The sequence below is a fragment of the Cryptotermes secundus genome, unplaced genomic scaffold (assembly GCF_002891405.2).
Source record: "Cryptotermes secundus unplaced genomic scaffold, Csec_1.0 scaffold571, whole genome shotgun sequence".
NCBI lineage: Eukaryota > Metazoa > Arthropoda > Insecta > Blattodea > Kalotermitidae > Cryptotermes > Cryptotermes secundus.
Window position 1 is genome coordinate 85,581 of NW_019731224.1, and position 56,624 is coordinate 142,204.

The window sequence follows — 56,624 nt, forward strand, 5'->3', positions numbered from 1 at the left end:
TCTTACTGGAACAAGCATTAATCAAATCTACTACTCCAAGAGAATTCCATCAGTGAGCAAGAACGGTATAGAACGGCATTAAGCCTACAATTGTATTTTCAGAGCTTCGTTAAGTACTGCATATGAATATTATCTTTGCGTGCGTTATTACTAGTGTCCTCGTTGTATAATATAGTATATGCAAGCGAATTCAACAACTTTAAATTTGCCTCATTATGATTTGAGTAAGGTAATAGATTTATAATATCTGCTCTGTCAATCCATTCAGTGCTCAATGACGTAGTTCCTGTCCATAACACATCCATACACACGCCATGTGCATATTACATAAATCGATAGCGACAGAAGGAGACAGAGGAAGTGCTGCGGGGTGGGTGTTGGGATGCTTTCTGTCTTGCGCACCCCATGTTATAACAACCTTGCCACACAGAGTGAACGTAGAGAAACTATTAGATTCAGAATGTGCGTTAAATTCTTTGGTAATGTGCATTTGTGAATAAGTGAAAGTGACTGACACGACTTATGAGACTGCGGCAAAACATTTAGTTCCAAACGCTATTTTGTGAAGTGAGGTACAGTCGAATTAGCATGTGCTTTCAGACGAACTATTGCAGTATGAGGTGTGATAGTTGCCAGTCACCTGTGAAAAAGTGTAGTCCATAGCTTCAGAGTTCTGCTCAGCCATTGTTACGTTATTCCAACAGAACAGCTTCCTGACAATCAGGTAAGACTGAGATTATAACGACTATGGACGACGTCTGTAAATGGTACTTATACGACAAAAATAGGTTATGTGCTCCCTGCCTCTTTTCCTTTCTACAGACTTCGTTATGTTCCATGTTGTAGTTCTGTTTTTATCCTATTTGTTACGCTGTAAGTTAAAAAGTATTTGCATGCCTATTTGCTCTATTTAGCCTCTACTCCATGGATTATTCTTATAAATCATAAAATGCTGAATAATATTTTTTTTTTTGCGAGCAAATATTTCCCTTCTCTCTTCGATTTACCTGCTCACAACGCTGTTAGCATCGCAGGCTGAGATGTGGCTGGTGGTTAGATGTTTGGTTCATAATGAATTGGCAGGGATTTAGAAGAAAGTGCTCGCTACCTAATCGAAATATTAATTCGGCATTTTCCTAGAGGGACTGAGGAAAACGTTGAAGAACGTTGGCTAGGATAATTGATGTCCTGGCCGAGACTTTAAACCTAGCGTCTCCCAAATAAAATTCTGGAGGTTTACCCCTACACCCACCTGTTTGATGAAAATTCATTGTTGTTGATGTTGTTATTGTTATTATTATTATTATTATTATTGTTGTTGTTGTTGTTGTTGTTGTTTGTTCATAGGCCTAATGTTCTGTGGTATGTAGTTCTTAGTTATCATGTTCTTGTTACCACTCGGCACATAAATAATAAAGAATTGAATTGAATTGAATTACTGAAAAATTCCTAATCACATTTGATGGTATCATTATACTTCATTTTTCGGTGGAGGGCACAAACATTTACATGTAAGTGTACTCTGTCTTCATACAGAGTGTGCAGTTTTGTGGGTATTTTTACAATTGCTATTGTGTGGACAAAGTTACACGGACGTTACTGTTCATCCATCCTCCCATCGACCCGTTTCCTAATCTCGGATCAGAAACGTATGCAGGCATGAAACAGGCAGAGCAGCACATGCAACCTGTTTGAAGTAGGAAAGGAAATGACAGTAACAGAATCGCTCTTTGTTTTATAAATATCTAATCCATCGGAATGCATAATTCTATTTTTTATATTTGTTCTTCTCAGTTTCACCCATTTCAGTGCTGTTGCCTCATATCATAACTTAGCAAACTGAGAACAGAAAGCGAGGAGTTTGAGAATAAGATTCTGAAGAAAATGCTTTAACCTAAAAGAACTGATGTAAAAAGAGACTGGGGAAAACTACGTAAGTAATAACGTCACAATTCTTATGCATCATCTAAGGGGCACGCGATAGCGCAGTTGATTGAGGCACTACGCTACAAGCCGGAAGGTCGGGGGTTCGGTTCTCAATAAGATGACTGGATTTTTCAACTGACCTAATTCTTCCAGCCGCAATACGGCCCTGGGGTCGACTCAGCCTCTAAGAGAAAAGAGTACCAGGAATCTTCCTGGGGAGTAAACGGCAGCCGGCGCGTAAGGCTGACAATCTCACCGCCAAATGTGAAACGATTGTCTAGAGAAAATGTGAGAACTTCGACGTCTCACAACCCTATGGGCCTCCACGGCTTGTCACAGGGATAGCTTGGCGCGTAAGGCTGTCATCCTCACCGCCGTCTGTGAGCCGACTGGGAGCCTGCACTTCTCACAACCCTATGAGCCTCAGCGGCTTGTTACAGGGATAGCTTTACCTCATTTCTACGCTTTATCTAATGCTATAATTAGGGCGAGTGAAACAAGAAGCTTCGCATGAGAGCAACGTTTATGGCAAATATTCTGCTGGGTAAACATAAACTCAAAATTTTGGCCGGAGACCACATGGCGACCTATGTGTGATGTGAGGATAATATTAAAATAAATTTTACAAATAAGATTTAAAGATGTAACATGTTTTGACCTCGATCAGGACCTTCGGATTTCATAACATCACACAGTCTCTAGTTCAGCTGAGTCAGTGGTGATATACTGTCACTGGGGAAGGTAAGAATATCAGATGCTTGAGGGATGGTGGAATTGTTGACTCAATGGGTAGGCAGATATCAGTGGCTACAGAGACAGACATACGGGTAGATGGATACTTTCGCATTGAATTTGCAGAGAGTTTCCTACTGCAATGTTGGCAACTCGATGCCCAATTTCCGGATTGATAGGTAGCGAGATTATACGAATGTTAATAGGTAATTGAAAGTCTCCAGATTTCTGAGTATTATGGAGACATGACTGTATTGGCTGTGTCCGAGAAATATTTAGAGGTACTACATTCGTACCATAATGGCGTAGGTCCTGATTGGTGTTATGTTTGTATTTCTGGTTTCCTAATATGAACCATAATAAAAATTGGTGTCTGAGTTTAGTAACTTTAGTAACAGTTCTGTGCGAATGGGTAATTTACTCTCCGAAATTGACGCCCATTAATTCGCGGGAGTTTCCACGGTAAGGTTGATACAATGAGTAAATATTTATAATAGGCAATCGAAATGTGGGAAAGACAGGAGACTGTAGAGACTAAGTAGAGAAATGTTACGAAAAGGGGAGAGTTCTGTCTTCTGGAATATGAGGCTCTGTAATCCGTAGAGAGTCGACCTATGTCACGGAGGAATATGTCGCGCCATTGACCTAATCTTTCCAGCCGCACTAGGCCCTGGGGTTTACTCAACTTCTAACAGAAATGAGTACCAGGAATTAATTAAATACATATTCCTGGGGAGTGAAGCGCGGCCGGCGCATAAGGCTGACAACCTTACCGCTATCTTTGAGCCGATTGTCAAGGTAATGTGGGACCCTCAACATCTCACAACCCTATGGGCCTTCACGGCCTGTTACAGGGATAGCTTTACTTACTTTACATCTTCATTGTTGAAATATCAGCCAAGCAAGAAAGCAGCGTGAAGCAAGCAGCAGGCAGGGTTATAGTCCTACCCCGCTAGCATGCTTTGACAGCTGCGAGATGGTTGCTAGTTAAGGCGATGTTAGCCCACGAGTTCTGTCTTCTGGGATATGAAGCTGCTCAGAAGATCTACACGGGGCCATATCCCGGACGATAGAACAACCACCACTGTGAGAACCTCAAATCCTACAGCTAAGTTTATGGTTATAAAATATAGATGAAAATCAAAATTATTTATTTATTGAGCAATAGACGCAGCAATTATTCATGGGCAATTTCTCAGAGTTTTGAACACACACATTTTTAAATATTTTAGTTTTGTATGGATGTGAAACCTGGTCTCTGACCTTAAGGGAGGAACACAGACTGAAGGTGTTTGAGGACAGTGTGTTGAGGAGAATATTTGGACTGGAGAGAGATGAAGTGACAGGAGGTTGGAGAAAACTGAATAATGAGGAGCTTCACAACTTGTACTCTTCTCCAAGTATAATTAGAATGATCAAGTCAAGGAGGATGAGATGGGCATGGCATGTAGAACGAATGGGGGAGAGAGGAATGCATACAGGATATTGGTGGGAAAACTGGAAGGAAAGAGACCACTGGGAAGATCAAGCAGTAGGTGGGCGGACAATATTAAAATGGATCTTAGAGAGATAGAATGGGATGGTATAGAATGTACTGATCTGGCTCAGGATAGGGACCAGTGGAGGGCTCTTGTGAACACGGTAATTAACCTTGTGGTTCTACTCGTATAAAATGCTGGAAAGTTCCTGAGTAGCTGGACAATTGGCAGCTTCTGAAGGAGGGCTCAGCTTCGTGAGTGAGTTGTATTTTGACAGTTTCGGGCAAAGTTGCGCGGTGTAGTGACCAGGGTCACCAGTAGCGTTTAATGAGGCCTCCTAGGAGAGCGATTATAAACTGTGAAAACCGTGGCCACGCGTAGACATCAGAAATTTCTAGAGTGTCCACCGCCTATTTTCATAACTTAGTAAGGTTTTCTCCAAAAAAAAAAACAGATTTGAGGCAAATTTTCTTCATATCTTATATAAATTAATTGGGCTATTTTTCCGGATGCCGTACACGGTTTTAAGCCTTCGTCTTCATCGCGTGAAAAAAAAAGTTCTAAATCAAATTGATGGATGAAAGTATCCTTCGTAAGATTTGAGGTTTTCACGGCCGTGACTATGAAGAATGCCGATTTCTGGGATTTGGCAGCGTGTAGATCTTGTGTGAATCTTGTTCCTCCGAAAACCTCAAATCTTACATAGTGTTCCTCTATGGGGAAGCTACTCATCGGAATTATTCTCCGGTTAGCTATGGAAGAACGTCTAACATGCATGTCTCCGTCTGATGAGCCACTGTAAATTAGTGGGGGGTGGAGTCCAGCTGGGTTCGCTCGGCACGGCGGCCACTAAGTGACCTATTGTACCTGCCCCGGGTGATTATGATGATGGAGAATCTGGTGGAATGAAGATTGTTAGGGGAAACCGAAGTACTCGGAGAAAACCCGCTCCAGCGCCACTTTGTCCACCACAAATACCACTTGACCAGACCCGAGCTGGAACCCGGGCCGCCGCGAGCTATGGCGCGGCCTATAAGCCACTGTAAGTTAAGATCCTTGGATTTTCCTCACGCTTTGCTCATAAAATGTAAATTAAGAACGACCATATTTGCAGGATTTGTTCGACATGTTAGAAGTTCCATGTTTTTAGTTACGTGGAGATGCGGCCACGACAGATGTTTCCCTGAGGCGTTCCGCTGCCGCTTGCAGAGATGAGCGAAGTGAAGGTGGTTATCACGTTACTGGGAGTAGTGGCCATCGTGTTGCTGGTTCTGCTGGTGCTCTGCCACTTCATGGGCATGTGGACGTGGACTGTGGCCTGGATATTCTCCAGCCGTGAGGAAAAGGTCGGCCTCACTCGCGCCATGGGTCACTACAATGCCAACGGATACCTGGTAAGAACACGCCACACACTCGGATGCAGTGTACGGCTCAGAGAGACACGAAATTTGCCATTCTTGTGGAACCCCTTGTTAACAACCATCGCTTCCTGATCCTGTCGTGTGCAACTTCTGTTGAGATACTTCTGCATGTATAGCCTAGCTAACGGCGGCTGAGACAAGGTGGGATAATTACAAATTTGTCAGGAGACGTAAAGCACAGACACACACTGTGATTAATCAGTTATCGTCATCAACATATTTTCCGTGGTTGTCATACTCTCAGTTTTCTGTTTCTTATAAATGTAATTTAATAAGCGCTGCATACTTCTGAAAGATATGTTACTCTATAACTATCAGGATTCGGCCTTGAGCTGCACTAGTTTCCCAACTCATAACCTCGCAAGATTACCAGGATGTTATTCCTGAAGACAGGGAGATACAATGTGCCTTTATAATGAGGTCAATATTACGACCACGTTCACACTAATGGCGTAACAAAAATACATCATGTACTAATGTAAAACCTCTTAAAATTTTAACTATAATTCGTTAAAAACAATCTTCATAAAAAAATAACCAGCCTTCTTAAAACAAGGTAAAAAGGTAAAGCTTTCCATGTAACAGGCCGTGAAGGCCCATAGAGCTAAAAGACGTCCAGGCTCCCACATCTTCTAGACAATCGGCTCACAGATGGCGGTAAGGGTGTCAGCCTTACGCGCCGGCCGCCCTTTACCCCCCAGGAAGATTCCTTGTACCCATTTCTGTTAGAGGCTGAGTCGACCCTAGGGCCATAGTGCGGCTGGAAGAATTAGGTCAATTGAAAAATCCACATTATCGGGACTCGAACCCGCGACCTTCCGGCTTTTAGCATAGTATCTCAACTACGCTACCGCGTGCCCCCGTCTGAAAACTATGCTATATTAATACTAATATACTCAACTTCATACAATAACAACACCCATTAATTGCATTGCTATCTAGAGGACATGTTTTCGGCAAAAGCTGCATGTAATACCAAACGCCGTCGTAAAACTCAACCTCTCTTCTTCTTGAATTACTTCATGTCACAGCCTGGACAACTGTGGCAGTGATTTAGAGTCGGGACACTTAAGATACTTTTCATAAATTACACTAATAGCTATTGTTTCGTCATGACCACTATACACTCCATCTTTTTACAATTGTAATTTTGTGAACTTCCATGGCATCAATATGCAACCGCAAGCTTTCTGAATGATGTCAGTGTAACAAATGGGCGGAACCTTCGAACCTCTAGCTGAGTAGCTGAGCGACTGCTGGCTTCTCAGGAGGAACTCAGCTTAATGGAGTTAGTTAGTTAGTTAGTTAGTTAGTTAATGACAAATTGCCCATCAATCAAGTCTTATACCATACATCACAGTCTCACTGAAGTTGCACACTTTCAATAATGGAAATTTGTTTCCCGCGAATGTAGCAGCTGCAATGACGACTGAAGCATGCGCACTTCTCAGTCCCACTTAGAGGTTTATCCGTAAACATTAACAACATTAATTTTCACATAAATTCTCAATTGGTACAGAATAATAACAGAATGTAAAGCCTTGAGAATTTATATGATAACTTATAAGACGGGGTTTGGATTGGATGATTGGATTTATTGCATCTTATACATTCACAACTCTGGACTACAGGCAATACAGCGCTATCGCTGATTTACACACTTTACAATTCACCCTTAAACATACAATAGGGTTCTCAGTCTTCATTAGTCGTATCCTGGCAACGGGTTTTTGACAGTCTCACTGTTTCTTAAATCACACATGAATTCTTCCTTTCATAGCCTGATTCCTTTCTTGCCATTATTCTGCAACTGCCAATTTCGAAACCCCGACTCAATTCAATTCCTCTGCTCCAAACTCATATCCTGGCAGGTTGGCGTCTCGAACCTGGAACTTGTTCTATCCTGGTCTATGTCAAAGTCAAAGTCAAAGTCACATTGTGACTAACAGACAGACAGTCAGTGTCGCGCACCATGTGGGGCTTATAACCAGATATTTATTACTGTTTGACAGTTACGGTCTTGCTTTTGTGGGACGCCCTCTTCGACGAGAGGACAGGTCTGTCTTCTGTATATGCTGCTGGCCCGGGTCCCTTGGGACTCACGACCATGATCCTGCTCTATGTTGCGGAGCACTTCTTTACAAGCACTTTGCATGGACCACATAGAAAACACAGCCTCTATTGTCAAGGAGATGTATTTACTAATCCGTTGTATAGCATTTGACGTCCTAGTGTTGCGAGCGTTTGCTTCCACAGGAATGTGTTTACCGAGTCGTTGCCTAGCAGTGGGTGTACACGTCAAAATATGAATAAACTTGATGTCGGTTGTTTACAGTGGACAGACACAAATATTCGCCCAGTGCACCAACAGAGTGGCGATCCAAGAGCCATTCCATCTTTCTCACGTTTTGTAACGATTACCCTGCATTGGTGAGGCGTATTTGAACCCAAGTTAGAACGAATACATTCCAAACCTGTTCCAGAACATAAATCACGTTCCTAATCCTGCTTTCCTCTCCCTTCTCTCTTGATGTTAAGCTCACACCCAATTTACGTCACGCAGACTATGGGTGGTAAATCCCTTTTCCTTCCCCTAGAACACGTCAAGCAAGGGTGCCGATACGACGCTAGGTTTTCTGTCGAAACAATTGACGTAATGATGAAGTCCCATCGAAACACTCCGAAATCCAATTACTGTCCTCAGTTCTTGCCAGTAATTTAATAAGACGTCAGCGTAGATCTCCCTTGGAGAGGTAACGTGAACGCACAGCGTCGCCTGTGAGTGACCAGACAGGCTAGACTTCTCGTCCAAAATCTAATATACACTGCACAGAAATGTAACTGTCATATCGATTTGTTTCACCTTTCCTGCCCGGACCTAATATGGGACACAGCTATGTTACGAAATCTGCTCCGTATCTTGACAATATATAAAGTAGAGCGGTTTGCTTTGAATGCGATTTCAGTCAGCAGTTTCAATGTCCTTTTGTAATAACTTACTTACTTATTGAGCTGAGCCCTTCTTGAGGAGCCGCCAATTCTGCAGCTACTCAAGAATTTCCCAGCGTTTTATGGAACACGAAGGTTCATTACCGTGTTCACAAGAGCCCTCCACTTGTTCCTATCATGAGCCAGATCAATCCAATCCATACCATCCCATCCTATCTCTCTAAGATCAATTTTAATATTGTCCACCCACCGCCGTCTTCGTCTTCCCAGTGATCTCTTACCTTCTGGCTTTCCCACCAGTATCCTATATGCATTCCTCTTCTCCCCATTCGTACTACATGCCCTGCCCACCTCATCCTCCTTGACTTGATCATTCTAATTATACTTGGAGAACAAGTTATGAAACTCCTCATTATGCAGTTTTATCCAACCTCCTGTCACTTCATCTCTTGGGTCCAAATATTCTCCTCAACATCCTGTTCTCAAACACCCTCAGTCTATGTTCCTCCCTTAATGTCAGAGACCAAGTTTCACACCCACACAGAACCACAGGCAAAATTATAGTTTTGTATATTCTAATTTTTATGTTTGTGGACAGCAGACGAGAAGACAAAAGGTTCTGGTCTGAATGGTAACAAGCATTACCCGAGTTCAATTTCCTCTTAATTTCCTCAACAATCCGTTTTTTTTTGTAATTACATAGTAATACTTTAATTTCTTAATATAAACATTATAATACAACATACTTGTTCTATTTCTTGTCTCTACAGCTCGATTTTGTTGTACACATACTCTTGTACAGTATTGTTGTACATCCTACTTATGTAGTCGATACAGTGTACATATTTACAGTTACTATGTCATAAAATATAGAGCCGGGATAGCGTAGTCGATATAGCGACTATCTACGGACTGGACGACCGATGGGTCGGAGTTCGAGTCCCGCTAGTATCATGAATTATCTCTTCTCTACGTCGTCCAGACCGGTTTTGGGGTTTACCCAGCCTCCTATACTGTGGGTACCAGGGGCTCTTCCTTCGGGAGTAAAGCGGCTGGAACGTGAAGCTGACCACTTACCTCCACCTAACGGCATAGTCAAGAAAATGTGGATCTACACATCTACTCCTCCATACCCCTTCATGGAGTAGTGCTTAATTAGTTAAGCATTGGGACAACTTTACCTTTTTATGTCATAAAACATAAGATTTTCTTCTGGCAGTTTGTTACTTCAGAATTGCCATATTTTGCTTTAATCTTACAAACAATATCAGACCAACTAACTGACTAACTAACTCCATGGAGTTGAGTCCTTCTTGAGAAGCGGCCAGTCGTTAGGCTACTCAGGAATTTCCCAACACTTTATGGATAGCAGAGGTTCATAACCGTGTTCACAAGAACACTCCACTAGTCCCTGTCCTGGCCCAGATGAATCCAGCATCACTACCCCATCCTATTTCTCTAAGAGTGTGATATCCTCCCACCTATGTCTATGTCTTCCTAGTGGTCTCTTTCCTTTTGGCCTTCCCACCAAATCCCTGCACACATTCCTGTTCTCCACTATGCGTGCTACATATCCTGAAAATCTCATCCTCCTTGACTGAGCATTCTAATTATATTTGGCGAAGAGTACAAACTATGAGGCTCCTCATTATGCAAGTTTCTCCAACCAAAAAATATGAAATGAAAGCATAATTAAGTCGTGACCATCCGGACGTCTCTCTGTCGCATACTTCATCTCCTGAATTACTGAACCGAGTTCGTTTAAATGCGTTAATGTAGGGTGAATTCAAAATGATATCGGTCCTTACTGTTCCATTGTGTAACCTCTAACTTATAACAAAAATGAAGGTGAAATCTCTCCAGTTTCTCAGAAGCTTCATCAAGAAAGAGCTATAGAATTCATTATTATCTGAACCATTATTTGAAACATTCTTCGATATTGCGAATATTTAACGAAATATTATAACAGTCATTTCTGACTCTGCGAATTTTATCTGAAGTGTGAATTCATTTATCTTTGCAAAAAGTTAACATAAAAGTTAATAATATATTTTGTAAAATATCAGGGTCTGAAACGGGGTCCACTCACCCTCGTGAGAATAATTGAGGAGCTAATTCAAGGAAATAGAAAACCGAGATTAACGGCCGTCGGGATCCGTTGCGCTGACCACGCGACACCCTCTATCCGCAAAAGTTGGCATTAACCTCGCCGACAAGCGGCGGTCGCTCGGTCGGTATAGTTCGCTTGCGGACTACAGGCCACGGAGTTTTTTGTTTTGTTTTGTATGTGTACTCTATTACATTAAGTCTCTGCTTCTATTCTCGAGTTATCTGTGTATGCAATAAAATCATAATTATCCTGCTTGAAACCATTGTAATATTGAGTTTCGATGTAGCGAGGCCTACCCTGGTTGCAAGTATGACCAATTCTGTCGGTCGATAGATCTGCTAACACTAGTCTCTCTGTCGTTAGCCGCCGTCATTTTGATGAAATGTGCTTATTTAGAAAAGGTTCTCAAAACTTCTATTTTATGTAACTGTAGCAGAGCTCCTGGTAAAAAAATATCTCTGCAATCTCAGTCATATAACCACAATCATTGCTCAGGTGAGAAAGATCTCTATTCTGTTTTCCTCCCTGGTTCCCCAGCCATACACAGTAATGAGTAAAATTATAGTTTTGGATGTATAGTTTGTAGAAAGAAGACATATTTTGCGGTAAAAGAAAGTAAAGCTATCCCTGTACCAGGCTGTGAAGGCCCATAGGGTTGTGAGACGTTGAGGGTCCCACATTATCTGGACAATCGGCTCAAAGATGGCGGTAACGTTGTCAGCCTTACGCGCCTGCCGTGCTTTACTCCCCAGGAAAATTATTTAATTAATTCCTGGTACTCATTTCTGTTATAGGCTGAGTAAATCCCAGGGCCTAGTGCGGCTGGAAGGATTAGGTCAACTGAAAAAAATCCAACGACCTCATCGGGACTTGAACCCGCGGCACAATTTTTTAGGACGAGACTTCTGAAAATGAGATCTATCGGTACATATTGCAAAAATGTTGCACACAGGTGTATAGAATCATAATAGGTTCCTTCTGTTGTTGACGTGTTTCGACACAGTAAAATAGTGCGTTATGTAATCAAGGGTTGATGGACAGGCGAAATAGCTATACATGAAACACGTTAAGAGGGCCATAAAACAAATAAACAAGATTGCTTCGTCGATTGCTTGACATACACCAGCCTTATTCTCGTAAAATTTGTTTTCTGTGTCAACAGGTGCATTCGGACTCCGATATTCATCTCGATGTTACGGGGAGCTTCAAACGTTTCGACCCTGTAGACCGTGATTTCCGAGTCGCAATCACCACAAGTAGTCTGATGGGTAGTTACCGAGGGTCTCCGTCTCCGACTACTTCAATACCCCCTCAACCGCTTCGGCCTGCCCCAGCACCGCCACTCGTTGACGAGCCACCGAAACCTGCGGGCAGTCCGCCTGCAGATGGGACAACAGCTACCACTGCCATCGTGTCTGCAGAGGATCCGGAGTCAGGGGACCAGCTGCCACCTGCGCTGCAGAGGGCCGTGTCCTGTGACTCCGTGTGCTCCGATACGTCTATAGTACTGGGGGACCTACAGGAACCCAACGTGACAGGGTACCTCTGCGTGGGGCTCGAGTACGATAGGTGAGAATCGCAGTGCTCGCAGAGCTGAATGGAGAGGGAAGGGCACAAGGAAAATCCGCGCTAGATCCCGATATATGTCTGTCATGTTTTCCGTTCTCAGATCATGCCAAACTTCTGTCCATTTCCGGGACATTGTAAATGCATAGTTCATTTGGCTGCATCCATGCTTAACCAACAGTCTGAAAGACTACACTTCGTCGGCTGTCTCCGATTGTTGATTGAACATACTTACTGAATTCCACGCCTAAGGGACAAAACTTCCTGCGCGCTTTAGCGAGACTGGCAGGTCTTCTAGTAATAGATACGTAAGGCAAATCTGAAAATTTCTTTTCATATTTCTTTAATTTGTTCATTTCTTTAAACAAAAATACCAAATTAACTAACTACGATTAAAAAACTCCGTGGTTTTAGTTCGCAAGAGAACTATACCGTCCGAGCGACCGCCGCTTGTCGGCGAAGTTCGTAACAACTTTAGCTGATAGAGGGTGTCGCGTGGTCAGCTCAACGAATCCCCTAGGCCATTAATTTCGGTTTTCTATACCGGAGCCGCTATTTCCTTGAAATAGCTCCTCAACTATCCTCAAGAGGCTCAGTAGACCCCGTTCCAGACTCACTACTTCTCAGAAAATCTGGTAGTACCGGGAATCGAACTAGTACCTCTGGATCTGTAGCCAGGAACTCTGACCACTAGACCACAGAGGCGGTCACTAACTACGATTAACCTATCAGAAAAGAAATTTCTTACAATTCCTTTGCGTATTATCTTTGTCACGGATTTGCATATTCTTTGTTTGTTTCATAAAGCCTTTGCAGTTCACTAGGTTATGAAACGTTGAGTCATTCTGAATGACGAATTTAGGACACATAAGAAAACAGTCATGGCTGTTTCTAAAGTATTAACCCAGTAGCTGCCAAGAGCCGGGCTGGACGGCCGAGGGGTCGGAGTATGAATCCCGGCAGGGGCAAGACTTTTCTCCTCCCCACGTCATCCAGACCGGTTCTGTAGCCCACCCGGCCTCCTAATCCATGCGTACCGGGGGATCATTCCTCGGAAGAAAGCGGCCGAGGCGTGAAGCTGACCACTCACCTCCAACGAGTGCCGAGAAGGGAATACATGGTTCTATACACCCACATACGTCTTTATGGCGTAGTGCTTAATTATTGTATTTAAGCACAGGGACAACTTTAATTTTGCCCACAATTTGTCAGAAGAGAATGAGAAGATCACAAAATCTCATCATAATACCTGGTCTATGGACCGAGATTCGAATCGGGAACCTCTGTAATGAGAAGAAGAAGCTATAAACACTAAAAAAAGTCAAAATATTTTATGTAAAGCTAGGCGCCGTTTATATGACGGCCAGACTCGCCACTTTCTGAGGAAGAACGTGCTGTCTTGCAGCAATGTTCTATCAACATGGACGTACAGAAGAGGAAACACAAATGTCCATATCGATATATCGCTCAGATTGCTTCTCTTCAGCAAACTGAAAGTTGGAGTCAGAAGGGCGGTAGCAACTCTCAGCTTAGGCCTGCATGTTTCAGCGACTCTGCTGACCTTGTGGTCAGCGTGCTGGAGGCCAAGGACCTGGTGGGACCCGACAGCAACGCCATTATTGATACGTACGTCAGGGTGTACCTGTTGCCGGACAAGACGACCAACATGCAGACCAGGGTGTGTATGAATTTGATGATTAGTGAGATGGCTAAGAAATACCTTGTTCTATGGAATACGAAGGTTCACAACCCGTCTGGGGTCTTTTCCGACCAGTTCAAATATTCTCTTCTTCAGAGCTACATTTTAATATTGTCAGTATCTTCCCACATCTCGAGAGCATATCATTTGTATGAGATTTTCCAACCGAAAAGTTACATGCGTTTCCTTCGCTCTCTGCATAGGCCGCGCAATAGCTCAAGCGGCTAGTCGCTGGCTTCCTACCTGGGCGGCCCGGGTTCAAATCCGAGTCTGGTCAAGTGGGATTTGTAGTGGATAAAGTGACACTGTAGTAGGTTTTCTCCTAGTACTTCGGTTTCCCCTGCCAATCTTCATTCCACCAAATTCTCCATCATCATAATCACCCGGGGCAGGTAGAATAGGCCAATCAGTGGCCACCTTGCCGAGTGGACCCAACTGGACTCCACCCCCCATTATGTGAATTAAAAAAAAAATAAATTAAAAAATGTATCTCCCTGCATGCTACATATTCGGCTTACCCAATCTATTTTTTTAATTCTTCTTTAACAATATTAGGTGAGGAATACATTCCCTGCTTTCATTACACTTTACGAGCAGTATGTCATGCCATACTGCAATTTGTAATTTTCTACAATCGCAGTAAGAACTTGCCTGTCATGCGAACTTAGTTGAAACAACATTGCATCCACACTGCATTGCATGGTATAATCCGGATATCGCGCACGGTGGTTAAGTCAAAATTTCTTCTAGCATTATTTTCTTCAGTGAAAATTATTTCTATCTGCAGGTTATACGAAGCCTATTCCTCAATATTTCTTCTTTTTGAAAGAAATTAGCAATAAAAGATGTAGAACTTCGGTGGCGATAGCAGAAGCTAATAATCTCATTTTCTTGGCTTCAAAATTAAATTTGACAAGTAAACATTAAATGTCAAGGAGGAGGATGTGGGCAGGTCATGTAGCACGAATGGGGGAGACGAGGAATGCATATAGGATATTGGTGGGAAACCAGAAGGAAAGAGACCACAGGGAAGACCAAGGCGTATGTGGGTGGACAATATTATAATGGATCTTAGAGAGATATGATGGGATGTTATGGATTGGATAGATCTGGCTCAGGATAGGGACCAGTGGAGGGCTCTTGTGAACACGGTAATGAACCTTCGGGTTCCATAAAATGCTGGGAAATTCTTGAGTAGCTGCAGAATTAACTGCTCCACCAGAAGGGCTCAGCTCCATGCGTAAGTAAGTAAACATTAAATGTGAAAATTAACTTCATTTTCTTCTGCGCCTAACTGAAATACTATACGTATGATACAAAATACATTTTACAGCAATCAGCTTCATGTGACTAATTTTTCATACGAGTCTTTGATTGAATATCGATTCCATTTAAATTTTCTGCTTTGTTTCTGATTGGCTTTCCTCAAATTTCTGAAGCAGAAACTCATTTCTTGATCTGACCGACATTTATGCTTGACTTACAACGTGTCACTCATTAAAGTACTTCAGCGGTGTTGTTAAAATACACATTATGACTACTTGTAACTATTTATTTCACAGGTATACAGAAAAACAAATTGTCCTAGTTACAAAGAGAAGTTCCTCTTCGGACTGGAGGCTAGTGAGTTCTCAAAACGCTCTCTCACGTTCTACGTGTACGCAAGCGACAAGTATTCGAACACTCTGATTGGTGAAGCAGAGCTCAAGCTTTGTGACGTCACACCACGACAGCCCGTGACCACGTGGCTTACTCTGACGGACACGGGTCAGGTAAGTGGGTTCCCGTGAGGAGGGGCTGGTACTATCCATTTTCAAAATGTTGTCACCTGTATTAGTGACTATAGACGGGGTTTGGTTTGGATGAGTGGATTTACTGACACCTTATAAACAGAACTCGGTACTATGAGCAATTACAACGCTATCGCTATCCCCACACTTTACAGTTCGCCGCTGTACACACACTAGGATTCCCAGTCTTCACTGGTCGTTTCCTGGCAACGGATTCATAACCGTCTCGCTCTAACTTCAAACCATATATGAAGTTTTCTTTGCACAGCCTAATCCATTTCTTGCCATTTCTTCTCAGTCACCTTCGGCTGCCATCTCCAGAACTCGACCCAATTCTCCACAACAACTGACTCAAATTAACTCTTCTTCAACTGGACTCTCTCAGCTTCTGACAACAACTAACTCTTCTCAGCTGAACTCTTCTTTATGACCACTTTGCATGGACCACGCAAAAAAATATAACCTCTCTTATTAATGTTATATTTTAGCGTCCTGTTGCACTGATTTAAGTCCATGATTTATTTAATCCGTCTTGCAGTGCATACACTCATTTTTCTCCTTCTCTCCCTCGCACTACATGTTTCGGCATAATAATGCCATCTTCAGGTGCTTACTTATCNTTATTAAGGTGGCGTGTTTACTGATCCGTTGCCTAGCAATAGGCATCCTATTGTTGTGCGCGTTTGTTTCCGCGGGAATGTATTTACCGAGTCGTTGGCTATCAATGGGTATATAAGTCACAATATTAAAACAACAACATTTCCAATTTTGGAAATGTATGCACAGGCCAGTATACCTTCTTTACATACAAGACTATTTTAATTGCTATGGTGCGTATCTCATCCGTATTGATGTTTAGTTAGAAATGTGAGTTTGCAAAGATTTGCCTGCATTCAGATGGCGCACTGCTCAGAGTTATATAAGCCAATGACAACTTCCGTACTTTCCTTGTAATTCATTAAATAAAAACTATATTAAAACGTTTCATATACACATTTTATGCACCGTGCCATTAACTCTTAACGTGACGCTTTTTATTTTCGATTGTAGCTCCTGATAATCTCGGTCACACTAAGAATAATACAGACTAAAATTATGTTCACAAGACGACTTTTCTCTCGGACCTTCAATACCAGGTTTCATCGAAATCCTTTAGTTAGTTTGGAAGATGAAATGTGCAGGACAACGTACGGACGGACCAACATACGACGTACATACATACCTACCTACATACATACGGTACATACATACATACATACATACATACACATACGTAACGATATAATACATACACACACATACATATACATACACACACATACACTCATACATACACACATACATACACATACACACATATATACATACACACATACACACACATACATACATACATACATACATACATACATACATACATACTGGTTCGCTTCGTCATAGTTATAATGTATTACTTACGCCACACGATATCTTAACTACTGATTCATTTTGCAACGAAACTTTTTCATCCAAAATAAATAAATTTCGAACCAACCAGATGTGCGGAGACGGAAGCGGAAGGGTTTCTCCACCCTCCCTCACATTTCCTACGTAAAAATCTTTGTCTTTATTTTAATTTCTCGTTACGAATCTTAATTCGGTAATCAGATTTGGAACCCTTCCTACATCAAAACCGAAAGGAGTGCATTTCTGATCAAGCTTCCTATTGGTTGACAGAGAGGCACGCAATTCGGGGAACTCATGTTTTCACTCAGCTACCTGCCCACGGCCGAGCGACTCACGGTGGTTATAGTGAAAGCCAGAAACCTTAAGTTTCCACGAGACAGAGAGGCGGGGGATCCCTTTATCAAGGTAAGTCGTCACGCATTATGCTTACCACAATCTGTAAATACAATGTGTAATATTAAAATAATCTGCAATACTACCATGGAGCTGGAATAGCTCAGTCGGTATAGCGGCAGGCTACGGGCCGGACGGTGAAAGTTTGATTCCCATCGGGGGTAAGAAATCATTTTCTTTTGTCCATAGCGTCCAGACCGGCTGTGATGCTCACCCAACCTTTTATCCAGTGGGTACAGTGGGCTCTTTCCTGGGATGTAAAATGGTCGTGGCGTGAAGCTAACCACGCACCTCCACCTAGTGCCGAGGTTAAGAATGGAGGAGCTATTCCTCCACTCCCCAACATGTCTGCATGACGTGATGCTTAATTACTTAAGCATGGGGAAAACTTTACCTGTTACCTTTATGTTATTCCCATAGAGCTTGTTTAGAAAATAGTAAGGTGGAATCCTTAGTAAGTATTATAGTAAGCGGCCTCCGTAGTCTAGAGGTAACGTTCCCACCTCATGACTCGTGGTACGCGGGTTCAAACCCGGCGGAGGTCGTCGAATTTTTAAGGACGGAAAAATTCAGGGAACAAGTCCTCCGGGAGGGACTTTAAGCCGTGTGTCCCGTGTCGTAGCTTTACGGCACGTAAAAGAACCTCATATCTCCAAAGGAGGTCACTGAGCCAAATTCAAGGACGTTTCCCGCCCAACAGTAGTCTCTAAAGCCTCTGATAGATGGGGGAAGCATTATAGACACCACCAAGCCAGTGGAGGCCGAACTCGCTGGCTCGGCGGGACTGATGGTACGCACCAATATCGGTAGGGTATAGAGACTGGTAGAATATCATAGAGGGAAGCACAATGGACCAATACTGGTCTAAGCGCATGGGGAAACCCACCCTCTCCAATAACTAACTAACTAAGTATTATAGTATAGGGGCTGGAAGAACGGGGAATTATTGTCTTCTCCACAACGTCCAGACTGGCTCTGATATCCACCCAACCATCCATCACAATGGATAAAGTAGGCTCTTAATGTGGCCGGAGTGTGAAGCTCATTACTCATTTTAATCTACTGCCGGGTCGAGCTGTACCTCCACTCCTCCATACGTCTTCATGGCATGGTGCTTGTAATTAAGTACAACACAACTTCGCCTCTATCCTTAAAAGGTAATGTAAAATTGTCCCTGTGCTGAACTAATTAAGCACTGCGCTATGAAGGCTCTGAGGGGGAGGGGAGTGGTTAGCTTCACGCCCTAGCCCCTTTATTCCCCGAGAAAAGAGCCCCAGGTATCCACTGTATAGGAGGTTGGGTGGACCCCAGAGCCGGTCTGGACGATTTGGAGAAGTGAAAAATTCTTGACCCTACCGGGACTCGAGCTCTGACCCCTCGGTCGTCCAGCCTATAGCCAATCACTATACCGACTACGCTATCCCTGCTCCTGCCTCTAACCTTATAAGGACTTATATTTTAAACGTGAGATTTGAGATCTTGGCTAAGGAAAAGCAATGCATGTCGGAGTATGCAGGTGTGCAGTGGATACGTGAAATTGTTTAGCTGAGAAATAAGGCACAAATTAAAGCTGCACCATTCGTGAATATCTCGGAGATCTGAGACTTAAAGAATATGATTACAATAGGAGACGAGTTATACCTGCGTATGTACCATAGCATTTTTCACATATTCACAGAGGTCGCGTCAGAGATAAAGGTGTGACTTATTTCATTGCTTGAACGGAGAAAGAAGGAACGCGATGAAGGTATGGAAGGAATATAAATGACGGTGAACGCTGAAGATACGAAAGAAATTATTTCTTGTTGAATTTCTGCGGCATTTTTACGCCATCTTCTATAGGAACGATGGTACATCATTGTCATCTGGGTATATGAACCTTGCTAGATCCTCCTCTCAACATACACGTATTTCTGATATTCACACGCCGGTGGGATATCCAGACATTCTTACAAATGGCTTCTCTGCCGTAGGCTTCACTGCGTAACGTATGACGGACTCTGGTTCGTAGAGTGCATAGACTTTAACTATGTGGTTTTGTAGATAAGTTTACTAGGACAAACAATTCAAGGAATTCCATGATAAAATCGAGTATATGCTGCTGGCCCTTGTCAGCGCAGTCTTTCCCGGGTCCGAGTCCCTTGGAACTCGCTACCATATTTTACTATCTCAGATTTGAGACTTCCCTTTTCTTCGCTTCCTACAACTCGCAGGGAATCTGATAACTCAAAGTCATAGTCAAAATCAAAGTCACATTGCGACTGACTGCCAGTCAGTCAGTTAGTCAGTCTTGGTGTCGAGCCCAGTCTGGGCTTATGACCAGATTTTTTTACTGTTTGACAGTTTCGGCCTTGTTATTGTGGGGCGCCCTCTCTGACGAGAGGGCGGGTCTGTCTTTTGTCAGAGTCATTATCTGCATTTGTCATAATGTAAAGGATATTTAGATTTTACGTATAATACATGTACAGGGCCTCTGTCAATCCAGGCTCAGTACAGCGGACTATGTCCCATTTCTAATAGCTTCCGCTACAACGGCAGTCTAGTCACTTGAAATCTGACAGCTGACTTTGTCCATGCTTATAACGTCTCAGCATGGAGCACGCAGAAACACCCCGTTTCCAACGGTAAATCTATTGTTGCATGCACATTAGTTGCAGCGGGAATGCGTTTACCGAGCCGTTGCCCAGAAAGGACTTCTGTTTACAGAGTCACCGCTTAGCAACGGGTCTATAAGCCACCATATGATCTGTGAATTCTGTGTCTGCTTTCTGGAAACCCCAGCCCACCCCCCTTTAAATCTGGCCCTATGTTGTGAACTTCGGCTTGCTGCTGGGGTCCGGGGGCGATCGGTTTTTTCAGACTGCGAGCTGCTCTAGGCACTGTGTAACTGACTGTGTGATACAGGTGTACCTGCTGCAACACGGGAAGAAGGTTCACAAGAAGAGGACTTCTACGAAGAAGGGAGAGCGGAGCCCAATCTTCAATGAAGCCATGATCTTCAGTGTGCCGGCGCACACATTACAGGTACGCTCATGAAACCAGGCACGACCGTATTCAATTTGTTTCTTTGCTCACTAGCTTAGTTTTCGGCCATAGTATAGTGACTGCCTACGGGCTGGTAGACCGGGGTTTGTATCCTGGCAGAGACACAAACCTTGCCCATGCCTCCGGCCCACTTATATTGTCACGAATATTGGGTTGTCGTGACTAATAATAATGGATTCCGGATTTGATGATTGGCTGTATTGACACTTCTACTACAATTACCATCAACTACAGTGTGATTCTCTCGCTAGAAAACCCAAATATTTCTCAATATATTTCTAATTTTTGTATGGTTCCCTTTGAAAATTGATGTGGACGAAGCTTACATCTATCGAAGCAGAACCATCACACCCCTCAACGAAGTGGACTATACCCGTGATATCGAGTCGCGACCGCCAAACAGGAGTTTCACTCAGTGTAGAGTGATTGCGTGTGCCGCAAACACGTGCTCAGCTGAACAGCGTGTGTTTATTGTCCGTGAATACTGGCAAACGGGTTGATTTAAACAGTGCCAAATGGCATTTCGGAGTAAGTATTGTGAAGACGGTGTACTGATAAAATCCTGTATTCACAGATTGGTGAAAAAAAAAATAGAGACAACCGGAAGTGTTTTGACTCGACACGCAGGAGGCCGGAAGATGTGTGATCGCACGGTGCAGCATGCAAGTATGTGTAAATTTTCATAGGGAACCATATAAAAATTAAAAAGTTATTGAGGAATGTTTGGGTTTCCTAGCGAAAGAATCGCTCTGTATAGCAGCTCACAATCGATGATTGTCTACTACTCGGTCCATTCCATACTGGAATCCGAGTGTCTTCTCTTCTGCGTACGAGTCGGACACTTTTTCAGCTTCCGTTATCCACTGGTTAACACTCCACAGCTGAACACTCGACTTCTAACTTCTGAATTACGACTCCTGTCTGACGAATGGCTTCCCGAATGTATTCTACTGAGCGTTCTCACGTATTCTCTTTTTCTAACTCCGTGAGAACCGAAAAGAAATTACCATTTCCAACAGTTCAGGTTATTGCGTGTTTATCTTCTGCTGTGGGAACCGTGTGTTAATTCCATATCAACGCTTTGGTTTCACTATTCCGGCTTTCAGGCGGCGTTTACAGAACCGTTGCCTAGCAAATGATCATATTCATCATAATATTAACTGTGACGGTAAAAGCAGGACTGGAAAGCCCGTGTGGAGGCGGGGTCGAATTCCTCCACCGTGACCCTGCGAGTCGTAAGGGGCGATGAAAAGGGAAGTCTCAAATCTGAGACAGTAAAATATGGTCTCGAGTCCCAAGGGACTCAGACCCTAGAAAGACTGCACTGGCAAGGACCAGCAGCACATACAAAAGGCAGATCCGTCGTCTCGTCAGAGAGGGCGCCCCACAAAAACAAGACCGTAACTGTTAAAAGTAATAAATATCTGGTCATGAGCCCCAGATGGGGCTCGACACCAAGACTTACTGACTGACTGACTGACTGACCGTCAGTCGAAATGTGATTTGGACTTGGACAGGACTGGAATATGGATTTATGAGCACTGTCGGGGGCTCCCTTTTTACTTTATGCATTGCGGTATTCTGCGTTATCTCTGTCAACAATTTGTGCCCCTAATAAATGTGGAAGGCTGCATATATCCTCGATGTTGACAGCGTCATTAAATGACCAACAAAACAAGATCATTGACTAATTGAATGGCGGAAGAACCTCATTCTGAAACTTTTGTATACTCGAACCACTTCACTATTCCAAAATCTTATATTTCAATCAAATTATTCTTAAAGCTCCCTAGCTTGCCAGCATGTGTGCATATACATTTAACGTCTGACACAAGAACGTACATGCTTCCCAGTTTAGTGGAGCTGTTGTCTTCTCCCTGTCAATATAAGCAATATCCACTCGATTTGCACATAGATTTTGCCACACATCGCGCGTGATGCGTAAAATTGCAATGTAGCAATGCATAAACTGAGTCTCGTCCCACACGCAGTTGTCATGACAACGAGCGTACTCTCATAATAGTGACGTCACTGCATAGAATACCACCTATCAGAGGCGTGCAGACAACGTTCATCATGTCTTCGATATGGATCTCGGTTCCGCACGTTTATAATGGACATGGTGGGGGGAACAAAAGCAGACTGTCACATGTGCACACTGAGTGGTTCAGTTAGATTAATATGCAAAGCGGTCATACTAAGTCACATAATGCAGCCCCCTCTGTGGTCTAGTGGTCAGAGTTCCTGCCTACAGATACAGAGGTCTCGGGTTCGATTCCCGGCGTTACCAGATTTCCTGAGAAGTAGTGGGTCTGGAACGGGGTCCACTCAGCCTCGTGAGTGTAACCGAGGAGCTGTTTCAAGGAAATTGTGGCTTCGGTCTAGAAAACAGAAATTAACGGCCGTGGGGATCTGTTACGCTGACCACGTGACACCCTTTATCCTCAAAAGTTGGCACTAACTTCGCTGACAAGTGGCGGTCGCTCGGTCGGTATAGTCGCTGTCTTCGTCCGCTTGAACACTGGGATTCTGGGTTCGAATCCACTCGAGGCATGGATGTTTGTCTGCGTTTTTCTGCTTTTGTGTACGTAGCGGTCTTTCGACGAGCTGATAACTTGTCCAAGGAGTCTTACCGACTCTCTGTAAGATTAAGAAAGTGAAGTGAAACAAAGAGTTTCACGGATGACCTATGTTCCAAAGTAAGAGCAACAGGAAACAGAGAGAGAATTTCAATAAAAGTATATTATTTCACATGATACATTTGATCAGAATCCAGAATAATTTACATGTAACCACTTTACATCGCTCATACAGTGGGTCGAGATCTCTGTATACATATAGACTACACGTGTAAGCATAAGCTACTTGTAAAATTCGGTTGCTCGACAGCCTGAGGTGAATAGAAATTTACAACAACCGTTTGAATTGACTGACAATAAAATTCCAGGAAGGAAATACAGAAATATAGCCGGGTTACTAAACGTTGAGTTTATAGATTTTAGTTGAAGAATTTCAGTGAGAACAAAAGTGTCCACAAATTTTTCATAATTTGACACACAAAAGATTTCAGAGGATTGTCTTTGTATCTGTTAGGCTATACATTTGTTTGATTAAATCTTTTCGGGCTGTCAGTTGTGTCAGTTGGTTAAAACTTACCAACGTTTCAGAAACCATGACTGTCTCCATCATCAGGATCTGATGGGAACTTCAGCTGCTCTGTAAGTTTCGGACCTAGTACACTTATTGGTTCCATTGCTCACTTTTACACGCTTTCCTTTTCGTTAAAGACTCGCCGACAGAAGTAGTTCCCCTAATTGTTTTTTAATATAAAATCTTAAAGGAATTGTTTTCTTATCTTTCATATTTGCAAATATGAACATTATTGTCACAAATTAGTACAGCTAGTGCCAGACTATTTGTAAGCAAGAGGGTGTATAGTGACTGTAGAATATTAGGAAATTCGCGCCTACGGACTTCATCACGATATTCATTAATGAATATTGGGAATAAAATGTCCCTTGACAAAGGAATTTCGGTCAACGAATAGTTTGCACCGAAATCACTTTAAGGAATCACCGCTGTGCCATTTCGCTTTCAGTGTTAATTGCGTTTTACGTGAAAGTTAGGCGCTGGTCGAAATATTACCAAGGGACATTTTTGTCACAATTTTCGTCAAGGAATCGTATAGTGGGATCCGTAGGCGCTACTTTCCATAAACTTTATACATCTATAAGCTTGACATTGAATATAGGATGTCTGGATGAAAGGTATCTAAAATAAAAAAATATATCTCGGAAACTAATTTTCATATACGTATCCGGTTTATGTCATCGGAAAAGAAAACTATGATTTGTTTTCATACCCGGCTTATGCCCACACTTTCTCCACAATGTTAGGAATCACTTGGACAGAGAGATGACTGGGATATGAATTGGCAGAGGTGGACCAATCGCTTGGCCTCCTAGGTCGCCAGATTTAACCCCAGCGGATTTTTCTTGTGCTGTTATGTGAAGAACATAGTCTATCAGGTTAAGATCGGCGACCTACAACACCTGAAAGCCCGCATAAGGGATACTGTGGATACGGTAACACCAAACATGCTTCAAGCCTGGTTATTTGTCGTCCCACCAAGGGAGCCCACATTCAAATTTACTAAGAAAGGTATATATGCAGAAAAAACTTTGATAGTTTCCCTTTGTAATGGTGTACCCCATTCATGTGTATAATAAATTATTTCTGAGATATGATTTTATTTTGGATACCTCTCTTCCCGACATCCTGTATTTTCGAATAGCGAATGGAATTTAGTTTGTCGAGTATGACATGAAACAATGTTGCAAGCGCATGCACGCATAAGTACTACACACTATTGCTCTCGGCTTGTGGTAACCCCTTCTCGTCACTTATGCGGCAACTTCTCCTACACTTTTGTGACGGGTGAAATATCGGCGGTGCTGCAGGCGTATGACCCTGTTCAACTTTTCTGAATTACATATATTTTTTATTGCTAGTGGGGTGGGACTAAGTCCCTAGTACTGCGGCCACTTCTGGCCTATTGTACTAGCCCAAGATGATAGGTGACGGTGATTGTGGAGCAATTGGTGGAATGAAGATTGGCAGGGGAACCCGAAATACTCGGAGAAAACCTGCCCCAGCGCCACTTTGTCCACCACAAATCCCACTTGACTAGACCCGGGATCGAACCCGAGCCGCCGCAGTGGGAAGCCAACGACTAACCGCTTGAGCTGTGGCGCGGCCTTAATTACATATATGTATTATATGCACTTCTAATATAAAAGTTATTGAAAACCCACATCGCCCTGTGATACATTTTAGGCTTCCGGGTGGTTGGAAAGTGTCGGTTTTGAAACAATTTTCATTTCTAATAATCTAGCTTAGTCGACGTAGCGACGGGCTTCGGGCTGGGGTTCAATTCCCGGCGGAGGCAAGATTATTCTCTTCTGTGTAGCGTCCAGACTGGTTCTGGGGCTCATCCAGCCTCCCATCCACTGGGCATCGCTAGGGTTTCACCGGGGGTTAAGCGGCCGGGGCGTGAAGCTGACCAATCACCTCCATCTACTACCGACGTCAAGCTATTCCCACATAACTCTTCACGGCATGGTGCTCAATTAACTAAGCACAGGAACAACTATAATGATATAAAATTGTGACTGTCCAGTAGACCTACTAACGATTCGTCAGCTATCATTGTAGCATGAGGATGCTATTTCTCACAGCCGTCATGCTGTTACTTTGTAAACAAGAATCATTGCTCTTGCAGCCGGTTCGCATACCGGGAAACAAATACTGTGTACCGGCAAACTTGACCATAGTCAAAGGTCGAATATTTTATGTTTCTGTCTTGAGACTAGAACTGGTCGAGTATCAGCTAACGTAATTTTAAGGAGAAGAAACTTAGCTTAAAATAATGTTAAAAATGTTGCATGCTGTCCTGAAATTTATCGGCAGTCAGTGCTCTAGAATCTGAAGATGAATGGAACTAGTTGGACTAGTCATTCTAAAGGTATCCCTGCAACAGGCTGTGGAGGCCCATAGGGTTGTGAGGCGTCGAGGCTCCCACATTATCTAGACAATCGGCTCACAGATGGCGGTAATGTTGTCAGTCCTATGTGCCGGCCCGCCTTTTACCCCCCCCCCGGAAGATTCCTGGTACTCATTTCTGTTAGAGGCTGAGTCAACCCCAGGACCATATTGCGGTTGGAAGACTTAGGTAAATTGAAAAAAAATCCACCTCATTTGGACTCAAACCCGCGACCTTCCACCTGGTAGCATAGTGCCTCAACCAACAACGCTACTGTGTGCCCACTGCCATTCTAATGCCTGTAGAAATTTCAAAAGAAGGGCTCCACTGTCTAGAGGCGGCTAGAATCTCGGTTGGTGGCAGGTTAAATTAATTGAGAATTTTCATGCGTTTCCTCAGTCCTTACAGACGAATGCTGAAATAGTATCTTGGTAGGGGCCACGCGCATCCTTTCCAATTCTTCCAGTAAATTATAAAATCATCCTTTCATCCCATTAAATGATAAAATATTATCATAGCTGATACGACTTCGAATCAAATAACCAAAGCTAATAAGAACGTAGTTGGCTCCTACCTCCACTGCATGTTTCATTTCGTGTCAATTTAATCCATTTTACCGAGGAAAGTCCTTGTTGTGAACGTTTTCGTGTTTTCCTATAAAGAATTCCAATGTTTACAGGTGAACTACATGGTCAATATCAGAGTAGTGTATATATTGCACAGTGTGGTGACGAGGCTTTGGCTAATTCCTGTTATTGGTTCACGTGGAAATTAGAGGGAGGTGATGCGTGTTTCAGGTATTGAACGAGGTTTGGTTCTAAATTGCGTCCGTAGCGTGCAGTCCTTTCGTACTGCGTTTCAAATCGTTTACAAACCCTCTCACCAATCATGCAAAACATTTTAAGTAACCAATAAGCTATTTAGTCTCTTCCTTTTATTTTGCTAATTAAATTTATATATTTTGTAATTTATACATCTGACTTAGCGTTAAGGTAGTAAAGCTAAAATGATTTTGATGAGCTGAATATGTAGCCCGAATGGGACAAATAAGAGATGCATTCAAAATTTTGTCGAGGGGACTTCTTGGAAAGCACTCATTTAAAAGTTGTAGACGGGAATATAATGTCACGATTTAAGGGTGACTATAGACGGAGTATGGATTGATGAATTGATTTATTGACCATTTATACACGCCACTCGGAACTACACAGTAATTACGGCACTATCGCTGTTTCCTCACGTTACAAATCACTACACGCTAAGTTTTCTCCACCCTGCAATTTCTTCACTACTCGTTGCTTGGTACCAAATCTTAACAATGGAGAATTTTCATCTCCTGTGGTCGCGACGTTGCCCGTTGTTAAACACTCCACAACTGTAATTTCACTTAATTATAGCGCCAGTGGCGTGCGGTACTATTTTTGTCAAGGGAAACAGAGGTAACTAATAAACAAACTGATAGCAATCAACTCACCAAAATTTATGTCACTTATTGAGTCAATAAGGTCGTTTTGTATTCTGTTCGATAAACCTGTAAATACTGTACTGTTCTCAAGGTGAACATTGAGTTTATGATCATATTTCCTTAATAAGTGAACTAATTCCACATAATTACCTCGGTCGATAGAATCCACGCTTTCGTCATGACCACGGAGGGCAAGTTGCCACTTTCCTAAATGGCAGATGATATCAATCAAGCTTTTCATTATTTCTTCATTTTCTTTTACATTTTCATTCTGCTGTAGTATCGTCAGGCGCTTTTGATTGTCAAGAGGACAGTCAATTCGAGATTTCCCGAACATAAGAAGTTGCACTGTTGAAATAATGTGAGTCTGAGAGTTCTCATGTCGTTTCAATACTTGATGAAGGTTGTTGATATCACCAAATCCAGTCTTGTTCCATATGTTTTTTTCCATTGAGAAACAATAGGCATGGCCAACAAAACAATTTCCCTATATTACGGCAACCGGGTAGCCACTCTGTTTTAGAATACTCTTCGAAATTAAATTTCCTCACACATAATTTGGTTTGTGCTTAAGTTCTGGTAACTCTTATGTCGGTCGTCATCTTTCTATAATTATTTTCTTTTCAGAAAAGTCCCTGCTATTAAACTCCCGTTTTAAAAGGCTTTCGATTGCACAGTCGCAGTCGCCTTGTCTGCCAGCATTCATTTTAGCTGTTACTTGTGCGTGTAGTCTAATCACGCCCCTGCCCCTCGTACCACAATATCAGACTTTCTTCCCTTAAACGCGGATAGCTTCTTTCTGATGCGTCAAAATACAATCACAAATTCAAACTTACGCCATATAAATATGCACTTAAAATATTTTAATAAAACTTAATGTTACCTATAACACCCAACAAGACTGAAATCACATATAAACAGTTAATTTTAACATAACCATCGAAAGAACACATTCCCTCGCTGGTCTAGCCAGCAAACCGAAATTTTCTTCCCATGGTCACTTCGGATGAGACGAATTCTTGCGAAGATTAACGAATGGAAACTTGGTCCGTCCCACCAAGCAGGGTAAGGGTGGAGGAGGAGGAGGAATGTGGCCTTGAGCAGGAACACGCGCTAAATAACAATGAATTATTTACATACGACTGCTTTTCTTTTCGTTTCTTAACTACTGAAACAATGCTTCCCTTGCTTCCATGCACGGCACGCCACTGTAGAGCGCCATCTCTTCTCAGACTTCCTTGCAGAATTCATCTCCCAACTGACAGGGTCGCCCAAATTGTCTTCCTTATAATCCTTTTGCATGGACCGAGTAGAAAATATTGTTTCCAGCAGTAACTCTATTGTTGCGTGGGTATTCATTGGCACGGGAATATATTTACTGATCTTTGCCTAGAAACGGTCGTTGTTTATTCGCCTATGTCGAAGTCATTGCATAGCAACGGCTGTACACACTACAATAATTTTAAAATCTATCTTAGAGCTGTTCGTTGTGGAGTCGTAAAATAGTAACAAATCAGACAGTGATATTTATACGAATAGCACTCCTTGACTCAAAATTTACTCTTAGTATTTCAGCAGTTTGCGGAAGAAGAGAACGGGCATTCAATGAATATTTCATTAGAGCAGAGAAATTCGTGCAGGTTTTTGTACGGTTTTCGGGTATGCCTACCCGTTCTTAGTAGCGTCTTCTCTTCCGTGGTCTCTTAAGGCAGCTATCCCACGTACGTTTTTAGCCTACGTTCCTTATTTAAAAAAATATTTAAGCTTATGAGATCACCTTGTTGTCTGTGTGTCATCCGTTGCAACTTCTGAGTGCCCAAACCAATCTTTATGAAACTTGGTACATATATCTGGCACCTGAGCCCATCTCAGCGGCATAATTCATAAATCCCTTCCATCAGTATTACCAACATTATAGCCTCTCTGAGGCAGAACCTCAATATTGCTCTCACGCCTGTACCAATCTCCATGAAACTCTGTATGTATATCACACTATATAAGCCATCTCAGCGGCCACTTAACAGATTCCTTCGATTAGTAATACAAGCATTACAGCCTCTCAAATTGTTTCGGTAATAACCGTATGTTACTTAAATGCTGTCACGGAACTTGGTACGTATATCATGCCACCCGAAGCCAATTTCAACGGCTCAATTCATAAATCCTTCCCATATGTAATACCAACATTAGAGCCCTTCAAATTTCTGAGGCAAAACCTTAACACTGCTCAAACGCCTCTACCGATATTCATGGAACGCCACATGAAGCCATCTTAACGACGTACGATCATAAATGTCTCATCTGTAATAGAAACTTTGCAGCCTCTAAAATTTCCGACACAAAATCTTACTATTGCTTGAACGCCTGTATCAATTTTGGTGAAACTTGGCACATATATATATATGTGTGTCATGCCACATTATGCCATCTCAATTGCCTACACCATAAATGCCTCTCATCAGTAATACCAACACTATAGCCTCTAAAATTGTTGAATACCCTTAATAATATTCGAATGCCTTAACCGATTTTCATGAAAGTTGCAATGTATGTGTCATGTCATCTGAGATAATCTCAACGGCATAAATCCTTCGTGTTAGTAATACCAAACACTGCAGCCTCTCGGACTGTCGATGTAATAACCATTTATTATCTGAATGCCAGAACCACTCTTAATGAGACTTAGTAAGTCCATCTCAATGGTGTACTTCATAAATCACTCTCGTCAATAATACCAACATTGAGGCCTCCCTAATTGTAACGTTTTTTGACTAAATTACGCGTACATGTTAAAGTATTCTTTTCACTTGTATCAGATACTCCAATTACAGTGACAGCAAAGTATGCGATGAGTTCTTCCGAGAACTTTTTGTTATTATACATTTTATATTACCAAACCTACCATTTGATAGCGTATTCGGTATAGCGACTGGCTACGGGCTGGACGACCTAAGGGTCGGAGTTCGAGTCCCAGTGGGGTCAAGAATTTTCTTTTCTCTACGTCATCCATACGGGCTCTGGGGCCCACCCAGCCTCCTATCCAGTGGATACCGTGGGCTCTTTCTCGGGAGTAAAGCGGCAGGGGCGTGAAACTGACCACTCAACTCCATCTAGTGCCTAGGTCAAGAAAATCTGGATCTATGCATCCACTCCCCCATACGCCTTCATGGCGTAGTGCTTAATCAACTTAGCTTTTACCTTTACCAATTAGTCTTGTAAATTTATTCATACTTCACTCTCGTGCTTTCTTACCACCCTCTCCCATTTCCATTTCCATTTAATTGCGTAGGTGAGTCAATAGGTAAGTTACAAATTAATGTGGGGTACTACATGTTTGAATGAGGCACTTGAGGCTATCGCCACTAGTCCTGTGGCAACTGATGACATTCGACACGAGATAATCGATGTTTACAAAAGCGAAACAGCAGTTGCAACATGGCGGCTCCTCTGAGTGAGTGTACAACCCTCGAACAGCGCTCCGTTATGCGATTTTTATGGTCAAAAGGTACGGAATCAAAGAATATTCATAAAGAAATGCTTCCCATCTACGGTGAGAAGTGCCTGTCACGTCAAGCTGTTTACAATTGGGTGCAGAAATTCTCTGAAGGACGGACACGTATCGAAGACGAACACCGCGTCTGCCGGCCAACGGTGATTGCCACAGAGGCGAATGTGCAACGGGTTGAAGGCTTAATCCGAGCAGACAGATGGATAACTATAAACCCTATAGCCACTGTTATTGGTTGTTCACACGGCATAATGCATGACAGGTTAGGTTTTCACAAAGTCTGTGCACAATGGGTGCCGCGCATGCTGACCCCACAACACAAAATGCAAAGAATGGGTCTGGCATTACAGCATCTCAATCGCTACCACGATGAAGGACACGATATGCTAGCCCGAATTGTCACAGGTGATGATTCTTGGGTTCACCAATACCAGCCTGAGACAAAGCGTGTATCAATGCAGTGGAAACATCCTGCGTTGCCTGCCAAAAAAAGTTTAAGGTGACACCATCCTCCAGGAAAGTGATGCTCAGTCTTCTGGGATCACGAAGCCACACCACTCACCGCATTCCAGCCTCAAGGACAAACCGTAAATGCGGACTCCTACTGTAACATATTCAGGAAACATCGTAAGGCCATTCAATGGAAGCGACCAGGACTCCTCACCAAAGGCGTGTTGCTCTTGCATGACAACGCGCGTCCCCATACTGCCAACAAAACAAATGAGACACTGCGTAATTTCAAGTGGGAAGTCCCCGAGCATCCTCCGTATAGCTCCGATCTTGCTCCAAACGACTTCCATTTGTTCGACCCTGAACATTTTCCCGACGAAGAAGCTGTACAAAGGGAAGTCACCGCCTGGTTCCGACAGCAGCCCAAAGAATTTTATGCTGCTGGTTTTCAGGGGCTTGTGAAACGATGGGACAAATGCCTCAATGTACAGGGAGATTATATCGAGAAATAAAAGCATTTTTCAAATAAATACTCTTATTTGTTTAAGTTCTACTGTAACTTCCTTATTGACTTACCCTCGTATATTTCTATTTTCTGCCAATGCACTTTGTTCCTGCATCAGATATCTTCCCAATAACTATTCTGCATCGATATGCTTAAATATTTTGTCCAGAAATTCTTCTCCTTCACATCCTGGAGAAATGATGATGCAGACAATTAAGCGTGATATTTTACTTTCAGACAATCCAGCTGAGGATGACAGTGGCCGAGAACACGGGGGAGCCCAGAGCTTACTCTATAGGCCATGTCATAGTCGGCTCTCAGGCATCAGGGAAGGCTCTGTCACACTGGAACCAAATGCTCTCTTCACTGAGGAAGCCTATAGCGATGTGGCACCCGTTACGCAAGTGAAGGACTTTCTGACATTACCTAAATGGATGAATAACGTCTGACAATATTGTAAGCAAAGGAGCAGTGACATCTCAGCCAGTAAAGTAGCGGGTTAAGGACAGGACAGTCAGCGTTCGACTCCCAGCAGAGGAGTTACTTCTTTTCTTTTTGGCCACCACGTCCAGAACGGTTCTGGAACCCTCCAACGTTCCTCCCGATGAATGCGAGGAACCATTTTCCCGAGAGTAAATACAGCCGGAGATCCAAGCTGACTACTCACCTTCTTCTAAGGCCGATGTTAAGAATCCAAGGAGCTATGCATCGAAGTCATGGCACTGAGGTACTACGGTAACTTTATTTTGTCTGTTGAGCTAATTCTGTTAAATTATACAAAGCTGAAGTTGCATGTCAGCGTGTTACCGTCGTTAGGCCTACTATATTCTCGTATGCATCCTGTGCCGGCGATAAATGTCAAGTTAGATCACGAATTGTATGACTACACGCCAATCTCCGTGGCCTGACGAAACAAGAATTGTGATTTTAAACTTGACTTCGTGTGAATGAAATGTAAGCATAAAGACTCCGTTTATCTCCCTTTCTTCCGTTTCAATTTGAGAAACCAAATGTGCAAAAATTCTAATATTATTGGAGTCAACTCTTAATAGAAACACGTCAAAGCCGTCTTTAGGAGCGTTTGCATCCCTCATCTGTATTCATGAGACAACTTGAGAAACACGTACTTAAGGGATTTTCATAAAAGAAATGCCGCATTGTGGAATTCAAAGTACAATTTTTGTTAAAATGGGGCAACGATAACGAACACCTTGCATGAAGTCCTACATGCGTTTCTTGCGGTCATCTCGAGCGTACGTCGTTAAACCTCGGACAGAAAACTGTTGCAGATATATTTTATATCCAATACACGATTTTCCGCTGGTTTTACACAATTAAACAGACTGAGCTCATCTTAAGGTCAATTGTTAATTTGAAGAGTATTATCTTCTGTGATGTGAAACAGTGTAGTCTGGTAGGTTACCAGACTACACGGTGTCACATTCTCTTCATATTCATCGCCGTGAGAACCTAAAATCTCACATTTATTAACCTGCTTTCTCTCACAACAGAAAACTTGCCAGTGATATGGAGATGCAAACAAATACAACATAGACATCCAATACATAAAAAAGCTCAGTGTCCACGAAGCAGATGTTAAGTGTGCGAAGTATAGGCCTTATTTTGTTAAGAGTTCCCATGTGAATTCTGTTCTGTTTATAGAGGTTTACTGAACATGTATTACGGACGTAAATGTGTTGACAGAGCTTGACAAAGGAATTGTTTGTTTCTAATTTCTTTAAACGTTTTAGTCCTTACTAATCAGAATAGGTTATATAGCGGGAAACATTGGATTTTATATTTTGAAGGTTATGTAAAGATATTTATACTTCATCTCCAGGTTGCACAGAAGTCTTAAGGCCAATTTGAGCTCTCAAATTGCGAATGCAGAGCTATATACGTACGTACGTGCAGGTGTGCTGATAACGTACGTAATCATGAATATAAGTTATCCTTCATTTTTCGTCGGTTTTACACCGAATCTGAATAACAGTGAAAAAGGTGGCAGTAAATGTTATATGTCTTAATAATATTTATATTTTGCAATGTAGGCCTACAATATTCTTTATGATAGCCGTTTTTGAGAACTTTCGTAAAATTTGATTTCAAAGCCGCCACGGAGGGGGTATAAGTTCAACCAATAGACCTATGGATCAAAATGAAATTCCCCCACCAAATTTTTGTAGAGACGACCATTTCCAAATTTTCCTGTAAAATCATTGAGAAATTTTGAACAAACAACAAACGGGCCGAAACGAGTTCCTTATGTTTTATGCGATTATTTTATGCACACTGTCCAAGAAATGTATTAAACCTGCCCATAGCTCTTCATTTATTTTCTTTTGCCCATTATTCATTTCTTTCCTTTTGAGTATAAATTTATTTAGAATTTTAATTATCAAACTGGGGTACGTGGCAGCGAAATTGGTTGAGGCACTATGCTACAAGTCGGAAGGTCGCGGGTTCGAGTCCCAAGGTTGATTTCTTTCAGTTTACCTAATCCTTCCATCCGTATTATGGTCCTGGGGTCGACTCAGCCTCTAACACAAATGAGTACCAGGAATCTCCCTGGGGGGGTAAAGGATGGCCGGCGCGTAAAGCTGACAACCTTACCGCCATCTGTTAGCCGACTGTCTAGAAGATGTGGGAGCCTCAACGTCTCACGTCCCCATTGACCTTCACGGCCGGTTACGGGGATACCTTTACCTTTTTTACTATCAAACTTGAAAGAACCGCGTTTAGAAAAATGCATATTTTCAATTTCTTAGAACAATTTCAAAAAGAAAGCAAATGAAATATTATGACCCGAATGTGTTACCAGACTTTATATTATTCTCACACGAAAATTAATAGAGTAAATTAAACGTATTGCTCTCGCTGAGAAGTCAATGAACTAATATTTATTCTACCCTTGCCTAGAAAACAGAATATAACGGAATTTTATCATAACCACCTGCTAAAGACTGAAGGGAACGCAATATTATGGTTGTCACCTACGTATCGTCGAGCTTAACGGAATCTTGAAACATTCTGCAACCAGCCGAACAGGTCTCCTCCCATTATGAGAGCGGTGCAGTTACCTGAGGTGCATCCAAAACTAGTGGGATTTTATTATTCTTATAGAGAATACAAGACTACCTCTGTGGTCTAGTGCTCAGCGTTCCGGGTTACAGATCCAGAGGTCCGGGTTCGATTCCCGGCACTACCACATTTTTTCTGAGAAGTAGTGGGTCTGGAACGGGGTCCGCTCAGCCTCGTGATGACAATTGAGGAGTTATTTTAAGGAAGTAGGGGCTCCAGTCTAGAAAACCGAAATTAACAGCCGTGGGGATTCGTTGCTCTGACCACGCGGCACCTTCTATCCGCAAAAGTTGCCACTAAACTTCGCCGACAAGCGGCGGTCGCTCGGCCGGTATAGTTCGCTTGCGGACTAAAATCACAGAGTTTGTTTTTTGTTTGTTATATAGAACACAAGGGAAATGCATTACTCACACAAAAATAATGTTAAAGAAATTTAATACTGCAAAAACGGAAGATACAAAACTGTTCTGGGCTGTTGTACAGTAACTTCATGAAGCTTAAAATTTTATGTCATACTTGGAAAAATATTTTTACACGGAAGAAATCAAACAAGAGCAACAAATGTTTTTCTTTGTGAAAGAAACAGCTTTAAATAATTTTGAATGTACAACTGACGGACAATTGTTATAGAAAATTCGCGGGCTATGTATATCCATTGCAAGGAAATATTAGAGAAGGAAGTCGAATTCTAATCTTCAAGAGATGTACTGTAGAAAAATTTGGGAAATCTTGAAAATAACCACAGTTACAATAAGACCCAAAAGGTGGAGAAAGAAATTTGCCTACAAAAAATACTCCGTGGCCTCTAGTCCGCAGGCGAACTATACCGACCGAACGACTGCCGCTTGTCGGAGAAGTTAGTGGCAACTTTTGCGGATAGAGAGTGCCTACAAAGCTATGAAAATTAATAACACTTCTCATTTAGAGGCTTGAAGATAATACACAAGAATCTTTTATTGTCCTTGTCTAGGAGACAGGGATGCTAACGGAATTTTATAACTGTAACACAGAACATGCTGAACGTAACAGAACGTTTTCACTCAGCTGGAAAATACTGACAATTCTTGCCGCAGAATCATATGAAATAATGTTTCGAAGCTTCTAGAGCTTGCAAAAATGATATAATTTATTGAGCTAATGCTTGTGATCAGGGCTGGAAATGGGGGTAGACGCCGATGGACGACTTTTACTTAGTTCCACAACACTTCACTTTAACAAGACTATTTCCAACACGCAGGAACGAATTTTTGGGTCTACAGTCTAATAAGTTCCTTTCAATAAGTGTTGGTGACACGCTCGGCATCTACTACTTATCTGGAGCAGACACCTAGATCTGAAAAAGCCATTTTCATCCCTGATTGTTATGCTAACTAGGGTTTAAAATTGTGATGAACCAAGTATGCCCTATGGAAGACATTTATACATTGGTATTGAAGTGCTTCAAGGTATCAAACATATCTACGGTAAATTTAAGAACGAATAACTGCCACTGAAAGTGTTTCCGTGCCTTCCTGGATTCAGGTGGCTCAAGATAGGATTTGTGGTATGCCGTTGTGTACATGGTAATGAAACTAAAAGTTTCATAAGAGGCAGTACATTTCTCGACTTGCTGAGTAACTGCGACCTTCTGAAGAAGGGTTTGTTTTCCAAGGAGTTAAGACCGTTAAAGATCTCTTATAAGAAAAGCAACGAAAGATGGCATACTTTATCAATCATGGCATAAAATATGTAAAACGTATGAACTAATTCAGTGCCAGGTCTGTGGTCCACAAGCCATCTGCTGGATCTAGGTTCAAAATCTCTCTATACATTTATTTTTTTCATATAAATACAATTACAACATTGTCTTTCTCTGACAATCTTTCAGTCGAAACTACTTAGGATAATAAAAGTGTATTTGAAAAATAAGAAAATCATTGAAATGCCGAGTTATTGAGTATTAAGTCAGTCTACATAGTAGTCTGTAGTGTTACAGCTATCTTAAAAGAATCTGTGAGTTGGAAGCACCGAACTTATAGGTTGTTATTGACCGTTTTACTGTGCTCACAATTCAGGCTCACTGCTAGGGCTGAAAGTAAATGTAAAGTAAAGCTATTCCTGTAACAGGCTGTGAAGGCCCATAGAGTTGTGAGACGTTGAGGGTCCCACATTATCTAGACATTCGGCTCAAAGATGGCGGTAAGATTGTCAGCCTTACGAGCCGGCCGCGCTTTACTACCCAGGAAAATTATTTAATTAATTCACGGTACTCATTTCTGTTAGAGGCTGAGTCGACCCCAGGGCCATAGTGCGGCCGGAAGGATTAGGTAAATTGAAAAAAATCCAATGACCTCATCGGCACTTGAACCCGCCACCTTCCGGCACACGGTAGCGTAGTTGGTTGAGGCACTATGCTACAAGCCGGAAGGTCGTGGGTTCAAGTTCCGATGAGGTCATTGGATTTTTCAATTGACCTAATGCTTCCAGCAGCACTATGGACCTGGACTCAGCCCCTAACAGAAATGAGTATCAGGAATATTCTTGGGGTAAAGGGCGGCCGGCGCGTAGGGCTGACAACCTTGCCGCCATCTATGAGCCGATTGTCTAGAAAATTTGGGAAACTCAACATCTCACAACCCTATGGGCCTCCACGACCTGTTACAGGGATGCCTACTAGGGCTGAAGCGGTTAAAAATTATGTTGGCCATGAGTATTATAAGGTGTAATTCTGCATTACACGCGATGGTACCATAAGACAGATCAGACGCCCTGAATTATGATTCCTTCAGTGTTAATTACCAGCCAGCATAACTTTTCCACCATGAGAATTAGAGAATGTGATAACAGATATCAATACTGATACTTTGAAATTATAGCAATGATCAGGACTCACAGTTTAGTAAGAAAAGGCAAAGCTTCTGCTTCCTTAACAGATTTTTTAGTACAAGTGCAGTCAGGGCGGCGCTACAGCAGAGGCGAATCAAGTGGTCACGTTTGGCGTCACGATTCCAGGGGAGGCACATTATACAGGCCATTTTCTTCATGTTCTTACACATGTAGTATATATATGAGAAGGAACCGTGATCGTGAAAGAACTCGATCTCGGCATTTTGACGGATTTACACGTTCTCAGCCCCCTCCTCGTGTTTTCTAAAAAGTGGGGGTTTCGAATGCTTGCTGTCTGTATATACGGATTGATGTGCCCTCGCTGGGTCCTGAACGGTTGGATGGATTTTAGGCGTATTCGATACTCAGGAGTTTGTTCATCTAATTCAGTTTCAGGTGCAACCGAACAGTCCAGATCCCCCATCCAAAAAAGGAACCCCTCAGATGGGTTCCAAAACACAAAATGTCGGTTTTCTCGAAGACGGTTCTAACGATATTGATTAAATTTGAGTAAAACGTACAAGCCACATCCCTAAATAGTTGCATAGGTTGTGCCCTGAAGAAAATAACGGCACAAGTACTGGACGCCCAATCACAAAATATCAGTTTCTTTCGAAACACTTTTATAGGTCAGACGGATATAATTTTTCGGTATTCAGCAGTCAACAGCTGTATAGTGAGCAAACATAAATTTCGTTTCCATTTTAACTCACTCAAGAATATGCCATATCTCTGCACAGATGTTCTCTTCTGAGCTACATTTTGGCTGCTTCTTTGGTCATGTCGTCACCATTAATTTGAAGCAATCTATACATTGCATGCAACAGTATAAACAAACTGCATTAAGAATTGTGAGCTAATGATGGTTTTCTTTACAATGCCTCGAAATTTTGTGTGACTGTGATGAAAGTCTGAGGAAAGTGATCCCTTTTAGTTGAGAGTGAGGGCACAGCTGTGAAATATCTTGTATCTGGGGTCAGCATTTAGGCTTTCCTTGACTCTGTGTGTAACGCATTAAGCAACAAAGTGAAATGCATTTTTCTATCATATTTTATAATTTAGACAATTTCTAACCTTGTTTTAATTTTAAAAGGAACAGTAATATATATTATACTTAACAATAATTAAAAAAAATAATAAATATCTAACATCATTTGAAAAACTGCCCATTTCAATTAGCAACTGCTGAAACATAGACACAGGCCTGGACATTGTTGCCTAAGATCTTGACAAAATACAGTAATATTAAAATGGCTGAAGTGATTTGAATTGTTTCATATTTGGTCCGTTACACTATCAATCACAAATTGTCAATGAATAATCCGTCGAGTGTAACAACGTTCTTAGGTCACTTATCTATTTCACTCGCCTTACATGTTTCGGTTCAAAAGAAACCATCATCAGAGGCACGTTACAAACACATAAAACCACTGGCGTTGTATTGTACACAGTATGTAAGCTGCGTGATCTGCTACAGATGTCGGAGTGTAAAAGCACAACACTTTCTAGTAACGTTGAATGCATGTACACCTCTTGCATTCCATCCAAAGAATGCCTTCAAATTGAGCCGTCAATGTTAAAATATTTAAAAGCTTAAAACATTTGAAATAAAATTTGGCTTCTTCTTGTTGATTCGTCCCGGTGATGGGAATCGTCAACTTGAGGTTGTGTATGCTTTTGGTCGGATGTGTCTTACGCGTTGTGTGTTGTGTACTGTTGTGTACAGTTGTGTTTCTTTTGAACCGAAACATGTAAGGCGAGTGAAATAGATAAGTGACCTAAGAACGTTGTTACACTCGACGGATTATTCATTGACAATTTATGGCTGAAGTGTTTGCATGATGAAGAAATTAGCCTGGAAATAGTGGAATTCTGTAACTGTACACATAGTCACAGTACATGAAACACAATCAAAGTGTGAAATGCTTCTATAACAAGCCTTCTAAATCATATGCTTTCAATTACTGTTGTTTCTATGAGATACAGCTACAGATTACTACTAGTCAGAGATGACCTACTAGCTACACACAAAGATTTATCTGATGACTAATCTGTGCAGTAGCTAAAATGTGATTATGAAATAAAGCACTGAAACAGATAATAAGACAATAAATGTAAGCTCCTGCTACATATTAGGTTTAGATGGTTTGCTTACAATCATTATCTAAAAAGCCAACAGGAGAGGAAAGGAATCTATTAATAACTATATTTTTTTTATGGCTCCTGTAATACTTTCCAAGACAGACTGGACTACATCATTCTGTGATAAATAAAACTGGGTATGCTACTAATAAAATTGATATTTACTTAGTACACAAATTTCCCAAATTGTAGCTTTTCTTCCCTTATGAAAAATATGGTGTAATACAATGTTAACAAACATTAAAGCCATGTGTTTCGTACTTATAATAATAGGAATAATAATCCTATGTTTTTTGTTCTTATATTGTTTCCCATACATTACTCTGAGAATGTAAGAAAATTTCAATTTGTATATTTTCAAACTAATGTGAAATGTGTTCATATATTTACAGTATACATGTACAAGTACATAATGTAATTCTGCTGGTATTGTACTATGTAACAAAAAATATATATATGCATATGTAAGACATTACTTTCAATGCTCATATTTTATTTTTAACTGCATAAAATTCATTCTGCCCCCACATTTACTTGGTGTGACATTAATACCTTGTGGACTGGTGGCATATATTTATGCCCAGCGCTTTTAAACATGGCAGACCAGTGGCATATTTTTATGACTTTAGGACACGTTAGATTGTAACACATTATACCTTTCTCTGACGCCACCCAAATAAAATGACTACTGCGGATTATTAATCCGGAATGTTTGCTTAGTAGGCAGTAACTTGATCTCGCTGTTTGGGTACCCCTTCCAAAGGAATATTATCTTTGACCCTTCAAGCTCTTATGTACCAGGCAGGAAGTTAGTTGCGCAATGAGTCAAGGACAGAAGCGGTTGAAAACCAAGGAATATCTGACTTGTTCTTCGACATGCTGTCTGACGTGAGCTATTTGACATTCCTTCTGAGACGTGTAGTGATAGTGATTTGACAGTGGCAGTGGCAGAGGACAATAAACAACTGTGGCTACAGACAATACAAGTGAAAGTAGCTCTGACGAAAGTGCAGGTAGAAGGGGAATGTTTCAAGAAATATCACACTCTCAAGCACTTCTAGAAGTACAAGCATTGGTAAGTGTTCTCCAACAATTTTAGTTCATAAAATTAATTAGAATATTTTATATTAATTTTTAAATTGAACAGTGCACAAGGTAGGGTAGTGGGTTAAAAAATGCCGGTCTCCAGGGTGATTTAAATATTTAAATTGCTGGTCGGCAAAGTGTTAAGGTGATAATGTGTCATTTGTTCATTCAGTGGGACAATAACTCATACCAATAATGGTAGGTAAAAATGATAGATTGAAGCCAGTGCATAATGGAATTTCCAGTATTAGGCCTACTGAGACTTGTTACAGATATTAAAGAAGAGAATTCTTACATCATTTCAGAGTGTTCCCAAACTTCTTTTCCTTTCAGTTGACATTTCAATATCTTTTTTTATCATGTCAAAAGTCATTCGTTATGTAAGTGTTATGTTCTTATTTCCAACTTCTCATGTATAGTTTATAAATTTTGTTATTTTTGACATTTCTAGTTCTCTAAAAATGTCTTAGTTGTTTTATACTTCAAAATGATGTATTCCACAGTCCTCCTCATGAAAAGTTTGTGGAAGTTCTTTATTTATTATTACTATCCTCCTCCTTCTCCTCCTCCACTTTATGTACTTGCACTCAAGCTTCTTCAGATTTCACATACTCATTTCATTGTTTCCAAAGTCTTCTTTCATCTTGATATCCTTTTGTTTATACTGTAAAATTTGTTTTGGTATTCTTCTGTCAGTCACTGTATCTGAATGGTTCATCCAGTTTTGTCTGTATTTATCTGTTTCATTTTGTGTTGATTGCATTTCCAATTACCACCCAGTTGGACGACCGAGATAATGATGGGAGGATAGTCTTAGAGAGTGAACAGACTATATGGTGATGTATTTTAAATTATTTCCTATTCATAGACATAAGATCACAGGAAATTATAATTTTCTTATTATAATTAAGTTACAAAAGTTGTTACCATCACATCCACTTTCCAGAAGGTTTAATATGGGGATGAAAGCAATAATTCTGCCAACTGTTTTGTATTAGTGTGGAGTGTGATATGTTAACCAGAAGAAAGAATATGCAAGATATCTGAAAATATTTGTGCCTGAGAAGGATGGAGAAAATGGGCAATTAAGGTATCATATAACAATGAGCTTTGATATTTAGGCTATGCAAGTCATCTAGTGTTGTTAGATTAGTGAAGTCTAGATGGTGGTGTCTGGCTAAACATAGCTGATATGGGGAGACTAGGAGTGCCTGCCAGATTTTGGTGTGGAAAATGACTTGAAAGACCAAAAAGGCAGTGGGAGATGGTATGAAGATGGATTTTAAGGCAGCAGATTGTGAAGGTGGAAGTTGGTTGCAAATGTCTTAAAATTATGTGCAATGATGTTGAGCATTTGACATTACTATCAGAAAGTGAGTTTATTTATTTATTTATATAGATTTATTGCATTGTGGGAACTGCCCACATTCAAGCAAACATTACAGTGACAACACAAGTGTCATTGCTTAGCAATGGCAAGTAAACAGCCATTGCTAGGCAAAGCAAGTAAACAGCTGTTGCTAGACAAAGCCTACAACAATGTGGGCAGTGATATGTTGTCTGTAGGTCTGACTCTAGTTTATATAAGAAGATACACTAGTGGAAGTTTTTCAGCTCTACAGTACTGGTTCAGTGTTGCATTTCAATATAACGTTCAAGGTCTTATAGAATTCATTATTACTATTATTCTTCAAGTATTCAAACTCAAGTTTGTCTGTCTATACTGTGCAACTATAATAAATATTATAGAACAGTTCAACAGGGGCTTGTCCCTTCACATAACGACATCCCACAGTGTGTTCAGATTTTGCATGTTGGTCCTACGTGTATTCGGGCACTGCTGCAAGGCATAACATTTTTCTTTTTTGTCTGGACATCATCAGGGAAGTGAAATAGTCAGACACCCCACATCTTCAGTCATGAGGCTAGACACTAACTGAGTAAAATCTGGTATTATCTACGTCAACCAAACATTCTTTTCAACAACGATGCGATTATAATGGTCAAATTTCCAGTCTGTTGCATATGCGAATCATAGATTTGCAGTATTTAATTTAAATTTCTCATTTTTATTACTTCTGGATGCCATGGCAAAACACTTTACTGAAACTCTAATCGTTGTTCTCTCTTCTGAAACAGCTGAGTATAGACACCAGGATATTTGGGAAAATACATGGCACACAATACTTTCATTTTGTTTCTATTAAGTGATTGGCCAAATGCAAGGCTGGATTGAGGAGAACTGGCACATTTACTCTAGGGCTCCCGTATTACCTTCTCACCTCTTATAATAAAATATGCACAGTTATCCTTTCATATTTCCTTCATATTTGAATACCCTAAACATTTGTGCATATAACAATTTGCAGTAACCCTCTAAAAATATAAATTACATTACCCCAAACTATTTGAATTTGAGCAAATATAAAATAAGTATCCATTACAGAAATGTAACGGTTGGTTTCCTACCACCAAGAAGTTTTCAGAAAGTGAATTTGAGTACAGGAGATGCATAATTTCAGTAGTCACATTTGTGATGGTATGGAGCATTATATAATCACCAGTCAAATAACTGAAATCAAACTGTTTGTGTTGTAATGCAGAAAATTTAATATTTACAAATCTGTAAACTGTGGGGCACTCTTGAGGCTCTTGAGTTTATAAAACTGAATGAAAAAGAAAATCATATTCCCAACCAATACACCCGCTCAGTGTCCGTCTATAATTTTAAGCTGTTATATTGTCTGCTGTTGCTGTTTGACAAGAAGTCAATGGCCAGTGGTACTACCGGGCTACAATCTGTACCCATGCAGCCAGCAACAAGAACTCATTTGATCCAGAAACACCTTGGGCTCAAAAGTGACAAAATAGATGCTGTAGCTGTTATTTTACATTTTTCACATTTCTTTGCATAATGGTATGCAAAATTTAATATTATTCAACAGAGCTTAAATTATTCACTATAGGAATGAATATAAACATCCAATAAATACATTCTGTGCCGGGATTGCTTCCTCGGTATAGCAATGGGCTACAGGCTGGGAAACATGGGTACGATTTCCTGCAGGGGAAAGTGATTTTTCTTTTCTCCACAGCTTCCAGACCATTCCAGATAGTCCAGACAAGCTCTGGGCTCACCTAGCCTCCTATGCCAATGAGCACTACTGGCGCTTTAATTGGGGGGGGGGGCGAGTGACTATGCCGTGAACAGTCGTGAATTTGACTACTCACCACCGTCCGCCTCCAACTACTGCCGAAATCGAGAATGGTGGAGCCATACCTCCATTCCCCCATACGTCTCCATGACGTGGTGCTTTATCGGTTAAGACCAAGGACAACTTTCCCTTTTGGGTTATAGATTTAGACCGGCAAGTAGTTTAATATATACAATTCAAAATAGAAACCACGGAGTACTTTCTCTGCCATCTAGTGATTGAAGGTGACTTCTGTATATACGGAAGTTGAATCTTCGTCATTGAGATCATCGTTATATGTACACTAACCTCTGCTGCAAATGGTGTTTGAAATTAGTAAATTCAGTTGCCATCTATGTGACAGAATTTGAACTATCATACTGTAAGAAATTGTTTAATAAGTATAGTAATTTAGCGTGATGTATTAAATGTAGTTCTGAACAATTCTTGTGCTCAGATATTGTTTGCGCGCTTTCATAGAAACGAAACGATGCCCGGAGGGATGGGAAGAATAGAAATAACTCGGTGATTTGTTGCATACTTGATGGCAGAAGATTCTTCAGCAAGCAATATGGAAGTCGCCGACAAGTTAAAAGAGCTGGGGTGGTATGTTCAGTATTTTAGTGTGTGGTTATTTGATTAATGCATGTAAGCAGTATATTAATTTTCTTTCGTATTATATTATTATTGGCGGACTATTTACGTGGTCAGTACTGCTGTTAATCATTGTGTGCTTTGAACTAAAATTTCATATGAACTCTAAAGTGTTATTAGAATTTTAATTTTCTATTCTTCGCAGGTTCTTGTCTGCCGAAGGGCTTCAGCAGCTCAGTGAAAATGAAAATGTTACAGATGCCAAAACTCTTGCTCGCAAAGCCCTTGATGTAAGTTAATACTTCCCAGCAATGTGAGAGAAAAGAAAGTAATATGGGTTATATTCAGTGGCTGCAGCCAGTTTCCATAGTTTACCAGCCTTCCCTTCTGTCCGTCTCTTCGTGCATTTTAGGACTGCGGAGAAGAAGGTGCTTTTGGCTGCATATTCGAAATTTATATTAATATAATTCGGTATCATAAAATCTTTCAGTTGGTTACAGTTTGCCAGCAGTGAAAGTCTTGTGTGTTGTAAGGAACAAGAGATTTTTTTTGCTTTGTTTTGTTAAACCTATGTAAATGGTATTATGTTGGGTGGTAAATGTGTTTCTAAATCTCCAAAAGTAGCCCTTTGTTGAAAGCACTATGAATGTGAGACATTGATACTATTGGTGATCACATGGTTATTTTTCTAAAAAATAAAGCTCTAATATTGAACAGAAATATGTCACATATCTTAAACAGACTTCAAGTGTTCTTTTGGGAAGTACAATTGAAGAATCATAGAGTAATCCAAATAGTTATTGCCATGAGAACAGCTGGTATGATCTGTTATGAGTTTTACACAACCTGAACACTTCTCATGAGCATGGGGTAATGAAACGCATGAGGTATAGTAATGCTGTAGTAACCTAGTTTAAGGCTGCGCCATAGCTCAAGCGGTTAGTTGCTGGGTTCCCACCGTGGCAGCCCGGGTTCAATCCCGGGTCTGGTCAAGTGGGATTTGTGGCACTGGGGTAGGTTTTCTCTGAGTACTTCAGTTTCCCCTGCCAATCTTCATTCCACCAACTGCTCCACAATCACCCTCACCTATCATCTGAGGCTGGTAGAATAGGCCAGAAGTGGCTGCAGTACAAGGGACTTAGTCCCACCCCAGTAGCAATAAAAAATCCTAGTTTAACAGTATGTCTGTATCCCGGTTATAGACTAGCCTTTAAGTATGCTTCACTCGCAAGGTGTTTTAAATCAAAACGTTTATTGTTGTAGGATTTGAGATTCTTGCAGCAGTGGGTGTGAAGAACTGTTACATTTTCTAAGGGTTTGATACAGATGATGGGCGAACACTGTGATTGGTGGTCTCCTTTTTGTATTGCACTTTTCCCACATGTCTGTTTCATGTAGCTATGGTTTCGATGTGTTTTGATTGGTGACATTCGTAGCAGCTACTGATGAATTCATGGTGAATTCTATGCTTTGGCTCTCATTTTTAGGCATTCTTTACAAAGTAAAAAATAATGTCCTTTGTTGAGGTTATGTCTGTCATGTCTCACTGACCATGACTTAGTCTTTAAACCATTCAGATTTTATTATTATTTATATGCCGGAAGCAGCGTCATCAGCAGCGACTTGAAGCACAGAGCAAATGATGCTTGAGATGGTTCAAGTTCGTATAGCAACAGGCGTGACCAGAGTGGTTTGAACGGCTGTTGTACTGCGATGTGGAAAGCAAATGGAAAAACTACCACATTATCACTTTTCCTGGATAGTCTCTTTCCAAAAACAAAGACACCATGTGTGCGAACCAGAAGATGAGGAAGAAGACGTAAGAAGTTGCTGGATGACCTTGGGGACAGAAGAGGATATTCTCATCTGCAGGAGAAAGCTCTAGATCGCATTAAGTGGAGGAACTGTTTTGGAAGAGACTGTGGACCTGTCATCTGACAGATTACTGATGAATGATGAATTATTATTAATTCAGTATGAGAAATTTTTGCATAATGGGACATTTCAATTTTAGGCATATTGACTGATTAATAAACCTTATTTACATATGACCATAAATGAGCTTTTCCACATATACTATAAACAATTTTACATATTCTTTTGTGATTTTGTATTATGCATAATAATGCTATTGGAATATGAATTTTGCTTATTTTATATGATACAGTCTATTTTTGCTGAGGGACCACTTGTAAATTAGCAGCAAGTAAGCTTAATAAAGTGCAAAGAATGTCGTTGTGAATTTATGTGTTACATTATAATGTGTTGAAGAAATGGATTGAATCTTGATGGAATAAGGTTTTATATGAAGAATTTATGTCAGAACATCTGTAAACCATGGCGAGTTTGTTGGAAAATAGTGCCAGAACGGATAATGGTGGGATGGAGGATGGAAGAGAACTCGGAAAGAATGAGAAGGTCCATGTATTTGCTGTTGTGAAACATGAAATTTCTCCCATTTTTTTTTAATTTGGCACAGCGATGTCATGCAGACGCATGCTGAATTCATACATGTACATGGTCTGCAGGGTGCCTCCTGTGGTAACATTTCTGACCTGTATTTATGAGGTCCATGGTTTGGATCTCAGTGGAGATACTGCCTATCCTGAGTGACACAAGTGGCTTTTCTCAGTCTCTTCTGCAAATGTTGGGATAGTACCTTAAATTAGGTCATCACCATTTTCTTCCACATCATATTTCATTATTCGCTGATCATCCTACCATTGGATGCTGTATGTGCTTAGCCACTGACAGTATCATTAAAGAAACCATAAAACCCTAACCCAATTGTGTTGCAGTACTGTAAAACTAATATACCATTACTGTGTGTAATATTTAGTACATAATGGTTCGTTCACCGGGACATGTTTCAGTTTGATCTTCGTGAAATTGGGGCAGCAGCATTTCCTGAGGACATTAATAAAGGAAAGCTGGACAGTGTAAGTATTTGTAAATGTGACTTACTTTAAGCTTTATTTACCATGTTGGATAAACGTATAATCTGGTTAGTAAATAGATATAGAATGTAACTGGTATGGTATGTGTATATTGTCATGTATATGGAGGGACTATAAATGGGATTTGGATTGGTAATTGGATTTATTGAACTCTTTAATATGCACCTTGTGACTACACTTTACAACCCACCATCACACACAGACTAGTATTCTCAGTCTGTTACACTCTGTACTAGCCATTGCTTGGTAGTGGCTTCCAACAGTGGACATTCGCCTTCCTCTGGGTTCCTAAACTTTCCTTGGTCTCAGCTACCAACTTCCCACAGCAAATGCTCCCAACAACTGAATGCCAGTAGTCATCTAACTCACTAACCGACTCCACTCCACTCCGCTTGGCCGGTGTATAACACCTCGGTGTGGACCGCATGAAAACACCGCTCCTCTGTTGCAGTGGAATTGTTGCGGTTGTGTCTGTTGGTGGAGCTGTTACCTAGCAAGGGCTGTTTTATAGTCATTTATTTCATGGTCTTTGTCTGGCAAGGGATCTACAGGCCATATGTTTTGCTCTTCTGAATTTACTGCTGAAGTTAATATCACACACTCTTGAGGCATGTGCAGCATTTGTAAGGCTGTAATTTGTAAGGCTGTAAAAGTATTGGCAGAATGTAGAACAGTACTTTGATATTGACTATATAGAACATGAATATGAGATACTTAGTTATACTGGAATAGTCTCATGGGAACTAGGCCAGATGAAAGGGAGGATGGAGAAGCAGCACTAAGTCTGTTCACATGCTCACACAAAAGAAAAATGAAGTCACTGCTGTTGACTGGATTGAAGAACTATTTAGCTACTCCGAGTGCTAGTTATTTGAAAAAGTGACAGCACACCATTTTCTGACAAGTCAGTGTTACACTAGCTGAGAACTGCCATGACATAATGTAACAAAATTGTTGAGACGGGAGTCAGTAAGAGGTTCTTAAGCTATTTTACATACTGTGCTAACCTTTTAGAAACATTTGGATGTACAGTCAGCTCCAGTTTTTATGTTTGCTAACGAAGGGGAGATGAAATTTGTGAATGATTGTAAACCATAGATATTCCAAAATATTCTGTTTTGTGTCCTTGCAGCATATCACAAATTACTTCACCATAAGAGGCTTTCATTGTGGCACATAATTGATAATGTTTATTTGTTTATACATCTAGCAAAGTGTCAGCATACTTGAATATGATTTTGCTGTGACTAGCACAATCACATTCTCTTCTGCATGCCTTTGTCCTGTGATGCTGTTATAATAATGTTTGCATGAGGCACATACTGGAAGCCAGGTTCACACACCTCACTTGACAGCTATTCAGGTTCCCCTCATCAACGTTTTCATACCATTTCAAAACATTTTCCAAATCAGTAATTTCAGACTTGTTGGAAAACCCCTGAAAATCGTCATAATCATCTAGATTTGGAAGAAGTTTTCGCCATGGTGAAGCAGAATTACTGATTTCACTGAAGATTATGCCAGAGACAGGATGATTAGAGAATCTGTAGTACTGTCACCTTTTCCAGAATGCTGTAATGTTATCAGCTTTCTTGACAAGGCTTGTATGAAACATCATGGCCTCTTGGTTAGCACTCCTGCTTTGTAACTGAGAGCTCCAAGGTTCAGATCTCAACTTGGAGATTGGCTATCATGGCTGAGGCTTTTTGTGGTTTTTCTCAGTCCCTATGGGTAAATGGCCAAATAGTATTTCACATTGGACCATGGTCATTTCCTTCCTCACATTTATGAACACACAAACAAACTCTGTGGCCTGTAGTCCGCAAGCGAACTATACCAACCGAGTGACTGCTTCTTGTCGGCGAAGTTAGTGCCAACTTTTGCGGATAGAGTGTGTCACTCAGTGCACTGGATCCCCACAGCCTTTAATCTCGGTTTTCTAAACCAGAGCCTCTATTCCCTTGAAATAGCTCCTCAGTTATCCTCATGAGGCTTAGTGGACCCCGTTCCAGACCCACTACTTCTCAGAAACTCTAGTAGCACCGCGATTTGAACCTGGACCTCTGGACCTGTAGGCAGGAACACTGACCACTAGACCACAGAGGCGGTCTCATCTTTATGAAGCATACACAAATCATCTGTCATACTACAGTATATACTCTGAGCTGCTCAATGTCATTAAATAAATAAAAATAAAGTAATTAATAGACAGTAGTTGTGAAAGACTGCCTCTGTGGTCTAGTGGTCAGAGTTCCTGGCTACAGATCCAGAGGTCCGGGTTCGATTCCCGGAGCTACCAGATTTTCTAAGTAGTGGGTCTGGAATGGGGTCCACTCAGCCTTGTGAGGATAATTGAGGAGCTATTTCAAGGAAATAGTGCCTTCGGTCTAGAAAACTGAAATTAACAGCCGTGGGGATTTGTTATGCAGACCACGCAACACCCTCTATCCGCTAAAGTTGACACTAACTTCACTGACATGTGGCGGTCTCTTGGTCGGTATAGTTCACTTGTGGACTAAAACCACAGAGTTTTTATTGACAGTAGTTGTGACGATACCAGCCCTGACACAGTCACATCTTGATCCGTGGGTTTTATTACGGCTGTGGCAGTAGAGACAGTAAGATTACATTGATGTAAAGACAGCACAGTGGAATATAAAGATGAAGTGTCTGATAGTAGCACTGCATTCTGTTACATTTTCTATTACAAGAAATATGTAACTTCTGGAATAAACATTTTATGGAACTGGTTTTCATAAATGCATTAGCTGTTCACGTTTCTGGCTATTTTAATGGAAAGGAAGGCTGTTTGAGATTGATTTAAGAAATTATGGTTCATTGGTTTTCTGCAGGCAGCACCACTTCCACTATTTACACTTATGCCATTAGATTATCTCTTATGTTCCCTCCCCAACCTCAGCACTGATGGCGTCCAATTCACACATGTCCACTTCTGTAAAAATCTGTGATTTTATACAAATGAAAAAATGCACACAAACACACAGATAACATGCAAACTGGATAAACCATGGCTGAATAACCTTAAGTTGACCACATTCTTTTTGCAGTCCAATGAGTCAACAATCTAAGAAATACTGAATCACCAGAAGGTTGAAGGTCTATAATACTGTGTTTCTCATGTGTGAAATGGGCAGGAGTGCTGTTCAGATCTGGTGTTTCAGTGGTGCCCTGGACACAAACACAGATAGGAAGTCAGTTCACTTTTGTATGGAATGTGCTGCTAGAATGGGTTTCTTAAGATTAAAAGAAGCAGGACAGATGTGTTATAAACTTGAATGTAAGTCAGTTTTGTAGATGATGATTTTTAAGTATGTGGTACTATCCAAAAGTTCCCAAAATATGTTAATAAAAATTATTATGTCTTACCTGGATCTCATTCTGCACCATCACCTTCAAAGTAGTCCCTTTGGGAGCGCATACACTGATCTCAGTGTTTCTGCCACTTTTGAAATGCATCCTGGAAGTCTTTCTTTGTTATGGTGTTTAGTGCCGTCTGCGTTTCCTCTTGAATTTCCTCACCTGTATCAAATCTTCGCCCCTTCAACTTGATTTTCATCTCGGGGAAGAGAAAGAAGTCGCATATAGCTAAGTCTGGTGAGTACGGTGGATGGGGAACAACTGCCATCTTGATTTTAGCCAAAAATTTGTGCATAATGTAAGCCATATGCGGTTGTACGTTGTCATGGTGGGGTACCCAGTCATTTGTGCGCCATTTCTTTGGACGTTTTCTCATATCCTTCCTGAGATGCCTTAGAACATCGCAGTAGAACTCTTTCTTGACTGTCTGACCAGGAGGGATGAACAGCTTATGAACAATCCCGTCAATATCAAAAATGAAATCAACATGGACTTAATGTTGCTCTTGACTTGTCAAGCTTTTTTGGCCAAGGTGAAGAAGGGCTCTTCCATTGCGACGATTGCTGCTTGCTTTCAGGGTCGTAGCCATAAACACAACTTTCGTCGCCAGTGACAACCTTCGAAAGAAAGTTTGGATCCTCTTGAAGCTGTTGCTGAAGTTCCCTGCAGACTTCCAAGCGATGCTGCTTCTGTTCATTTTGCAGCAGTCATGGCACAAATTTTGCTGCAATCTTCCTCATGTTCAGTTCCTCTGACAGAATTCGTTGACATGTACCATAACTTAGTCCCAAGGTGTTACAGAGGTCTTGGATGGTCAGTCAACGATCTTGCAGACTCAGATCCCTAACTTCCGCGACATTTTCTGGTGTGGTGCCAGTTGATGGCCGTACCGAACGATCGTCATCATCAGTCGATGTTCATCCATTTTTGAAACGCGTATACCAGTCGTAAGTTTGTGTCTGACCTAAACTGTTGTCACCTAAAGCTTGCTTCAACATTTGGTGCATTTCTGCAGCAGTTTTCCCAAGTTTAAAACAAAACTTTATGTAGACACGCTGCTCTCCTATGACAGCCATCGCAAACTGCAAACTCACGGAAACAAAACAATGGAAATATGTTCACCAACAATAAACCCAACCACTCAGCTCAACACCGCTTGCCACACTGATTCAAGAAGAGTGTATGAGGAGACACCTAGCGGTATTTCGATGTACTCATAACCATTCGTGCGCAAAACTCAAATTTCTGGAACTTTTGGATAAACCACGTATTTATTACTCACTATCTATTGAAATTATCAAGTATTTATCAATCAGAAGTAACAAGCCACACCATGAAGAAAGCCGTCCTCTGGGATGTGGCGCCGTGTAGATATTATGTTAACCGATGTTTCGGAGGAATGTTTCGCCTCTATCTTCAGGGTAGAAAAAATCCGCGAGCAAGGAACCAGCATACTGACAGACTAATGCCGAGTTGAATAAACCCAACTGTATAAGAGAAGGGCCACATGGGAAATCAATAGAGAGAGGGGGGAAGGGTCTGTGGAGGTGGACCCGCAGGTAGTCGGCCAGAGCAGCTTTTATACAGCTGGGTTTATTTGACTTTACATTAGTCTGTCAACACGGTGGTTCCTCGCTCGCAGATTTTCCTTTTTCTTCTGTCCTAAAGATGGAGGCGATACGTTCCTCCAAAACATCGGTTAACACAATGTCTACATGGCGCCATATCCCAGAAGATGGCTTTCTTCATAGTCACCTCTGTTAAAATCTCAAATCTTATAAATCTATATCATGTTTTGTAATATACAAAATTTCAGATTCCAGGTAAAATAGTTGTCCAAATACAAAAGATCCGCAATGTGTCAGCTCCAAAGGCTAATGAAGAGTCGAGAGCAGCTCCACGAATGTTGAAGTTGACGCTGACTGATGGACACACTTGTTGTCAAGCTGTGGAACTGGAGAGCGTACCAGCACTCAGGTACATGAGACCGTTGATTCCTGTACAGTGTTCTAGTGAGCCCTGGGCTTTACTGATAAACTGCCATGATGGCAGGTTACAGTATGAATTAAAGGATAAAGTGTAATTAATTTGCAAATTAATTGCAAATATGAACACTGATTTTGTCCCCAGACAGAACTTTAGAACTGAATTCTTGTTGAAATGCTTGTAAAGCAGGAATTTTAGTAATTTATTTTTGTACGTTTTTTAAACAAACATAGGCTGTAAGCTGCAGACAGAAATCTCCAAGTCAGTTATATGATATTTAAGATACTGCCACCAGATTTCCAGTATATATAGTATTTAAATGATGAATAGCTCAGTTGTTATGCAATGGGCTAAGGGCTGAATGGTCTGGGCTCAATTCCCTGCAGTGCAACATTTTTCTCTTCTCCACAGCATCCAGACCTACTCTGGGGTCCACACTGCCTCCTACTTAGTGGGTTCTGGGGGCTCTTTCCCTAGGGGCAGAGTGACAGGTGTGTGAATCTGGCCACTCACCTCCATCTAGTGTCAAGGTCAAGAAAGGTGGAGCTATACCTCCACTTCCCTATATGTCTTCATGGCATAGTGGTTGACTAATTAAGCACAGGGTGAACTGTACCTTTTAACTGGTGACATTCTGGGGTATTTGTTAAATTCCAGGGTAGCTCAGTCAGTATAATGACTAGGCTATGGGCTGAATGAGAAGGGTTCTATTCCCTGCAATGGCAGAGATGTTTTCTCCTGCGATGATCAGACTGGCTCTGGGGCCCATCCAGCCTCTAATCCAGTGGGTGTCAAGAACCCTGTCCCTCAAATGTAAAGCAGCTGGAGTGTGAAGCTGTACATCCAGTTCCATACATCTTCATGGTATGGTTCTTAATTAAGCACAAGAAAAATTTGCCTCTTCATCTCATTTACAGATTTAATGGTGTTGCAGAAAATTGTGTGTCCATTATCTTGTTGTAGTATTATATATCTGCTAGTAATGTAAAGGTATAGTTACCTGTGGGCTCTAATTAATTAAGCATTGTGCTGTGAAGACTTATGGGAGAGTGGAAGTGTAGCTCCACCATTCTTCACCTCAGCATTAAACAGAGGTGAGTGGTCAGTAAGAAACCCCTGCCACTTTCCCTGCCAGGAACCAGTCCCTGGTACACATTTTGTAGAAGGCTAGGTGGACCCAAGAGGTGGTCTGGTGATTATGGAGAAGAGAAAAATCTGTTGCCTTTGTCAGGAATGAAACCCTGACTGCTCTCTCTTTGAGCCCATAACGTAGTTGTTATACTGACTGAGCTAACTCATCTCCTGTATTGACTAGTTAATACTGTTATGTAATTTAGACAAAAGATATTGCAGTTAATTATTTACTCAAAATATTTTTGATGTGTTATCATAACCCTTCAAAATTGTAGTATAATGCCATAATACCTGGATGTAGAGCAGAATAAAGATTGCAGTAATAATCATAAAGGTGATACGTATGTTTCTGTGTTGCATATGAACTACTACAGATCATGTCCTGGAGAAGAAGAAGAAAGCTTACAGTAGTACACTTTTACTGCATATTAATGAGAATATATTCCATCATGTTCTTAGCCTGCTTTCCTTATTTTGAAAAAGTAAAAGTATGCTTATGAAATCACCATGCTGTCTGTGTGTGTGTCTCTGTCTGCTTGACTGTATATCCCCCCCACATAAAATTTTGAGTGCCTGTACGAGTCTTAGTGAAACTTGGTATGTATATCATGGCACCTGAGCCCATCTCATTGGTGTACTTCACAAATTCCTCCCATTAGTCTGTGTGTCTGTCTGTGTGTCCCCTTAGTATTGCTACACAACAGCTGATAAATATGTTACTGTGGCAATGAATACACTTGCAACGGTAGAAGAATTGTTGAATGCATCATTTTCTGTGTGGAAGTTGTCGTTTGAAAGGAAAATATGCTATTCTCCCCAGAACTTTTTCACTGACTTATGAAATAATAATTAACAATAGATGAAATGAATTTGCTGTGTTTGTGTACATTTAGTCTCAGCAATAAAGTAGCAACACACCTATCTTGTGTTCTACAGATAATTGTTTTGGGTCTCAGTTATGTCACTGACTTTCCCAGCAGAGGTTCGTTCTTAATTTTCCTTAGCTCATTAGGCTGATGCTTTATGCTGAAGTTTATGTTAATTCTCCTGTATTGACTTGTTTGGAGCCTGTAAATTGTAAATGGGAGCAGTACATTGAAATAGGCCTCAAATTCTTTTGAATTCATTATACATATTCACCCTCTCATCTCACTTTAAATTTGGCATTTGATATGGTGTTATTGAGCTGAAAGGACCAGTCTGATTGCTGTACTAAGGACCTGGAAGGAAGACCCATCAATATTATGAATGGTGCCTTTCGAGGCTTACTCCTTCTTGGCTACTCTTGTATTCCCCTCTACCTCCCTGTGACATATCAGGGAGCCAAAAGCTCTTTGTCACTGTCATGTAGTTATCACTACCAACTTTCTCTGAACAGAATATCTAGGCAACTCGAGGGTTATATAGGGAGGTACGTTGGGCATGGAAACATAGCAGTTTGAGGAAATGTGGGGAGGGTCAGTCTGTAGCCTCAATATACAGCAACTGTCACATTCTCATTCTTGTATAATTACTTTCCTGACAGTGTGTTAAGAGAAAACTGAGGCTGGATCCTTACACTTCCTTCGGTTTCCTCTCATCTCCTACTTTTTCTGCTGATCATCTGCGTTTGAAGCAAGGAGCTTTCAAAGAGGCATTTTATACATCTATACTACATACTATATTTTAATGTAAATACGTGGTGCAATACAAAAGTTCCCGAAATATATTAATAAAAACTATTACATCTTACCTAGATCTTATTCTGCACCATCACCTTCAAAGTAGTCCCCTTGGGAGCGCATACACCGATCCCAGCGTTTCTGCCACTTTTCAAATGCATCCTGGAAGTCTTTCTTTGTTAGGGTGTTTAGTACTGTCTGCGTTTCTGCTTGAATTTCCTCAACTGTATCAAATCTTCACCCCTTCAACTTGATTTTCATCTTGGAGAAGAGAAAGAAGTTGCATGGAGCTAAGTCTGGCGAGTATGGTGGGTGGGGAACAACTGCCATCTTGTTTTTAGCCAAAAATTCCTGCACAGTGTAAGCCGTATGCGGTTGTGCATTGTCACGGTGGAGTACCCAGTCATTTGTGCGCCACTTCTCTGGACGTTTTCTCCTCATGTCCTCCCTCAAACGCCTTAGAACATCGTGATAGAACTCTTTCTTGACTGTCTGACCAGGAGGGACGAACTCCTTATGAA

The 56,624-nt window shown here is 41.2% G+C and overlaps 2 protein-coding genes across 5 annotated transcripts in view; both read left to right on the forward strand.

Moving 5' to 3' along the window:
- Positions 1-409: 409 nt before the first annotated feature.
- LOC111866546 (synaptotagmin-12) lies at positions 410-34,509 on the forward strand. Of its 4 annotated transcripts, none has more exons than XM_023855596.2 (8): positions 410-724; positions 5,287-5,530; positions 11,779-12,185; positions 13,716-13,860; positions 15,444-15,653; positions 17,388-17,522; positions 20,415-20,534; positions 32,263-34,509. In XM_023855596.2, exons 2-8 carry the CDS (start codon positions 5,348-5,350, stop codon positions 32,431-32,433), a joined length of 1,371 nt encoding a protein of 456 aa, XP_023711364.1. In that variant the 5' UTR covers positions 410-724; positions 5,287-5,347; the 3' UTR covers positions 32,434-34,509. The 4 variants fall into 4 exon arrangements, with proteins under 4 accessions (XP_023711364.1, XP_023711365.1, XP_033608197.1 ...); XM_023855597.2 differs by having other exon boundaries at positions 13,731-13,860; XM_033752306.1 differs by lacking the exon at positions 20,415-20,534.
- A 10,204-nt stretch (positions 34,510-44,713) lies between these two features.
- Positions 44,714-56,624, forward strand: part of LOC111866544 (tudor domain-containing protein 3) — a 39,340-nt gene continuing 27,429 nt past the window's right edge. The window contains exons 1-4 of the mRNA XM_023855590.2: positions 44,714-44,999; positions 45,193-45,277; positions 47,861-47,926; positions 53,139-53,299. Of these exons, the coding sequence (XP_023711358.1) occupies positions 44,938-44,999; positions 45,193-45,277; positions 47,861-47,926; positions 53,139-53,299 (374 nt within the window). The 5' untranslated portion in view covers positions 44,714-44,937. The remainder of the gene's footprint in view (positions 45,000-45,192; positions 45,278-47,860; positions 47,927-53,138; positions 53,300-56,624) is intronic.

Bases quoted from the DNA above. Each gene is read 5' to 3' on its own strand.
- LOC111866546 (XM_023855596.2), top strand. From the start codon at position 5,348: ATGAGCGAAGTGAAGGTGGTTATCACGTTACTGGGAGTAGTGGCCATC. The intron at 12,186-13,715 runs GTGAGAATCGCA...CTCTCAGCTTAG, and splicing joins GTGGGGCTCGAGTACGATAG to GCCTGCATGTTTCAGCGACT. The intron at 20,535-32,262 runs GTACGCTCATGA...TTTTACTTTCAG, and splicing joins TGCCGGCGCACACATTACAG to ACAATCCAGCTGAGGATGAC.